General features: G+C 39.4%; 2 protein-coding genes across 2 annotated transcripts in view; both read right to left on the bottom strand.

Annotated features, from left to right (window-relative positions):
- The window catches only part of LOC135704218 (cytochrome P450 4c3-like), a 21,164-nt gene extending 10,596 nt beyond the window's left edge, over positions 1 to 10,568 (bottom strand). The window contains exon 1 of the mRNA XM_065225693.1: positions 10,000 to 10,568. Coding sequence (XP_065081765.1) covers positions 10,000 to 10,543 — 544 coding nt within the window. The 5' untranslated portion in view covers positions 10,544 to 10,568. The remainder of the gene's footprint in view (positions 1 to 9,999) is intronic.
- Positions 10,569 to 30,497: 19,929 nt separating this feature from the next.
- Positions 30,498 to 44,287, bottom strand: LOC135704152 (cytochrome P450 4d2-like). Its single transcript, XM_065225588.1, has 6 exons — positions 44,071 to 44,287; positions 31,701 to 32,084; positions 31,569 to 31,638; positions 31,197 to 31,515; positions 30,900 to 31,143; positions 30,498 to 30,838 (listed from the first exon to the last, which is right to left on the bottom strand). The coding sequence occupies exons 1-6, from the start codon at positions 44,225 to 44,227 to the stop codon at positions 30,498 to 30,500; spliced, it is 1,515 nt and encodes a 504-aa protein (XP_065081660.1). The 5' UTR covers positions 44,228 to 44,287.
- Between the last annotated feature and the right edge of the window lie 27,802 nt (positions 44,288 to 72,089).

Below are 72,089 nucleotides of genomic sequence, written 5' to 3'. Positions count from 1 at the left end.
TCTCTCTCTCTAAGACTACAATGCCCCAGGTCCCTGGTCTAAAGCCACGGGGACCAGACGGGGTGGGCTATCCACCAGCCTCTTTTGCGGCGACTAGCTCGAGCTTGAGAGACGGAGCTCTCAAGGTCGGCTCCGGACAAATAGGGGACACTGATCAGCAAATGCAAACACGGTCACCTAATCTTTCACTATTTAACTTTTATTAATTAAAACCTACTTACAAATTCTGGGTGTGTGTGTGTGTGTGTGTAAGGGCCGGCCGGCACGTGGATCTCTGCTGCGGGGAATCGGACGGGGCGGCTACGAGTGCGATCGGATGATCGCTGATATTGCTGCACGTCGGCGGCGTCGGCGTCACTTGCGCTGAACGCAGGGGACTGCTGGTTGAGTGCAATGAATGGCACGATTGCCACGGACAGTGGTATCAGTGCAGGATGGCACGAGGTTCTGTAGCTGCGAACTCCTCGCGGTACCAGGTTTCCTACCAAGGTTGAACGTCGGCTCGTTGGCACGTATAGCCGGTCGATCGAGCACTACCTGGCCTAGTGCGTTCTCGGGCTGATTTAACAAACCGTGGCCTGACTCAGGCTTTACAGCCGGTTTTGAGGTAAAACTCAATGGGTCCTGAGGGCACGTGGGAAATAGGAAAAGGGTCTGATGAAAGTTATGCTACCGGAGTCCGTTTTATATAGTCCTACCTGATTCTACGGTTTCAATATATTAGGCAGCTTTGACTGTTCACTATTTTTTTACACTTTGTTCTTAAACTTGGTGAACTTGTTCTCTCAAAGGTTGGCGTGGAAAAGAACTAGTGCTATTCTTCGGACCGGTAGCAGACCATATATTTCCCTTTTCCCAAAATGTCCCTTTCCTTCTTGATCCATTAGTCCCATTCCAAATTTCCCTTCTCCTCCATGATCCGGGTGGTGGGTGTTGTTTTCTGTATGTTAAGTGTAGGTGTATAACAGTTGGTATGTTTCTGTATTTAATTCGACCGTTCATACTGGAGTTCATTTAATTCAGTTCCCTAATTCCTATCTGTTTTATGTATATGAATGAGCCATTAGTGCTCTACTATTCATTCACTGTTTAGTTTTAGCAACAATATGACTAATAATATCATTAATTCTAAGCAAACATTAGATCAATCATTACTGATTATAAACTATCATGGTTCTCAGACATTAGCGCACCGAACAGCAGTATACTAGTGGATTGCTGTCTCGTTCGGTTGAGTGCTCGCTCTTTAAAGCACTGCTATCTCTCTGCTCGAGCTTTTTTCATAGGGCAAAGTACCCAAACGGTAACACTACCCTACATCCCCTCTAAAAATAAATTGACGACAAAGTTGTCAATTTATTTTAATAAATCTTCTTTATACCAATTCCACCCAGGGTCGAGATGCTTCTTTCAAGCTGATCAGACTTTCGCAATAGAAAACATCTGAGTGTCAACCTACCAAATTGATCATTTCATCTTCTTTATGAAATGCTATTTTTTTGACGCTTTACCCTATGTCGAATCGGTTAATCGATCTTATCATCTCCCATTTATCTAAGCACGCTCTCTGTGCTCAGTGGAAGACACTTGATCTCTTCGGCTCTGTGAGTGGTATCAAACGAAGCTTCTATTCAAACGTGCATTGTCATGGCTGAAAGATTGACGTAGATTTTAACTTTGGTATCGATTCTGCTATTATTTTGTAAAATTTTACTTCTAGACTGTAGAAAAAATTCATACAAGTGATTGTTTAATCGAAAACGACGTTGTGGCATGATATTAGTGTTGTTTGCTTGAGTCGTAACGCAGACTGAACTAGTTCTGAAAGAATCTGCTACGCGACGATTGGAAATGGGCATTGTTCGGTTCTAACCATTTATCAGTGTTATTCCAATGACGCTATTACACTCGACGAAATTTTTAGTGAACGGAGACATACTATTTTGGCTGTGACTAAACTGTGATAATTCTGTGATGACCTTTTGGGCTGTAACTTTGACTTTTAAACCCTGACAATACGTTTTGCTTCATTTGCTCACACTTTGACTCTGACTTTTGTCTTTGACTTTGACTGTGACCTTGACCTCTTTTTTTTTTCGTAATATCTTCTACCTATTGTGATAATTTCAATCTATTGTTCTGGTTGAATTTATTTAAATAGCTCTATTTAGTTTAATCTTTATCTTAACAAATCTTATTCTAATGGAAATTATGTACACTAACAACCAACTCATGGTTCTGGAATCCCCGGCTTGAGATCTGCAGCCGAAAATATCCCCAACTTTTTCCCAGACTCATCCTCGAGCTCATAGGAGTTTGTACCGCGTCTAGATACTATTCTGCATGGGATATAAGCAGGTCCCAATTTAGCGTTAAAGTTATCGCCAGCTGATGATTGAGTAAAGCTTTTACGATAAACCTTCTGCCCTATGGCATAAACGGGTGCTGGCTTACGAAAGCGTAAATTATAATTATGTGTACTTTTGTCGTAAGCCTTCTTCAAGTTTTTGACCACCGTATCGTGCACGGTCTTATCTATGTTGAGTCGTCGCTCGTGCCTTTCACTCTCTGAGAGATCTCTAGTGACAGCATCCAGCCGATGTTCATCACCTGTCGCGATGATCTCATGGCCAAATAAAATACGATAGGGTGAAAATCCGGTTGAAGAGTGGATTGAATTGTTGAGAGCATGTTCCACTTCGGATATTCTTGTATCCCATGTTTTCTGATCCTCCTTTACATATGTACGTATACATGAGTTAATAGTTCGATTCAATCGTTCTACAGGGTTGGCCTGGCTATGATGACGAGCATTAGCCCAGTGCACAACCTTGTAGCGATCCAAGAATTTCTTGAAGTCCTTGCTCAGGAAACTGCTAGCGTTATCGCTGATCAAAAATTCTGGCACCGAGTACCTGCGGAACCAATGCTCCTCTAAACATTTTATTATAATATTAGTGCTAATCTTTTTCACTGGAAAAAGCATAGTCCACTTCGAAAATAAATCCATTAACACTAAAAGGTGAGTGTTACCGGACTTACTTCGAGGAAGCGACTGAATAAAATCTATTGCAAGTATTTGGAAAGGTTTCGTAGAAACTCTCTGCCTCCCCATCTCCGGATGCTGAGAGACATTCGTAGGCTTACACTCCTTACACGTCTCGCATTTTTCTACAAATTTTCGAACGGTCGTTGCCATTCGTGGCCAAAAGTATCTCCTTCTCACTTTATCAAGTAGCTTTTCATAACCAATATGGAAAGCATCTTCGTGTTCCGCTCGGAGAATCCTCTCTCGAGATCCTTCGGAAACACAAAGCTTCCAATCAAAAACATAATCTAATGTGTCACATTTCGAGGGTACATATTTATACAATTTTTCGTTTTCTATTTTAAAATCTAGGTGATCATCAGATTTTTCCTGAACTTGTTTAAACAGTGTGGAGTACCAAGCATCCTCCACTTCAAATGCTTCGACAGCGCGAGACAATGCGTCAGGGATTATATTGTCCCGTCCACGCCGATGACGAATCACCATATCATAACCCTGAAGCTCAATGCTCCAACGACTTAGCCTTGAAGAAGTCCTCCATTTGCCTTTCATGATGTGCGTCAAGGCGGAGGCGTCAGTCACGACTGTAAAATGCGAACCATCAATATACGGCCGAAATTTTTCAATTGCCGAGAGCACTGCCAAGCCCTCCTTCTCCGTGGCCGCATACGATTGTTGGGTGGGAGAAAGTTTCTGGGAGAAGTACGCAATGATTTTCTCTCCCTCTGCATGCTCTTGTGTTAAAACAGCTGCAATGGCACAATCACTTGCGTCCGATTGAATCACAAACGGTAAGTCAAAATTCGGGTTGCTAAGGACAGGCGCAGTAATCAAACATTCTTTAATTTTAGAGAACGCTTGCTCAGTCATCTCATTCCATCGGATTGTTTTCGGCTTGTTGCGAAGAAGATTAGTCAATGGTGCTGTATACTCGCTAAAGAGTGGAATAAACCGCCTGTAGTAATTGGCCATACCCAAAAACCTACGGAGCGAACGGATGGAATTTGGCCTCTCATAATTAATAATCGCTTCAATCCTCTCAGGATTTGGCCGAAGTCCTTCTGACGAGAGAATATAGCCTAAGTATGGAAGCTCTTTCAAGCAGAACTTTGATTTTTCCATATTGACGGAGAGATTAGCTTTTCTCAAGCGCTCGGCAACCTCTCGCAAACTTCGAATATGTGCTTCGAATGTTTCGCTTGCCACCACTATATCGTCCAGGTAAACGAAAATCCCCGGTTCCATTTCACCATAGCCGAGAACGTCGTCCATAAGCCTTGCGAGTGTGGCTGGACTATTGACAAGTCCGAATGGCAATCTGGTGAAATGGAACAATCCTCTCCCAAGCACCGAAAATGCGGTGTATTTTCTTGAAGCAGGATCAAGTGGTATTTGTAGAAAAGCCTTTGTCAAGTCTATCGTTGACAAATACTTACAAGATCCCAACCTACTGAGTATTCTGTCTTGGTGTGGGAGGGGATACGCGTCCCTTTTCGTGCGTTCGTTCAGACGTCGCGCATCTAAACATAAGCGTACCTCACCTGTTGGCTTAAGAACGGGTACGGTACTCAAAGTCCAATCGCTTTTACTTTTTTCTATGACACCCTGTGTCAACATTTTGTCAAGCTCCTTGTTTATTTTGACCTGCATATCTGGAGAAGTGGGGTAAGGATTGATGCGGATCGGTGGTGACTTCAAAAATTCTTCGCTCAATTCTATTTTGTGCGATATCAACGAAGTGATATCAAGCACTTCCCCCTCCACTGATCCTTTAAATAACCCCTTCACCTCTTCTAGCATATGCAATTGGGTTTCACTCAACTCATCATTCTCTGTTCGCTCACTCTGAACCTCTTCATCGATTGAACACAGCTCAAAAAGTTCGGACTGATTCAGAATGGTTGGTTGGAGCCTAAATGTTTTCCAAAAATCTTCGTAGCCTAAAATAAGTCTACGATTCAATCTGGGTGCGATCAAAGCTGGGATTATATGGCATTCCTGATTAAAAGTTACAGGTAAGTTAACATATCCTTCAATTTCAATTTCGGCTCCTGAAGCGGTTTTGATCGAAACCTCAGAAGGATAAATTTTCAAACGCAAATATTTAAGAAGTCTTTTCGAACCGATTCCAAGCACGGTTCGTTGTGCTCCGCTATCTAAAAGACCGAGAATCTCCTTTCCAAGAATGTTAACTTTTATGAAGGGTCGTGCGTCTCCATCGACCTTAACGAAAATCTCCTCTATGTTCCGTTTAATGCCATAATCCTCATCTGCAACTGGCTCAAAGCCATTTTGCAATAAAGCTGCTTGAATTTCGTCAAGGTTAGGAGGATTCAGATAGAGTGCTTCGGCTTCCTCCTCTAAGCCGAACTCTCTACGTTTTTTGAGCAGTAGGGGCAAGTTTTAGTGAACACATCGGGAAAGCCACAAATACGACAAAATTTGTGTCGCTCAAGGGAACATTCCCCATAATGATGGCCTTGTTTTCGGCAATTATAGCAAATGCCTATGGCTGGACGTTTGTATTGGTCGACGAGTTTCTGTAAAGTGCTTTTGGCTGACCCTTCCATGGGCTCCATTCCCGTATCTTGCCTCTCTTTCCCCTTACCTCTCTTGTCCAAATCAGTTTTATTTTTTTGTGAGTTTTCTACGTTTCTTGATTTGTCTGTTCTGGACGAATTATAAGTGCTTTTTTCAGGCTGTTTTGAACCAGTGATTTCATTCACCTGATTGGTTCGTGGACGAGATGGATTGTCAAATGGTTTTTGGAAATTTACCCAATTATTTTCATCGACAAACCTACCAAAACGTTTGAGTTTTGACAACGATTTTATATTTGCTCCTGTCAATGCATTTTTATAGTCGAAACGCATATTTCGCCATACAATTTCGAATCTTCGTCTCTCCGATATGGGACGTGTCATCGACTGAAACATTTTGAGCATGTCGTGAAAATAGTCGACAAATTTTTCTCCTCTAGCCTGTCTCCTATTAGTGGCCTGAATTTCCAATTGAAAATCGAGATCTGGAGGAAGGAACTCTCTCTTCAGATCTGATTTCAATTGAGACCATGTTTTAAACTCCCTATTTTCCAATCCTTCCATCAGCCAATCTTTGGCTCTCCCCGAGAATAGGTGAATCGCTCCTCTGAAAAGCTCGCTGTCCGAGATTTCCTCTGCCTTACTCTTCATTTTAACTTCCTTTAGAAACTCTCCTAGCCTACGACCATTATCTTTGCCATCATACTTAAGTCTCCAATCTGAGACTGGTACTCGTTTCAAGGGCTTTTTCGACTGTCTCCTACTCTTCCTTCTCTTACGTCTATCGTTACGTTCAACCGAGTCTGATGAGCTTTCGAAAGTCGAGCTAGATGAATATGAGCTTTGAGTAGACAGGGACTCACTTGAGAAACTGATTCCCTTACTCTTTTTCTTACGAGAATATGCAGACCGTTTCTCTCGCTTTATTTTATCCGGTTTCCTGACTGCGCCTTTGCCTACCTTCTCTTTTGATACTTTTACGTTATCTTCTGACAAGCTATCTGATCTACTCTCTGATTCTGAAGTTTCAGGTTCTGATTTTGGTTTTCTTTTAATTTTCAGATTTGAGTCCGTTTTGTTTTCGTTTTGTTTCTTTTCAGGTTGTTTAGCATCATCAAGAAGTTCCAAAGGGTTTGAAAATTCCAGCTTAATCATTTCTGGTTCAACTTTAATTTTTTCATTCAAATTTAATAGAAGCTTTTCGAGGCGTCGTTTCCTTTCAACGTTTTCCTCGGCCTCTTTAATTTTCCGTTTTTCTTGCTCGATTTCTTTTTCTCTGCGAGTTTTTTCCTGTTCTGTTGATTGTATTACATAGTTCTTGAAGTGTTGAACTAAATCTGCTATGCTTTGACCATCTCCTGTTTCATATTCTGATAATTTCTTGAGAATTGCTTCCGATTTTCTCATGGATTTGTTAAGTTCTGACTGTTTCGATTTCACTAAAGATTCTATTCCTCCACTTGCTTCATCTTTAGCTTCTTCTGCTTCAGCATTCTTAGCGCAAGTAGATTCATTCAACATTTCGATTTCATTTCTAATCTCTTCTAGGGCCTTAGACAGATCTTGTCCTAGCTCATCTGTTTCCTCATTCGACTCCTCATTTTTCTCATCGACCTCCTCAGCGAAATGCTTCTGAAGCAAGTCGTTACCAATTTTACTAATTGATTGAATTTCAATCATGTGTTTACGAGCTCGAGAGGGTCTCGAGAGTAGAAAGGATCTCACTCTGTAATGCACCAAACGAGTTCTAAGTTTCTCACGTTGGCGTGTGTCTGTTTTTGGATTCTCCAATAAACCCCCTATCACTGTCAACTTTGACCTAATAATTGAGATTTCCTCTACTACGTCTCTCCACGTTGGAGAATAAATTACCGCAATATTTTTCATCTCTCGCTCCTTCTTCATCTGATCTTTAAGCTTTCGTCTCTTGATACTATCATGTTCATCTAAACCGTACAATATGTTCCGAATAAGTAGCTCATGTTCCACTTCGTCAATCGACAGATGCGATACATTCATGCATCTGTACATCGATTGAAGATCCATCGCTATTGCTTGATATCCGTCAACGGTTGACAATGCCAAATGAAAAAAAAAAATAACTAAAACCAATTCAAATAAAAGCTTCAATTTGAAAAATACTAACAAATCGTATTTATTACAGGGTAGAATCAAGACCCATTAAACGAAAAAAAAACACTAAAAATCCCCGATTTTCAGAAAAACTCCCGTAATTTGGTACTTTTACAGCTCAGATGTCTGCTTTTGTGAGTGTTCGCGCACTAGTAAGTAGATATGTTTTAAAGAATGATCTGTTTGGGAACACTTGGGTAAGTATAACTCGTCACGCACTTTGCCTTCTGAAATCAACTCAAAGCAAATCGAGATTTTTTCTAGCCTTTGACCCAAGCTCACTCCAGATTTAATTGTTTGCACTTCTGATCAGTATTGTCAGTTAGTTGGGCGCCATTTGTTACTCACTGCGTGTGCTCTCTCTCTCTAAGACTACAATGCCCCAGGTCCCTGGTCTAAAGCCACGGGGACCAGACGGGGTGGGCTATCCACCAGCCTCTTTTGCGGCGACTAGCTCGAGCTTGAGAGACGGAGCTCTCAAGGTCGGCTCCGGACAAATAGGGGACACTGATCAGCAAATGCAAACACGGTCACCTAATCTTTCACTATTTAACTTTTATTAATTAAAACCTACTTACAAATTCTGGGGGTGTGTGTGTGTGTGTAAGGGCCGGCCGGCACGTGGATCTCTGCTGCGGGGAATCGGACGGGGCGGCTACGAGTGCGATCGGATGATCGCTGATATTGCTGCACGTCGGCGGCGTCGGCGTCACTTGCGCTGAACGCAGGGGACTGCTGGTTGAGTGCAATGAATGGCACGATTGCCACGGACAGTGGTATCAGTGCAGGATGGCACGAGGTTCTGTAGCTGCGAACTCCTCGCGGTACCAGGTTTCCTACCAAGGTTGAACGTCATTAGCGCACCGAACAGCAGTATACTAGTGGATTGCTGTCTCGTTCGGTTGAGTGCTCGCTCTTTAAAGCACTGCTATCTCTCTGCTCGAGCTTTTTTCATAGGGCAAAGTACCCAAACGGTAACATGCATCAATAATAGGTACCGCGTTAATGATCTCATGCCACACAGCACAGGTGAACGAATGCCTCATAAGCATTATTCACAAACAAACAAACAAAAAAGAACACGACATCAGCGCTTTTCGAGTGCCACCAAACTTGAAAAATGATGAAATAGGGTGGAGAACAGCTTCGATCCCCTCCCGCAAGACCCTCTTGCAAGCATGGGGTAAACAATAACTTACAACGCTCATTTTTTTGCAGCTCCACATCATACAGCATCTTTGGGATAGATTTCTGATTAATTGTCTTTAGAAAAATCCCATGCTTGGAATAGGGTCTTGAGGGGCTGCTGAAGCTGTTCTCCACTCTATAAATAGTCGGTCGTTAAGTTAAGGTCGTTAAAGGTGAATACGGCCCTGAGCCATATTGTGATTGTGCATTTTTCTCATTCCTTTCGACTTTAATTCAGACATCCAGAATTTTCAAGATTGTCATTTGCTAACGATTGCGTGTGTCTTTTATGGGGTGTTTACACTTGTGCTGATTCACGTGCTGGTGAGCCTGTCTTTCGAAAACCAATGGTTATTAGCATGATGGAAACAGTTTTACGTTACTAACACTTCAATTTCTGGCACACGTTTGATCGAATTAGTTCAATTTTGGTTTATCAGCATTATGAGGTAACTGACCACAGGTAGCCTAGTCCGATGCCGATGTCGGATGAGATCATTGGGCTCTTGGCTTTCCCAATCTCTCTTTGAATGTAATTATTATAATGGTTGACTTATTTTCCATTATATTCGCAACACTGCCATCGCTGTCTCACAACATGTTTTGAGACTCTCCGAGAGATACAACACGTGGTTATTTAACGGTTAAACGTGGCAATTTGGAAATAAACCGCTGGAAGCTTGACCTCAGACCATAAGGCACGATTTCCGGATCGGTCTACAAAATCTTCCGGTTTTATTTTTTTTTCAACTTCCCTGGACATGCTTGTCACACAATAACTATGGAAGTACTATCGCTCCTGACGAAACATTCAGTATCGCACTTGGTTGCAACTGGTTCCAACCCCGAAAATAATCAAATTCGCTATAAGTTGAGATACGAATAAGCTTACAAGAAGCGTCAAAACTCAGGATGAGATTTTTTTCTTGAACATGCCATCCAACCAATTGATTCAATAATAACAAACCAACACTGTTTTGATTATTTTTGTTCCGTCCATCATTGGCAAACAAAAATCCTAATTTCACTTATCGCACATTTGCTTCACACTACGAGATAACGGAAAAAACTCGAACAACGAATACTCACCACAGATGCTGTCCAACGCATGGAGCGTAATGTACCCGTACATATCGAACTCCTCTCCGTCAAGATGTTGTTCCAGCTTCCGAACCAGTCGATCCGTTTCCGCATTGAACACCTCCAGAAATTGTTCCAAAATTTTGAAATGAAAAGTCGGCGTGATGATCTTTCGCCGCTGGAACCACTTCTCGCCGAAGGACAGCAGCAGCCCACTTCCGAGCCATGGTTCCACGTAGCCGTAGATGTAGTTCTTCTTGGTGACTTTGGACAGCAGAACCCGCTCGATGGCCTCCGGGCTGGATATGTGCAACTGAAAGTCCCCAAACAGTCCGTAGGTGACCAGATCCTGGCCGTACTGCTTGTGCAGGTCCAGCACCGTGCGGAAGATTTCCGGAGCGCCTTTGTTGGCGAAGAGCAACGCATTGCCCAACACGGGAACCGGTTTCGGGTGTGCAAAATGAGCGGCAATTTTCGCTGCTTTTGCCATGCGTTGCTGATACCGGTACAGCAACAGGCAGACCGCAAAGGTAATTACCAAAAAAGCAATCATTCCGTCGTCGGCGAGATTTCGGCAAAGACTGAATTTGATGAGAGAATGATAATTGGTTTATAACGCTTTTGCCGGCGAAGTGACTGTTGAGATTGTTGTTGTTACATGAATAAGTACATACATATGTGCGTATGATTGACGATCTGAATAGACCAGTCCCGTCCTTAATTTTAATATTTCATCCATTATGATTTTTTAACCAGTAATGCATATTGTAGGCTTAATTTTGCACGACTTTTTGAGTTTCAAGAAATTTGATCATCAAAAACTAAGCAGATTTTTCCAATCGAATAGAAACTTAGAGTGGGACAGGTCTAGTGTAGCTGCCAAGCGTGATAGTAATTCACATGTACATACCTAAAACAGAGATTTTAGTTGGTGCTTGGTGTTTTTTATATCACAATTGTGTCTCAATTTCCTGTCAATATTTGCTGGATATGATGAAATAATTTAGAATTTCGATGATTGGGTTAGTAGTAGTAAAATGGCTATTTATTTTCATTGATGAAGGTGTACGTAAATCCACTGCGAGCAGTAATTTGATCTATTGTGGTATACCTCGTGTGCTAAGATTAGTGCATGGTGTATTACCGGACCTGGAGACCCCTTTCTGGGTCCGGTAGAAACGGAAACAAATCAAAGAGATGGTGGAAATAGTTTAAGGGCTGCACTTTTTAGTAAAGTATAAGCTCCTCAACAAACAATCGTCTATTGAAGGAACGACTTCTTGACGATTTTATTCAACAACATGCTTAATAATACTTGCATTATTTTTAATAATAACTTCTGTTCAGGCTTTGTTCGCACAAATCTGGAGAATTTATTCAACCACAACACATTGAACTATTGGGTGTTGTACAAGATATGTCGAGGAGCTGTTATTCGACTTATATGAGTGGTAACAGAGCTTATTCGATAACATTTTTGATTATGCGGGCGTTTATTAGACATCACTGCTTCCCCTTAAATAAAACAGTGATGCTCTGTATATGCTTGATTCTCATGTGAATTTAAATTAGACATTTTCATACATTTATTAAACGATTATTCAACTGTGGAACATTAACCCGAAAATAAGAGCGATGGGGGTCAGGGATGGGTGTTAATTATTCTTTATAAGTGATTGTTTTCATTATTTCTGACGTGGCACGTACCACACAGATATTAGAAAATGAACTACAGTCAACATTTCTATAGTACGGTTAATAGGGACCGTACTATAGCAACCGGCATTAACGAATACACGTAGCATATAGGATTTGAGCTAATTGGGACCAAACACTGATTGTACGGCAATTTGAAGAAATAACTTCCTGATGTCTTTTGAGAAGTTGTTAAGCAGAAAGTGGGCCACCTTTTGGGATGATTCAGTTTCCGTTAGGACACAAGTCTGGTCCTGTGAAAGATCCGGAATATTCGTAAAAGTGGTCAATTCATGAAACTGATCCTAGAGCTCCGCGGTTTTTGTTTTCGAAACCACTCATAAACGTCTGATCAGAATGAATTCAGAGTTGTGACCGGAATATGGGCCCTAGGGACCACGGGATGGTTCACCGGAAGATCCGGAACATCCGTAAAAGTGGTCAATTCATGAGACTGATCCTAGAGCTCCACGGTTTTTTCGAAACCACTCATAAATGTATTATCAGAATAAATTCGGAGTTGTGAGTGGAATATGGGCCCTGGAGACTACGGAATGGTCCACAATAATATCCGGAACATCCGTTAGAGTGGATAGTTAAAAAAAACTGATCTAAGCACTCTGTGGTTTTTTAAAACTGCTCATAGGCATTTTTTTAAATTTTTTATCATGGATGATTTCTAGGTGGTATTTAAGTAGGGGAATTTACGTATTCTCGGCAACCTAAGCAGCGACGTTCTTTCTATAGCCTTTTTCTCAAAGGAACGCACACATATGCAGTATTGGTTTGTTTACAATCTTTTGCTGCCAGCTGCTCTAACAATTTCAGTCGAAAGAATTGTCAAAAACTGTTTTGAAACGCTTTTACAAAGCTCCAATCTTCTCTAGTGAGAGCGAGTATTGTCGGCAACCAGTTTTTCTTCGGCAACCGTTCCATTTGGACTGCATGTAAATCTGCTGTTCTATTATCGGCAACTCAAAATCAGCTACAATCAGGGTGCCTTCCATTCATTTTGACTAAGAAAATGTTTTATGAAATTATGGAATAATAAGATTATATGATAATATTTTGTTTGTGTATGCAACAAGAAAATATTGTGAAGTTTGTGTCTAACGCATAATACCAGCCAATTTTGCTACATTAGCGTCGCAATAAGCGATTTTGTCATTTATCTCACCCACTCTTCGCTCTTCACTCTTCGCGAAGAGGAGGTCAGAAAATCGCTCATTGTGACTCTTTTGAAGCTAAATTTGCATGTTTTGTGTGTCAAACATAAACTTTACAATCTTTTCTTGTTACTTACACATACAAAATGTTATCATAATATCTTATTATTCCGTAATTTCATAAAACATGTTTTTCGCCAAAATGAATGGAAGGCACCCTGGCTACAATTTGTAGTGCGTGTGTTGCATTTCAAGAAAACCTTGCTAGATTGCTTTTTCTCAGTGGTAAAAATATAGTCAAATTGAAGCTGAAAGCATAAAGAATCGTTTACATGCATTCAGCGAAGTGTTTTAGTACGAAAATCCAGTGAAAATAGTGTTTCAATTTGGGTTCCCGAAAATAGTCTGTCATGCCGAAGCCGTCATTTCCCCTATTTAATAACTTCAAGGCATTTTTAACGGAATTTTTGAATATTATTCCTTGGATTTCATGGACTTATTTCCCTTGACTTTTTGAGATCTTTCTTTGGAGTTACAAGTTAACGAGGGACTAGCTCAAATTTTTATATTTTTAATTCATCACATCAAAATTTAACCAATAAGCCATTTGAGTTATGATTAATATTAATTTATGAGTGGTTTTGAAAAAAAAAACAATCGTGGAGCTCTAGGATCAGTTTCAGTAAGTAATCACTTTTATGGATCTTCCGGATCTTTTAATGGACCATCCCGTGGTCCCCAGTATAAATTGTCTGGTCAAAACTCCGATTTGATTGTGATAAGATGTCTATGAGTGCTTTCTAAAAAATCATGGAACTGTGGTCCATTTTCCAGTCACAACTCCGAGTTCATTTTGATGAGTTGTCTATTATTTTCCAGAAGAGCGTTCATAGTCTCCAGGGTCTATTTTCCGATCATAACTCCGAATACATAATTATAAGACTTCTATGAGAGTTTACGATAAAAAAAAAATATGCGTCATAAAAAGTTCTAAAAGTATTTAGAACATAGTTTTTACGCAAGGTTAGGGTGGCCCCTAGAAAATCGGCTTTCTTTAAATATTTGTTATACGTTGATCCCCAATAAAAATATTTAAAGAAAGCCGATTTTCTAGGGGCCACTCTAACCTACTCGTTTAAAATAATCATAAGTCATGACCATAAAAGATAAAAATTTGATGCCATCAGCAAAGTTGGTTCTAATTGATTGTTGTACAACTTTTTAAAACACTGGATCAGTCTATTTCAAGTAATAAAAAAATGTTGAATTTTCAATTCACCAATGTTAGGGACCACCCTAATTTCAAATCGGCCAACAAATACTAAGAAACTGCCCAAGACACCATAGACCTAAAAGTGATGGTTTGGGTGCTAATATATATGTCTTCATAAATACGGCTTTGGGATTGTGTATTGGTCCTCAGGGTCAATTTTCTGGTCATAACTAAAAATTTATTCTGATAAGACGCCAATTAGTGGTTTCGAAAAAAAAGCGGACCTCTAAGCTCAGTTTTGAGAACTGATGGATTTTTTTTATGGAAGTCCAGGATCTTCCTGGTGAACCATCTCGTGGTCCATTTTCCGTCTAAACGTTCATATTCCGGTCAAAACTCCAAATTCATTCTGATAAAACGTTTATGAGTGGTTTCGCAAAATTCACGGAGCTCTAGGATCAGTCTCATAAATTGATAACTTTTTCTGATGTTTCTGATCTTTCGGTGGACTATCCTGCTGTCCCCAGAATCCAAATTCCAGTCAAAACTCCGAATTAATTGTAATAAGACGTCTATGAACGGTTTCGAAAAAAAAAACATGGGGCTCTAGGATCAGTTTCATGAATTGACCTCTTTTACGGATGTTCCGAATCTTCTATTGAACCATCTTGTAGTCCCCAGGGTCCATATTTAGGTCACAACTCTGAATTCATTCTGATAAGACGTATATGAGTGTTTTTGGAAAATCCACGGAGCTCTAGGATCAGTCTCATGAATTGACCACTTTTACGGGTGTTTCGGATCTTCCAGTGGACCATCTTGTAGTCAGCAGATTCCATATTCCAGTCAAAACTCCGAATTAATTGTGATAAGACGTCTATGAGCGGTTTCGAAAAAAACACTGAGCTCTAGGATCAGTTTCATGAATTAACCTGTATTTCAGGATGTTCCGGATCTTCCGGTGAACCATCCCGTGGTCCTCAGAGTACATTTTCCGAACACAACTCCGAATTTATTGCGATAAGACGTCTATGAGTGGTTTCGAAAAAAACACGAAGCTCTAAGATCAGTCTCATGAATTGACCACTTTTACAGATATTCCGGATCTTCCGGTGAATCATCCCGTGGTCCTGAGGGCCCATATTCCAGCCACAACTCAAAATACATTCTGATAAGACGTTTATGAGTGGTTCGAAAAATTCGCGGAGCTCTAGGATTAGTTTCATGAATTGACCACTTTTACGGATGTTCCGAATCTTCCACAGGACCAGACTTGTGTCCTACCTAAAGCTGAATCGTCCTAAAAGGTGGCCAACTTTCTGCTTAAAAACTTCTCAAAAGACATCAGGAAGTTAGCTATCTCTTTGAATTACCGTACAATCAGTGTTTGGCCAAATTAGCTCTAATCCCGTATGCTACGTGTATTTGTTAATGCCGGATCAACCCGTATTATAGGAATCCAGTGGCATCAGCTATAGGAATCCGGCAAGAACGAATCCGTTTAGGAATCTTGACTTGTATATACATATTACATATCGTTGCATGGGATTCGAACCATGGACCTTCCGATCACCAGCCGCTTGCCTTGTCATCTGAGCTATCCTAGAATTCATCATAAGAGCAGCTCAATAATCAATAAAAGCTTGCTTGAAAGTGAATATCAGCACTCCCGATCGTAACTCTAGCTCCTTAAAGGGAATGATTAATTTATTCATCGTTGTTTTACATGAGACCAATGTTACCTCTTCACCTCTCCAATTCCAAGGAAAGGATGCTCGGTTATTTTTAAACTAGATCAATGCATTGCTTGTCGTGAGTTATGTGATCGATGATTACTATTTAAATTAATTAGGCGTAGAGCACAAATAAAAAAAAAAGAGTTGGATCATGGTAGGCCGCGGTGAAAAGTTGCCGTGTTTTGTTTTTGCACGTAAATCTATCCAGCGGGACAAACTTAGCGAATTTCAAAGTTGATACGTGTTTTGGAATGTACCAATAGCGTACCATAGCGTACCTTCAAGGATTTTGAACGTACCGTAAAGCGGGGTAACATAGATAGTTTTTCAAAGTATATTCTAAATATTTTAAACAGCAATGACTGTTTTTCAAATTTTATATTTTTAAAACATGTACTGAGAATTCAAGAGTTTATTCGTTAGTAATATGTTGAACGAAAATTAAAGCATTTGCAATATTTTTGTAGTTTTGTAACCGAACTTCAGTATTTTGATTTGGGGTTACTTTGATAATGCTCGATGAATGTAGAAAAAAAATTAGTGAATCTAAAAAAAAACTAGTTCCTTAAATATGAAACTTTGAATGAGTATATAATCAGAAAACTTCATAAGCAATAAGAATACAACATTGAATTTGTGATTACTGTATCGGAAATACATTTCAAAAGTGATGGTTTGAGTGCTTTTTCAAAAAGGCGAAAAACACGAAAATGGGTTTTTAATATTTTTGTAAAATATGTAACACAGACTATATAAAAATATAAACCATATCAACGGAAATACCCTAAGCTACAATATGGATCCAATGTTCCTTATTTGAAAAAAGCACAGCGAGTAAATTTATTTTTTATATTATACTATCAAAGTTACCCGCATTATCAAAGATACCCCGTTTTACGGTACCTCAAAGCTTCCCGGAAAACCCGTGTCCCGCTGGATAGCATACGATTTCAGCAATGACCAAGTCGATCGACCAGATTTCTACGGAAATGTGACGTGGCAAATGCGTTCTTTACGAATCTGTAATTAATTTTTAACGTACCTCTTATTTTCACTTGAATGCTTATACTAAACTTTTTAAATCGGTTTATATATAAATTATGGGCACGGAATTGGATTCCTCGAAAAATTTAAGCCCGATTTCATATAAAAAACATTATACTTAAGTGCATTCTAGCCAATTTGAGAAACAAAAACAGTTTTTTTTATTTGCATCCTTTAAAAATATACTAATTTTGAACAAAACCGTTAATTTCATGAATAATTATGGAGACGCACGGTGCTGCTTGGAAAACTCCATCATGAGAAATGCCATGATAGCTTTCTGATGTGTAATGACCAACTTACCTAACTGAAATTCACTTTCTGATAGAATTTACGGGTACCTCTAGAGTGCTTGAAAAACCTGGGTGAAGTGCCTTAAGAAATTTCAGAAGAAGCGTGAAAATAGCGCATACTCGCAAAGAATGAGAGAAGGACGTTTGGTGACGGCTTTGGATAATATTGAGCAACTGGTGGAGTCTAGTGAGACTTTTCCATTTGGATTTCTTTACAGTTTTTGAAACAATTTTAATGAACTGTAATCGAATACGGGGATTCAAGAAGAGATACGAAAAACATCGAAAATTGATAGAGAAAGAGAGAGAGAGAAGAGGACTCAACGAGAATCGAGATGACAAAGTTTCAGCAGCAAGGACGCAATACACAAGCGGTGAGATCTAACTGATTACAACTAGATATAAAAATTTGAAATGCATCCTACTAAATACGTGCCATCTACAAAGCAGGAATTGCTTTGATGATGGAAGTGTACACGCAGTACCAATATACATTTTATATCGGTATTACGTGTATGCGGGGCTTGTTGTAAATGAAAGTAACCTCGGATTGGACATTCTGAAACGGGTTACTGAATCTCAACAGAACTATCACCTTTCAACTTCCGGGCTAAAATTGTTTGTAATGGGATCAGTATAATATAGGAGAAATGGATGTAATGTCGGCCTAAATGCCCCTAATTTGGGCCCATACATAAATTCAGCAATCGACAAAAATTTCAATAGCGACCAAAAATATCCACTAGTACCGTCCCAATGACGCGTTCATATAGATAAATTTATACATAGCAGATTTTTGGCGATGGGCCCAATCTTAGACCCATAGGCCAACATTAGAACCATTTCCCCTAATAATAGGTTATAGGGTAAAGAACTACTTCGGCCTAATCGCCCATTTTGGGCCTAACGAGCACAAAACTTCTAATAAATCCATGATTTCAGAGTTAACAAGTTAATTATGCGTTTGGTACAATACTTTAGCTAAAAAGCTACAGAACAAAGTTAATGAGAACGCGTGATATGAAGGTTTGCACAGCTAATGCCCAAAAACAAAAGAAGCGCTCCGACCGAATCAATTTTTATCTTCATCCGATAGGCCGAAGTGAATTCATTGGAGTTTCAATGGCGTTTCAATGCGTTAGGCCGAATTTAGAATCCGTAGGCCGAGTTTGGCGTCAAGAAGCAGTGTTAGAATTTTGACAATATCTCAACGATTGGTTGCTCTTTATCAAATCTTACGGTACGTACGGAAAGGTAAATAAATTTGGAAGCCATCAGTATTAATAACATTCCGTTTGGTGCTAAACTGAGCTAGATTAAGAAAGACTAAGTGCGGGTTGGGCTTAATAGGCCGGAAATGGGGTAGTTAACCCTATTGTAAAAATTTTTCTTCCATAAAACACTGGAAGTTGAATTGCATATACATACATGCATACATACAGAAAGCAAATAAAAAAAATTGAACTAGGGATTGAACTCACGACCTTCTACTTGAAAAGTGGAAACGGTAACCACTACTCTACTGATTTCATCTTGTTGTTAGACTGAAGCAGTGTTGTGGATTAATGAATCTAATACGTCATTTATAAAGCATTTACAAGGCATGCGATTAAAACATGGACGCATAGTGGTATAAGAGCTATTATGCTGACTGTATCCGCCTTTATTCAGCAATATTGTAAAGCAATGCAATAAAATCTAATAATGGAGCTAGAAAACATTTATTAGACGTCTAATAAAGTATGTTATTAAATCAATTGAAAACATTCGAATTAAAGCTTCAATGTATGTGCACATTACACTTATTCAGTTTGTTATTAGATCAAACTTGTGGCGTGGAATGAGGAAGGAACTCAACGTTTATACAACCTTTAATAATAAAATTAATCAGATTAGAGCAAACAGTGGAATAAATGTGCATCTATCGATCTGAAAGGTCGAGGTTTTTTTCAGCACATAATTCGACAACTCGTTTTATTCAGCATTGTACACTGTAATACAGCATTTATTCAATATATTGAGTTCTCCAAGCAGGATCTCATGAACACTGCACTAATAATATAGTTTTACACACACTAGAGTATACTGTCATGTGCACGGTATGAATCCAACATCCATTTATGAGTAAAAGTGAACCCATTGTCAATAAAAGTGGCACTACTAATTATTAATGAGTAACTTATTATACCAATGAAGTAGTAACTGTTAGCTTCTGTTAACAGAAACTCATTGTTGTTAAAATAAGTTACTCATTAATGAGTAAAGCCACTTCTATTAAAAATGGGTTGACTTTTACTCATAAAAGGGTATTTGACTGTTACCGTGAAAGCGTAGGGTTTGTTTTCGTTTTGTTGTTTATTTTTACTTTAAAATGACAGTTCTTACAGCTAACAAAAAATTTCATTTCATTAACACATTTAAATCACACCAATACGAACCCGCCTGGAGAGGACTATATGCTTATTTGTGACTCTGAATTGTATGCTAATAGTATACTCCACTCAACTGACACTCAAGTTCAGTTAAGGCCCACGCACATTAGATCCGGATCGGACGCGTTGCGGCAAAGTGACAGCTAAATCTATTGTCTAACTGTCAAATTTACGTCAACGCAACGCAAACGGATCTAATGTGGGTGGCCCTTTAGGCTATGAGAACTAGCGGGTTTTACCGAGTTAACCATCAATCTCTTCGTCGGTCAAAAATATCGCTGTCAAATGCAATGTAATAAAATAAAAACAATATCGCATAGGGGAAACAGCCCTATTGTTGCGATACGTTAGCAGCGTTAGAAGCCTATAGAGATTGCTAAAGTGTGATTGTGTCAGTGATTTCAGTGCCAACATTTCAAAAGGGCGTAATTTCTTTTTTAAATAATGGCTTTAGCTATCGATTTCTCGCAAATCAAAGCCCATCCCTTACAATTAACAATGCTAGCTAGTAAAGGAAACATTCCTTTACCTACTGGTGTCATGATTCTTCATGAGTAAGTTTTTATTCACGAGAAATCGACGGCTAAAGCCATTGTTTACAAATGCAATTACGCCCCTTTGAAATGTTGTCACTGATTTGTTTTCATCGGGAAAATTTTTGGCTATGAATTTTTTTTCCCGATGAAAACATTTTGCGTATACGTATACGTGACATAGTGTGCGTACGAAAAACGTCAGCAATCTCTATTGTTGTGTATGGAGGTCTCCATACACAACAATAGGCTTTTAACGCTGCTAACGTACCAAAACAATAGGGCTGTTTCCCTTACCTGTTGACATAGCAATGAAAAATAGAAAGTTCACTGAGCAAAGCACCTGCAGATAAACACAGCACAACCTTCTCCAGCAAGCCAAACAACAATTACGGTCCGGGAAAACCTCAGCACCCGGTGGCAACAGCTAGCAGCACAGCAAAAAAAACAGCAGCATCGTATAGTAAGCATGACGGCGAATGCAGCGGGAGCTCACTGCCTCAGCTCGTAAAGGTCGATGAACTCTTTATGCACCATTGAAAGCCGGTCTGAGCGATCAATAGCACCAAGAGCAGAAACAACAAAATGCACTTTCTGGCATTCGCATTTTCCTTCTCGCGAAATGCCACTTGCCAAGCCACAACACACAAAGCGGTTAGGTGGAATTCTCGCGTCACTTTTCAAATAGACCAATGTAACATATCCGCCATATTGAGAAAATCGAAGATGAAGTTCAACAGTTTATTATTTTAACTGTTTAGAAACAATACATTTTGCAATACTATTTTTAATGTAGACAGTGAAAATTTTACTTTGAATTTCATGCTACAATATAGGAAAAAAACCACATAGGACGTTTTGACTAATCAAGTTGTACATCAGACATGTTATATTGGACGATTTTTCTCAATGACATAATCAATGAGTGTTACATTGGACGTTTTGTTCTACATGATTCCCTTTCACAGATTTCAGAGTAGAGTATTTAACTTTAGATTGGACCCACCTTTAGAAAATGAGAACCAATCATGTTGGGCCGTAGGAATAAAAAGAGTCTACTTTATTTTCCCGTGCTTTTAATAAGGGAAAAGTAAAGTAAACGCTTTTATTCATACGACCTATTGACCGGAGTAAAAATTATGTACCCATCATTTCAAGCTGAACATTGGACAATTTTTGACCTATGATTATCTTAAATAAAATTAAAGTAAATTTGGATGGATGTTTTTGTATCACATACAGGGTGCGTGACGAATTTTTGCAGTAAATGGCATATTTGAGAAAAAATACACCAGTTAGTTATTCTAGCAATGAATTTTGTGTGATTTATTTTCTTTCGCAACATATGGAAGTTGTAAGTAAATTTATTCAAAAAAATTGCCTTCCCTTTCGACGACTGTAGTTAGACGCTTCCGGAAACTGCAGTATGCACGTTTTAAAATGTCTCGATCCATAGATGTCATCACTGCCTTGATTTTAGCTTTTAGCGACTTAAGTGTGGTGTGAGGGGTTCCATTGGTATCCCGTTGGACGACGCCCTATACAAAATAATCCAACGGATTGATATCGGGACTGCTTGGGGGCCAAATTTCTTCCTCCCAAATTTACGAAATATTTTCCGTAAGCCATTTCTGTGCTTTATTAGCAGTATGAGCAGGTGCTCCGTCTTATTACTTTCCCAAGCCTTTTTTGATATTATACACTGTTCTTTCAGACACATTTACCGACCGAATTATTTCTTTCATGCATACTCCGGCGCGCAACAAAGCGACAACGGCTGACAGATTGCTCTCTTGTTTCGACATCTTTACGTTTACTCAACATTGTTTGTTTAAATCTTACACCTAACAGTATAAGCTATCCAGTGCTGCCAAATATATCTAAATCATGATGCACAAGCATGAGAAATTACTATTTGAAATTTACTGCAAAAATTCGTCACGCACCCTGTACAATGATATAAGAGCAATAGTTTGTATCGCTTAACTCGATTTGTTTAAATTTGTTACTTAGAACCTTTTGAAAAGAGACGCGAGATTTCGGTCGTTGTCGGTTTTAAGGAATATTCCATCGGAAACAACATTGTTAGTGAGGACCGACCCTGGTATCGAGTGTACCCCAGTAGGCATAAATACGTTAGGCATATGGACGTTAGGCATACGGACGTTAGGCATAATGGACGTTAGGCATAAAGTCATTAGGCTTAATGGACGTTAGGCATAATATACGTTAGGCATAAAATATCTTACTGCTGTGCAACTCTAAAAACCTTTTTCGAGCATGGTATACAATGAAATCCATTATTTATCATATCATAAGTGACGTAACTACATATTTACTAAGATCGAAGAATAGTAGCGATAGCGGCTAAGTAATCTGGCAATAAAAAAATATATTCTTACACACATATTGCAAATCCAGAGAAGTTTGAGATTTGGGAGTAATTGCTTTTGTACACAAACATGATTTCTCGTGAATAAAAGAAAAATATCGTGAACAAACTTTACCTCATGATATAGGAACCATTCATCTACCTGTTTGTGTTGTTAGTTTTTGAGATTGAGCTTTAATTCGCGAGAAATCATCAAATGAAGTGTTTGTTTACAAAAGCAATTACGCCCTAATCTCGAAGTTCTCCGGAAATGTCAAAGAAGAAATGGTTTTCCTCAAAGAACAGCCTATGAAATAAAGAATAGTGATTTCTATGATTTCTCATTCAATAACAAAAAAACAGCTAAGGTTGAATAAAAGATGATGCCAAAGAACAGATCATGAAATGAAGAATGGTGAATTCTGTGGTTTTTCATTCAATAACAAAAAACATACCTGCTACTTCCAGGATTCTACTCCCATACTTTTCGATACAACGATTATTTTGTATTTGTCATCAGAATGAATACTAGCAGAACCGTCTGCTGATGTGAGGGAGCGATACTTCCATGAACAGTGACGAGTTGCCGAAACAAACAAGGAACTGTGGCAAACGTACAATCTGCAACCCAATATTTTGCCTGTCCAAGACGTCCAAAAATTAAGGCTCTTTCATTATTGTCTCCGATATCAGCAATCAATAGACGGTCCCCATTATCATCCTTCTGGAATTCATCGGGTAGATTATGCCAAACGTCCATTATACCTAGCGTACATTATGCCTAACGACCGTATGCCTAACGACCGTATGCCTAACGTCGAGTACACCCTGGTATCAATAGGCCTTTTTAATGTACGTTCAGACTACAGAGTTATAACATGTTATAACTCTCCAGTCTGGACAGCGTTTTAGAGTTACCTTGTTACTCACTGCGTGTGCTCTCTCTCTCTCTCTAAGACTACAATGCCCCAGGTCCCTGGTCTAAAGCCACGGGGACCAGACGGGGTGGGCTATCCACCAGCCTCTTTTGCGGCGACTAGCTCGAGCTTGAGAGACGGAGCTCTCAAGGTCGGCTCCGGACAAATAGGGGACACTGATCAGCAAATGCAAACACGGTCACCTAATCTTTCACTATTTAACTTTTATTAATTAAAACCTACTTACAAATTCTGGGGGTGTGTGTGTGTGTGTGTGTAAGGGCCGGCCGGCACGTGGATCTCTGCTGCGGGGATCGGGGCGGCTACGAGTGCGATCGGATGATCGCTGATATTGCTGCACGTCGGCGGCGTCGGCGTCACTTGCGCTGGACGCAGGGGACTGCTGGTTGAGTGCGATGAATGGCACGGTTGCCACGGACAGTGGTATCAGTGCAGGATGGCACGAGGTTCTGTCGCTGCGAACTCCTCGCAGTACCAGGTTTCCTACCAAGGTTGAACGTCGGCTCGTTGGCACGTATAGCCGGTCGATCGAGTACTACCTGGCCTAGTGCGTTCTCGGGCTGATTTCACAGACCGTGGCCTGACTCAGGCTTTACACCCGGTTTTGAGGTAAGACTCAATGGGTCCTGATTCTACGGTTTCAATAGATTAGGCAGCTTTGTTTTTTCCACCCGTATTTGACTGTTCACTATTTATTACACTTTGTTCTTCAACTTGGTGAACTTGTTCTCTCAAAGGTTGGCGTGGAAAAGAACTAGTGCTATTCTTCGGACCGGTAGCAGACCATATATTTCCCTTTTCCCAAAATGTCCCTTTCCTTCTTGATCCATTAGTCCCATTCCAAATTTCCCTTCTCCTCCATGATCCGGGTGGTGGGTGTTGTTTTCTGTATGCTAAGTGTAGGTGTATAACAGTTGGTATGTTTCTGTATTTATTTCGACCGTTCATACTGGAGTTCATGTAATTCAGTTCCCTAATTCCTATTTGTTTTATGTATATGAATGAGCCATTAGTGCTCTACTATTCATTCACTGTTTAGTTTTAGCAACAATATGACTAATAATATCATTAATTCTAAGCAAACATTAGATCAATCATTACTGATTATAAACTATCATGGTTCTCAGCCATGAGCGCACCGAACAGCAGTATACTAGTGGATTGCTGTCTCGTTCGGTTGAGTGCTCGCTCTTTTTAGCACTGCTATCGCTCTGCTCCAGCTTTTTCCATAGGGCAAAGTACCCAAACGGTAACAACCTCTATGATTATAACATGTTATAACGGTTGTCAAATAATTGCAACACAGAGACCACCATCAAGATAGCGCTATAACATGTTATAACTCTGTAGTCTGAACGTACTATTACATCAGAATGAGGATCTTTCACAAATTTTCCAAGCCGCAATCGAGGAATCGAACCAAGCCACCTCCTGCATGTTCTTGCATTGTAGCTGTGCCTGTAGCGACTGAGCTAAGGGAGGCCCCTTTTCATTGAACATCTTGCCAATTTTCATCACTAATTGTCTTACTTTACGATTTTTCACAGATCAGAACTGATTTGATTTTTTCACACTCAAGAAATCTGGCAGATCATAACCACTGAGGTACTATTATAATTTTCCGTTTTTCTCAACAAAAATATTCCGCAACACTAGCAGCATTCTTGTAAAAATGGTACAGAATTACATTTTTGAACTGTAGATCAAGTTTTGGAGCATCTCAGATGAGTCATTTATCAGGAAAAGTGAAAAAGTTTCCCGCTTCCTATGTCTCACGGCAAAAATTTCTTCAACACTCTCTTTGACGTTCTCCTAATCATTAGCAGAGGTTGAATCTATCGCTTAGTGTCAAGTAAAAAGGCCTTCTGAATAATTCCTGATCACCCTACTTTCTTTGAAGAATATCAAAAATTGCGTAAAAATAATATATAACACATAGAACGAATTAGCAATTCTTACCGAGGGGGACGACTATATCTACGATGCAGGAAATATTGCGTTTTGCCGTTGTCTAGCTGCGCGTACGCTGAGTAGATAGAAAGAAGATTTATCACGATTCAGGAAGTGTAGCAAATAGCACGAAACAAATCCGTTCGTTTCTGCTGGATACCTGGACACGCCGGCAGCCACGAAAACAACGAAGATGATACGTTAGCAAACATGGCGAGCACACAACCTCCCATCGATATACATACCAATCCCAGGCGATGATGCGTTGAAAATGGTGGTGCAAAGAATACGGCAACGATGCAACGACCAATGGTTCGCGTCCAGAGGCTCCAAGCTGAGAGAGGTCCAAGACGAAACGCACAAGTGGACGGAACGGGGAAGCACTTTCGACCAGCGTGTGCTAACACGACTAAGAATTGGTCACACGCGGCTGAACCATACGTTCGTATTGAAGAAAGAAGCCCCACCCAGTTGTTGTGGGTTTTAGATTTGCGACACGTGATTCTGCAGTGCAAAAACTACGAGAGCCAACGACAAGAGAACGAAATTGGCACAGCAAGCTTACGAGATGCTCTAGGAAACATTGAGGAGTAGACCACCATTTTGCAGAGTAGCTGAAACCCGGTGTAACGGCAAGAAGGTGAAGCAGACAACTGAGCAAGCAAGGAAGGAACAATGTGAAGAAGGAACACATGTAACAGGATGAAGATCAAAGAAGGTCAATTAAGATGGAGAAAATTATTACGGTCACGTAAATAAGGTGAAGCTAAAGAAGAACACAAAGTGGATAGCTGATGGAAGACTAAGGAGAACAACGTGAATAGCGCAGAAGAAGAAGAAAATGAAGAGAAGAATTTGGATGAAGCGAATGTGAAACGGAAAACGAAGCGGAAGAAGACGAAGAAGATCAAGAAGATAAAGCGGAAAATAGAGAAATGGAGAAGATGACATGGGAGGCAAATGGGAGGAATCGTGAAGACGTAGAAATGAAAACCAAGGTGATGGAAATAAAGAAGGATGATGAAAGAAGATGATGAAGTCGTAAAGAAAATAAACAGAAATATAGAGAGAAGAAAGAGAAGATAGATTAAAAAGTAAATATAGAAGAATACCAACAAGCAACTAAAGATCGGATAGCAGAAGAAGTAAAAAAGATATAAGAAGATGACGCAACAGATTCAGTGAAAGAAGAAGATGAAGGAGATCCACCAACAGGATGCCAAGATAAGTGAACAAACAATGCATAAATGAATGTGTTTTTTTAATTGTTATTATAGTCACTTTAACACTCTTGGGTCATGCGTGACTTGTCCGGGGGTGAGATTGGAACTCGTGACTTTGGCGTGAGAGGTATGGATTTTAACCACTACGCCGGGGTCGCCTCCAGGACATGAATGTAGGAATGCATGTCAAATTTCGATAAAAAAGAAATACCTCCAGCATGGTCTTGCTTTGTAGCTGTGTCTTTACCAACTGAGCTAAGGGAGGCCCCTTTTTATTGAACAATTTCGATCAGAAATTTTCTTACTTTACGATTTTCCACCTTCCATTGGTAAAGGCTGACGAAAAGTAAATTGGTACGCACAAAAAAAACCTGTAATTCGTGATTCAATAAGTTTAAAAAGTCCATCAATCGTTGCTTTGCAGTAGTTTCATTAAAACTTCAAAGTTACAGCATTAGATGGTTACATTTCTCCAGTTCGAACGAAATCTCGAACCTTCATCTTGATGGAGCCCATCAGCGCCCGCATTGTGGAAACGAACACGGAATCCGCACATTTCTTCCATTTTGCCCGATGACTGCTCCGCCGCTTCGTCGATGTCGCTGCTTTGAAATTGCCTAGTATTTTTCGATTGGTCGAAATTCTGGGCAATTCGGAGGATTCATTAGCTTGGGGAAAAAATCCACTCTAGAACCACCTTGGAGTAGTGATAGCTGACCGAAGCGGGCCAAAACATAACTTTGCCCCTATACTTGCGGATGAACGGCAATACACGCTTTTTCAGACATTCTTCGATATAAACTTGGGCTGTCATCATCGAGCATGTGACGAATGGTTCCGTTTTCAGGCCACAACTGCAAATCGCTTGCCAAATCATGGCCTTCTTCGTGAACTTGTCGGCAAACACGAACTTGAACCATGGACCCAAAGGGTAAGGACCTCCTTCACGCGATTTTTTTTTTGGTTCACCTAGCTGTTTTTTTTAGTGTACCTGGTGCACCCGGTACTAGAGCAAAAGACAGCAATTTGTACCAGGACAGGTGTCAAAAGTGACACAGACAGCACAACTGCCAGCAAAAGCGCCAGCAAAAAAAAGCGCGGTATCCACTGCCGTGGCAGTCAGATTGAGGTGTGTCACATTCCTTAGCACGTTTCTTTTTGCTTCGCCATTTTGAGATTTGAACTCGTGACTTTGGCGTGAGAGGCATGGATGCTAACAAAAAAAAAAGCGGGACTAGTTAAAATAGTTAATTATCTAATCTAATAGTTCATTAGCTCCAGGGCCCTTGAACATCATATATTTGGATTGTTCCCAGGAGGATTGTCTGCAGGAGGATTGTTCGAAGAACGATTGTACCCAGGAAGATTGTTCGAATAAGGATTGTCCACAGGAAGATGTTCAAAGGAGGATTGTCCACAGGAAGTTTGCTCGGAAGAAGGTTGTTCGAAGGATTGTTCGGAGGAGGTCCGCAAGAAGATTGTTCGGGAGAAGATTGTACGAAGGAGAATTGTCCGCAGGAAGATTGTCGACAGGAAGATTGTTCGAAGGAGGATTATCAGCAGGATTGTCCGCAGGAATATTGTCCGCTACCGACGAGTCGAGGAGAAAGATTATCCGGAGGAAGAGGATTGTCCGTGGGAGGATTGTTCGAAAGAGGATTGTTCGAAGAAGGATTGTCCGCAGGAGAATTGTCCGCAGGAAGATTGTCGACAGGAAGATTATGTGGAGGAGGATTGTCCGCAGGAGGATTGTTCGAAGGAGGATTGTCCGCAGGAAGATTGTTCAGAAGAAGATTGTCCACAGGACGATTGTCCGCAGGAAGATTGTTCAGAAGAAGATTGTCCACAGGACGATTGTCCACAGGAAGATTGTTCGAAAGAGGGTTGTCCGCAGAAGGATTGTTCGAAAGAGGATTTTCCGCACGAAGATTATTTGGAGGAAGAGAATTGTCCGCAGCAGTGATGGAAAAGTTCATCAAAGTTCCCTATGACTCGCGAACGTTTCCCTTGGTGAACTTCGTGAAATATCGCGAACTTTTCCAACACTGGTCCGCAGGAAGATTGATCAGAGGAAGATTGTCCACTGGACGATTGTCCGCAGGAAGATAGTTCCAGGAAAGATCTTCAGAGACAATCAATGACGTTCAAGGAAAACGTTGGGGAACGACACTCATCCTGATGCATGTTGCTTCAAAAAAGATATGGCCACACTGTGACGGCATGCGAGCGGAATTGAAAGAATTTTCGGAATAGACAGAAGTATCAACAGGGATATTCAGGATATACTGAAAAATAGACAAAAAATCGAATAAGGATGTCTGGAGAAAAAAAGTTCTGACTGATGTTCTGGATATATAAGCAGAATTTTATGGATAAATTTGATGGGGATACAGGATGCATCCGAATGTATCGTTCCCCCTGGAACATATAAAGAGCTTCAGAGTTCCGGATAATCTTCTTCCTCCACGTACTCCTTGACTCGCCGGTAGCAGACAATTCTCCTTCAGACAATCCTCATGCGGACAATCCTCCTTTGAACAATCTTCCTGCGGACAATCATCTGACTGGCGGGATCTGGTCCATTCGGTCCTCGCTACACAAGGATCGTACCTGGGTCCGCCTTGCATGATTTCTAGTTGGACCCCCAACAATTAAGTGATAAAACTGATTCCATTTTGATCAACATCAACAATGACATTAATCCTAGCTCTGAAGTTCAGGTTAGGAAAAAAGTTAGGTTAAAACAAAACGTCAGCTATTGTTGGTAAACAAACCGACAGCATTGTTGACAGCATTCCCCCATGCACTCAAAAATATAACTACCCACAAATCTAAAAAACCTACTACTGCGTGCACTTCCATTCTATTACCGAGAACCATGATTTTTCGATAAATTCCTTCCACGCTATTGGTCCTGACCTTTGGGTCCATGCTCGAACATTCCCTGCAAATCCCCACGTCCAATCGCGATGTAAAACTTTTGACCGGGAAGCTGCTTAAAATCGAGTTTGACGTATGTTTCGTCACCGATCAAAGTGCAAACACGGTCGTAAAAGAGCCTTGCACGCTTTTTGGCCACGGAATTCTGCTTCATGCACCGGTTCGGATGTTTATTGGATTTGGACGACTTCTATCCTTCCCTGGCAAGGATGGTCCGCACCATTTGAAAGTTGGCGTTGTACCACATCTTGGATCGAAAGACCGGGGTTCCTTGTAGGTTTTGAGCACTCGACAAACTGTTGTTTTCGGCATCTTCAGCACTTTTCCTGCTTGGGACCGGACCACTCCGGATTTTCCAGGTGTTTGTGCACAATATATTTTCTTCTTTCGAGTTCCATTTGACGTTATTCTGAATGCGATCGACTACTTCGATCAAACTTGCACCAGAAGTGTAAACAAACCACTGTCAAACATGTTCTATTCCCAACACTAGAGGCGTGCTAGCGGCTCGCGATGGGCGTACCAATTTACTTTTAGTAAGTCTTTACACTACAATCTGGTTGTTCAACAGCTAAGGTTGTACCATATACCGTAAAATGATTATAAAAATACCATTGAGATGTACATTATTTTCTTCTTGTTCTTCTCTAAAATCCACGTGGTCGTCTTCTTCTTAGAAATCTCTACCGGGTTCCACCTGGTACAACCACACCGAATCCGGTTATGTTTTGGTTGAATGAAGACCAACACAAGCAACACGAACTAGGTTGAATCGTCTGAATGAAAGCCAAAAAAAGCGCGTTGTTTCAACCTCTCATTATACAAAGCTATTGTTCGAAACTCTGTGATAGTATTATATATCGAAACGCAATCGTATTATTTATTTTAATATGACTAATAATGCTGAATGTACACAGGGTACTACAACTTATCCAAAGCTGTCCACGTAGAATGTGGACAGCCCCACACCCCTTTACGGTCGTTCAACCAACCGAATCGGAATCCCCACATCGGGCCGTAGCACCAAATCTGTCTTAACGCGCAACTTCCTCAACGATTCACCCGGCAGGAGGCGATAGTTTCCGATCAGCTTGATCAGTGCCGTCTTCATCTCCAGCATGGCAAACCGTTGTCCGATACAGTTCCGCGATCCGGCACTGAAGGGAATGTAATCATAGGGGCCCCGTTTCGATTCGGCAGCATCGGCAAAGCGTTCCGGGTCGTACCGCTCGGGATCGGGAAACACCTCCGGATTGCGGTGGATCATGTAGATTGCCACCAGGATGTCCTGACCGGCTGGTAGGGTGATGCCATCTGGGGAATTTAGATTACATTGAAGCGATCGATGAAGCCTTTTGAATGTTATCTAGATTACCTAGCTCAATGCTTTCGACTAGGTTCCGTCCAATGAACGGAACTGGTGGGAATAGTCGCAAACCCTCTTTGATGGCCATTTCCAGGTACTTGAATTCCTGCAGTGACTGGTAGGTCAATTCAACCGATTTGTGGTCTTTTCCTAGTATGGCAACAATCTCCTCGTAGATTTTGTCTTGAACGTGAGGATTTAGAACCAATTGGTAGATGGTGAAGGAGATGCCACTGGTGGTAGTGTCGTGGCCCTAGAATAGATCATTTGTCAGCTATGTCGTTTGGGCTGCCAAACCACACAAACCTCAAACATAAATGTATCGACTTCCTCGCGAATGTCCAGATCACTCAGCGGTTTTCCGTCTACCGTTACGTTCAGAAGCAGGTCCAGGAAGGTCATCTTTTGCTTCAAGTAAACACTCTCTTTGTTTTGGTTGATGTCCATCTTGTGGTCACTACTATTTTGCAGCTGCTGCCTGCGTTGGGCTATGACATTGTCTGTGAAATCGTGCAACTTTCGAACTAGTGCACGCTGTTCGTACGCACTGGGATGGACGATTGAGTAGAGGTTCGGATATCCTCCCAGTAGGTTGACAACCCGAAGCAGGAAGAGTACCGACATTCTGAAACAAATTAAGATTTAAGGTAATAATTCCACTTCGCAAAATGCAAATACCGTTTGACATTCTGCACGTATCTGTTGTTGGGATCACTTTGAGCATTGACCGTTGTTCCCATGGAAGTTTCTAGAAGAGCGGGAGAATTTCAATTTTGCACGAAAACACCGAGAACCTATCACCGTCCTTACCGCACACACTGTCCAGTGCCATCAGCGTCACGTACGAGTAGACATCGAATTCCTCCCGTCCGGCATGCTTTCTCATCAGTCCGACCATCGTGTCCGCTTCCCGGTTGAACACCGATACAAATTGTTCCAGAATTTTGAAATGGAACGTCGGAGTGATGATTCGCCGCCGTTGGAACCATTTTTCACCGCTGGACAGAAGCAGCCCGGTCCGGAGCCACGAGTGCAGAAAGCTGTACAGAAGCGATTTTTGCGTTTGCTTCGCTAGCAGGACCTTCTCGACCAGTTTGGGTTCGGTCAGCAGTAGGATGTTTTGGTTCAGGATGCCCCAGAGGAATAGATTGGGACCGTGGGCTTTGACTAGGTGAATGCTCTTTTCGAAGATGCCTGGTTGAATGTTGTGAGCGGGTGGGAAATGAAAAGAAGCACCTTCGTTTTATTCCGAGGTTGAATTATTTAGTCAAGGGGTCAAGTCATTTAGCTGCGTTCAGTTTAGAGTGACCCGTGAGGAATGGTTGGGTAGCTGATGTGCTTATAGAATAAGGGTTGTAGGATAAAAGGTCTAATCATAAGAAACACAAAAGGACAAAAGGTCGATTCATAAAAAAAATACAAATGGACTAAAGGTAGAACCGACAAATGGTCTAAGGGTAAAAGGTTGTAGGAACAAATAGTCGATGGTAAAAAAGGTCGAAAGGACAAGGGACAACAAGTTGAAAATGCAATATACTGAGTATAGCAAGTAAGTAAACCAAACTGAAATTTTCAAGAAATTTATATCTTTTGAAGTTGACTCCATCTTTATAGCATGAGCAGTTCTTTGGAAGATAAAAGCTATCGAACAATTGAACAGAAAAAAAACCGAAGGACTTTTTTTCAGTCTCGCCCAAGTAACACGCAAAACATTGTTTTAAATAAGATTTAGAAAAGTATGTTCTATAAATGTATTATTCGGATTTGATCTTTAAAGTTGAATAAATGTGCATCTTACTTTTATAATGCAACAACAAAACATGAAAAGATTCCAAATTGGCTTTACAATTATTGGCGTTTTTTTTCATTGTTTCTATTAATTAATTCATCTAAAAAAAGACTAGGTTGACATAAAGGAGTTGAAATTATAATTGAGATGGTTGGACGGAAAGGGATGTAAGTGACTTTGATCGATTCTCTTCATCGACTTTCTCGAACGTTAATAATTCAGTTGAAAACACATTCCTTGATTCGTGTGCCATTCTGTATGCTAGATAAGAACCTCATTTATATACTATATGGCAAAAATAGCGCAAAGTCACTTACACTCCTTTCCTTCTAACCCTCTAAATTCAGAAGACGCTTCTTGTACTTTCAAAACGAACAAACGCATTTGCTCTAGAATTTGATTTTCCTGCCATTGACGAGAACATCATAGATAGTAAGCCTAAGTTTTTCATCTTAGGGAATTAGTATAGTTAGGAGATCGAACCTGACGCTTATCTTTTCCGTGGAGTTGTTTTTTTAAATCTATAATCGGTTGCTGATCTGGTCAAAACCAGGCCCAAGAGACAATTTCTAGCTCGTCATTCTAAGTCCCTATTATTTGCCGCTGAGAAGCTGTTGCGAAGCCAAGTAGAACCTCCACGAGACGTCCCATCATTCGTCCCATCATTAGTTCCATCATTCGTTGAGTCGCAGCGTTGAACCTGACTATTAGAAACGTAAAGGCCAATGCACATCAAAAATCGACTACATACATCCGAATATTTGTTTATCTCAAATCGACGGAAGACATTCCGCGCTACTACCATAAATCGGACTAGTTCATGTTGAACTTCGTCAAGCTTCATCTACAATTTTGACTTCTACATCAACACATGTCCAGGCATGGAAAATCATTTGCATTCATTTCGTGCATTCATTTACATTCATTTGCCCCTTACTTTTTCCATCAATAGAAATCTGCAAAATGATGTATGGAGCTTTTGTGGGTTTTGTTGTAAGCTACAACTTTTGCTAAAAACTCAAATCCGTATCTCTTATGCATGACGAATCAGAGCAAACAGAATCCACTACTGATTTTCAGTGAATGTATTTTACATTCACTGAAAAACAGTAACGAGTTCTATCCGCTCTAATTCGTGACGCATAAGAGATACAGATTTGAATTCTTTACTAAAGTTGTAGCTAATAACAAAACCTACAAACGCTCTATACATCATTTTGCGGAATGCTGTTGATGAAAAAAAGTTAGAGGCAAATGAATTTAAATGAATGTATGAAATTAATGTAAATGATTTTCCATGCCTGCACATGTCTAGCAGTCTTGAGGTTCAATTGGCTAAACTTGGTGAGTTCGTTCCATTTTGTAAATTTTTATCTTTTCAAACCAGTAACGTTGGGAGATCACCTTTTTGTGGTGCGCTACTGGCATAAGATCTGCCACCGAACCCTAGTTCAATCTAGGAAATCAGGATTTTCCAGTTATCAAAGGATCACATTTTAGTCCTTGTTACTTTTTATGACTTGATAATAGTGACAAGACTCGGGCAGTGACCACCGCCGTTTTGCATTTCTATATTGTATATTTCAAATCAAAAATATTGTTTATGTTCATAGATTTCACACAATCCTTTTCCCTTTGTCCTTCTCCTTTTCCTTTCTTTCTTCTCTTTTCAGAAAGCGAGTGATGGCGCTATAGCCATAAGCCATAAAAGGCTAGGACAACACGGAGAACAAATTATAGCAGACGTAATTAGTTTTCCGGTCAAAACAACTATATTGTTCAATTGTTTTAGAGATAACCCGAAAATATAGTTTATGGGGGCGACCCCGGCGTAGTGGTTAACATCCATACCTCTCACGCCAAAGTCACGAGTTCAAATCTCATCCCCGGACAAGTCACGAATGACCCAAGAGTGTTGAAGTAACTATAAAAAAAAAAAAAAAACTATAGTTTATTTGACTATATATAGAGGGCAACAACCATAGTCCATAGTTGACTCCTCGGTTGGCTCAACTATATTTTTCAGTAGATGAACAAACGTCAAACTTCAAATACAACTATGCTTTAGTTGATTCAAGAAAACTATTGTTAGGAAAGCAAAATTTTACAATGTTTATTAAACGAACTGCTCTTCATTATCGACATATTATGGAAGTTTGTTTTGCTTCTTTATCGATCTCAAAAACACAACTGCAAAATCATAAAAAAGTGAACAAGAACATTCAACTTAGATTTGAACCGTGTTCATCTGCGTGAGAGCCAGCTATCTCATCGCCTGCTCTACGCATCACAAGCTTAAAGTATGTGGATTTATGATGATCACTTGAAGCCAAATTGTATGAATAAATTACATTTGACGGTTGTTATAATTGATCAAAGGTATAGTTGAATTGAGTATAAGAAGAACAGTTGAATCTATTAGGTAGATATGATTGAATTGACGATCAAATTAATGTTGAAATAACTATAGGTTTCTTTCAAACAACAATATTTTTCCATGTGAAAGTGAAACTATTAGGATTGTTATCTTAACTTAACGAATTTGTTCTCCGTGAAGAGTTGGTGGTCATGCCCTAACAGTCAGAAGAAAATGGAGCATCACTTAACCTGCCAATCATATAATTACCAAAATCGAAACGTACGGTACGAGATGTTTTCTGATGTTTTCTGAATCATCTTGCCTCTTAAATGCTGCACAGTAGGCCTGGCCGTTTTTATATGTGTGACGCATCTTCGATGTGAAACATATATCCAATAGACAAGAAAAATTATGTAGGTATGTATATCATTTTCCAGGATACTTTCAAGAACTGGCTGTGTTGGTGTTAGATTAGATTAGGGAATTAGTCTAGTTAGGAAGTTACATATCTATCACGCCAAGGACCAGTGTTCGAATCCGATGATCAACCGTTTTTTATGCCACTAAAATTGATTGGTTATTATGATGTTTTCCGAGACAAAAGTTCCTCCAGAGTTGGTCTACTAGAGAATTTACAAGCCTAGCACGCCGAATAACTGATTTAGAATCCCATACTCGGTTATGTCTAACATTTGTTTTGAAGAATACTTTTTTGCGATTTAATTTGATTGGTTATTACGATGTTTTTCAAAACATGTTATATGACTAATGATTTGTTTAATAACATGCGCTTTTCAGTTGTATAAAAGTGTGAAATGAACTATTTACAAATCTAATTGAACACTCATATATGTCATTAAGCAGTATTTACAACATCTTTAAGACAAGAACTTGGCTGGAGATGTCTCCTTCTTTATAACATGAGCAATTCTTTGACTGACAAAAGCTTTTGAAAAATATTAATTTAAAATGGTCGACAGTCATTTTGTACCCATAAATTTGAATGCTTCTTTATAACATGAGCAGTTTTTTGGCAGATACAAGGTATTCAACAATCCAACTTAAAATACTCGTAATTATTTTGTCACTCTTGAGGATTACTCCTTCTAAAGGGTGATACGGTCAAAATTTGGTCAATATCAACTTGACGTATTTCTTTCAATTTTGCATTTAAAAAACCTGAACACCCCTCATTTTGAAGGTGTGTGTGTGTAGAATGTTGCTCCTATTTTGATTTTGGAATTCACTCTTCAGTTGTCAAAATGCCGTCCAAGCAAGAAGAGCAGCGTATCAACATTTTGCTCGCGCATCGCGAAAATCCGAGCTACTCGCACGCAAAGTTGGCAAAATCGCTAAAAGTTGCCAAATCAACCGTTACAAATGTAATTAAAGTGTGGGGAACGTTTGTCGACAGCCAGGAAGTCTGGATCGGGGGGAAATCGAAAACCGGAAGCCACTGAGACGACAAAGAGAGTTGCCGGTAGTTTCAAGCGAAACCCTAACCTCTCTCTCCGAGATGCCGCAAATAAGCTGGGTGTATCGTCTACAACCGTGCATCGAGCCAAAAAACGAGCCGGACTATCGACTTACAAGAAGGTAGTGACTCCAAATCGCGATGATAAACAAAATACGACGGCCAAAGCGCGATCCCGGAGGCTGTACACGACGATGCTGACGAAGTTTGACTGCGTGGTAATGGACGACGAAACCTACGTCAAAGCCGACTACAAGCAGCTTCCGGGACAGGAGTTTTATACGGCAAAAGGAAGGGGAAAGGTAGCAGATGTTTTCAAGCACATGAAACTGTCAAAGTTCGCAAAGAAATATCTGGTTTGGCAAGCCATCTGTACCTGTGGCTTGAAAAGCAGCATTTTCATAGCTTCCGGGACTGTCAACCAAGAAATTTACGTGAAAGAGTGTTTGAATAAACGTTTGCTGCCTTTCCTGAAGAAACACGGTTGTTCCGTACTGTTTTGGCCGGATTTGGCATCTTGCCATTACGGTAAAAAGGCCATGGAGTGGTACGCCGCCAACAACGTGCAGGTGGTTCCCAAGGACAAGAACCCTCCCAACACGCCAGAGCTCCGCCCAATTGAGAAATACTGGGCTATTGTCAAGCGGAACCTAAAGAAGACCAAAAAAACTGCTAAGGGCGAGCAGCAGTTCAAGGCAAACTGGCTTTCTGCGGCGAAGAAGGTGGACAAGGTGGCTGTACAAAATCTGATGGCAGGGGTCAAGCGTAAGGCCCGGCAATTCGGATTTGGAAAAGCGGAAGCCTAACTGAATATTTTTCCTGAATTTTATACTAATTGAACTTGAAAAAGAAATTTAATTTGATTTTTTAAATAAACGATTTCACCGATTTACCCGCGTTTTCCCTTGACCAAATTTTGACCGTATCACCCTTTAGAGCAGTTCTTATAGACGCAATCCATTAACTAATCATTAAACAAGTATTTCATAATACCAGGGCTGGTAGCGATCACTGAAACTTGAAAGTTCTCAAATTTTTCCTGAAGTTAATGTAACTGCCTTGAAGTTCTTTTGTAGTTTGATAAACTAGCCTGATGCTCACAATACTTCTCCTCAAATTCAGAACTTTATAGGACTTCCTAAACTTTCCTCAATTTTTCGAACGATCATGGATCTTATTTAATGTTTTAACAATTCGCTGAAGTTCTCTAAACTTCTTTAAAATTTATTTGACTTCTCTAACTGCGGAACTGCTCTGAGGTTCTCTGTTCTTTTCGGTAACTCTCAAAATTTCTCTAAAGTTTTTGCAGTTCTCATGAAGCATGTTTAAGGTTCAGTGAACTTCTGAACTTATGCGAAGACCTCGAATAACTTTTTAACGTCTCTGAAGTTATCTGAAAATCTGGAAACTGCTTCAAATTCCACACATATTTTCTTATACTAATGGAACTGACCTCCACCTGAAATTCCTCCAATTTTCGGAGCTTTCTAAACTTCTTTCAAAAGCTCCCGCATTTTGCTAATGTTCATAAAATTTCTTGAAGTTCGCGGATCTCATCTTAAGCTCCATAGATTTCTATGAAGTAGTGTTTCTGAAGACCACTGTCCTTCTGTGAAGTTTCCAAAATGGTTCCGCAATTTTCATGGAATTAAAATGAAATAATTAATATGGTTCTATGATTTTCACTGAAGTTCTCAAGATTTTTCTGAAGTTCATAAAACTTCCCTTAAATTATCGTCACTTATTTAAAACTCCTACAGTAGTCTATACTTTGCTGGTGCCTAAATGATTACTGAATTTCTTTAAAGTTCTCTAGACTGCCCTAAACTTAGTTTTTAAGAATCCACAACTTTACTGAAATTAATTAATTTGCCTTGAAGTTTTGAAAATTTTCCCTAAGTATTATAACCATTACTAACACTCGCACATTTTTCCTGAATTTATCTATGCTTACCTGAAGTTCTCTAGATTGTTTAATAATCCAGAAAATTATCTGATATATATTCATAATTCCCTGACGATTCTGACGTTTTCGGATCAATCATAGAATTCTTGGAATACCCTATAATTCCTGGGAACTCCTTGTATGTGGCTGCAAATTTGCTTAAGTTAATGGGATTATTCTGAAGCTATCTGATCGTCCTCGAAGTACTCGGTTCTTGCTTTTTTATCAATGGAACTTCGTTGATGTTCTCGAATCAACTTAGCAAACTTTTCGCATTTTTTTAAGTTCTTGAAATCTCCATGATAAAACACCCCTAAAATACTCGTTTCCCTGATGTTCATAAAATTTGTATCACGTTCCAGGAATTCTCTCGGAGCTTTGCTGAAGTTTTCGGAAAATCACTGAGTTTCTCGAAACTTCTTTAAGGTTTCTAATATTTCCTTGAAATTATTTGAACTGTCCTTTGAAACTCTGACCCGTCTGGATGTTCTCGAAGCTTCTATAAAGCTCTTAGTTCTATTGAAGATCTCGGTTCTGCTCGGAAATAAATAAAATTTCCGTAAACACCTTTAAATTTCCCTGAAATTATCTGGATTTCTGTTAAGTTTCTGAAATATTTCTGAAGTATTCATCAATTCTCTGAAGGTCTCTGCACTTCCCTGAAATCCGAAAAAAAATAAGGTTTCTCGATTTATTATCTAAATTTACAAAAGTCTGGAATGGTTACGGGAACTGCTCTTAAGATCTGAAATTCTCCAAAAGACTTCTAGATCCAGCTTTTGTGAGATGCTTAGAACTTTTAAAAAAATTTCACAATACCCCTCAAGTTTCCTTAAATTTCTCAAATTCGCTTGACACCTGTGAAGTTCTCTGAAATTCTAGGAACTTCATAAATATTACTGAAAAGTCTTGGATGCTAAAATAACCGCTTTGAGGTTCTTACAGCTTCCAGTAAGTTTCCCATATTTTCAGCATGTTAACTTCCCTTATGTTTCTGTAGTTTGTTCTCAGCATTTCCTGCAATTGTTATAAAGTAAATGGGACTACAATGAAGGTCTCTATTCTTTCATAAAGTTAATAACTAATTTGAATTAAAGCTTTTATTTTTGTACATAAAAATAAATAAATAGATCATTGAACTTAACTTGTACATGGAATACAAAACTTCAAGACATTGAATATTTTTAGATCTTGGATCTACTTACTTGGAAAACTCAGGTAATTTTATCCAGAAAAATAAGTAGACATCCTGTATATAGAGAAAGAAGATTAAACGTCACAACGCAAAGAATAATCAATCTTGAAATAAATTCACGCCAACAAAGTTGAGAATAGGGACTTATTACAAGAAAAAGTGACTTAAGTGACTTGGCCTTAAAAAAAGAGACTTTTTAGTGGCTGACTTGAAAAACGTGACCAAGTCACTAAAAATTGACTCGCTACCAGCCCTGCAATACGAGCAGTTTTTAACTGACGTTGGACATCTTTCTTTTAACCATCCAAATTGTCAAACAGCTTATGAGAAAAATAATAAATAGTTAAGTTTTAATTCGTCACGCTATAAGTATTTTAATAATCATAAAATGAATTTGTCATCTTCACAAATCCTAATCCTTTCATTTCCGACAAATGGACTGGAGCTATCCTCAGTGACCACTATAGCCATTTTCGGAAGAAACCGAAAGAAGCTTGGTTTTTTCCTGATGGAATTCGGTTAAACATTTGCTGGATCACATACAAATATGGCTGTAGGACAAAACGTCGAATGACATGAGGTCTAAGGGACTAAAGATCGAAATGGACAAAAGGTCGAATTGAACTTAGATGAACAAAAGGTCGAATAGACAACAGTTAGGCCTCACTTAGCTCAGTCGGTAAAGGCACAGGTGGAGGTGGCTGGGTTAGATTCCCGGTTCGGTTTAGAAATTTTTCGTGTTGAAAAATTTAAAGACTTCCCTGGACATAGGGTATAATTGTACTTGCCACACAATTATACAAATGCAAAAATGGTGCAGGCATCGAGAGCTCTCAAATATGTAATTAATGCATCTAGACTAAAAAATAAGCTAATAAGCTTATATGCGATAAGCAATTCTTTGGTACAAACAATGTAAATATTTACCTTATTTGACAAAACCCAGGGTTCCAGGGTGACGTGTAGGAACCAGACATCCACGTCTGACGCCATTTTGAAATCCAAGATGGCAGCTTCTGGTTCGAGAAAAACTGGAAAATACTGTCAAATATCCCATCATATTGGTATTTTTGGAATCGGGTGACGTGAAGGGAACAGAAATTGACGTCTCACGCCATTTTTTAATCCAAGATGGTGGCTTTCGGTTAGAGAATTATTTTCATTAGAATATACCTTTTTCCATAAGTTAGTCATGATTCTCCATCTAACAGAGATGGATCTGGTATATCATAATGGCGTCAAATATTTGACAAAAGATTTTTAATAGATTGATTCGCTGACGTAAGATTTTTCGACCATCTAAAATTGAGATGGATGTTTCGCACCTCTCGTTTTAACCTTTTGTTCATTTCAACCTTTTGTTCATTTAGACCTTTTGTCTATTTTGACCTTTGTCCATTTCAACCTTTTGTTCATTTCAACCTTTTGTCCATTTCGACCTTATGTCCATTATAGCATTTTTCCATTCAACCTTTTGTATGTTTCGGCCTAACGTCCACATTTGGCCTTTCGTCCATTTCTTCATTCGACCATTTGTCGATTCGACCTTTTGGCTATTTGACCTTTCGTCAATTTGACCTTTTGTCCATTCAAACATTGGTCCAGTCAACCCTTTGTCCATCTAAGTTCAGTTCGACCTTTTGTTCTTCGACTATTTGTCCTTGACCGTTTCTCTTTCGACCTTTTGTCATATATTCTAAAAATAGGTATAACGTATAAGTCAAGTAACTTGAAAAATAGTTTGATCAGAATAATGTTTTGTCACTAAAACCCTTAACGGTTATTCTTATTCTAGCTGCAATCTATATTTTGTTCAATTGAAATTTTGTCGTTTCAATTTTTTTGTCTTGGTTGTTCGGTTTTGAAATGATCCGGTTTTTATCCTTTCAGCCATTTGTCCCTTCAACCTTTTGTCCTTTCGACTTTTTGTTCCTTCGACCTTTTGTCCTTCTGTTTTTTTTTTTATAATACCATTAATTTGTCCTTTGACCATTTGACCGTTTTTTTGTCGGGATCAGAACTGTTCATTAAAGAAAGTGGACGTTAAAACGTAGCAAAAAATTGTGAATTTTTACTCAGTGTGTAAAAACATTGTTTATTTTGGCCACACACCTAAAAAAAAAAAGTTAGAAATTTTGAACGTCGGGTCGGATCTAAGAGAAAAGGTAACCACTTTTATGTCAAACGTGAACCAGCTCCCGATTGGTCGATTTCATGTACGTAAGATAGAGATAGAGATAGATAAAGATAGAGATAGAGATAGAAATAAAAGAGTAAGACGCCAATTATCACCTCCTCCTCTTAGGGTTGGATCAGATTATCAACTCGCAAATTAATTCTGCACAAATGGTTTTCCGAAAAGTTGTCGTTTCGAGAATTCAGCGCCAACATTTCAAAGGGGCGTAATTGCTTTTGTAAACAATGGCTTTAGCCGTCGATTTCTCGCAAATAAAATCTCACTTCTCCAAATTAACAATGCTAGCTGGTCGAGGAAACATTCCTCTATCTGCTGGTGCAATTAATTTTCATGAGTGAGCTTTTATTTGCGAGAAATCGACGGCTAAAGCCATTGTTTACAAATACAATTACGCCCCTTTGAAATGTTGGCACTGAATTGGTAAAAAGCGTGAAGTGCAGTAAATCTACAGTGTTCAATATTGTTCAGAAGTTTGGAGAAACGTGTTCTCTTGAAGATTTACCGAAATCTGGGCGCAAAAAGGGAGAATCGGACCAGACAAAGGAGCTGAAACAGCACGCCTTTTGAAATCGCATAAACTGCGTTCCGTTCGTTAAATTGCCAAAAAATTGGACATTAGCGTCGGAACTGTGTAGAATATCAAAAAAACGCAACAATATTAGAACCTACAAGAAGCAAAAAGCATCCAAAAGGACGGATTCACAGAAAGCTTCTTCGAAAATACGGTCACGGAATTTGTACGATGTTCTCCTTCAAAAGCCGAACCGGTGCATTTGGATGGACGACGAGACGTACGTTCAATTCGATACCAGAACACTTCCTGGGCCGCAATTTTTCAACGCTGAGCAGAGGACAGATGTGCCTGATGATGTGCGATACATTCGAACCGAAAATTTAAAAAAAGGTTTTGTGTGGCAAGCCATTTGCTCCTGTGGCCTGAAGAGTTCTTCGTATTTCACAACGGGCACAATCAAAATTACAGAAAAGAATGCATCAAAAAACATCTTCTACCCATTTACCGAAGCATACGGATCCTCCATTGTTTTGGCCGGATCTGGCATCTGCTCACTATGCTTCTGGTACGTTGGAGATGCTCAAGAAGGAAAAAGTCGATTTTTTCGAAAAATTCCAAAATCCCCCAAACTGCCCTGAACTGCGTCCTATCGAAAGATACTGGGCAACAATTAAACGGCATCTTAAGAAAGGTGGAAGAGAAGTAAGCTCTGTTGACTGCTTCAAGAAAATTTGGTCTGCAGCACAACGAAAAGTTAAGAAGAAAGTTATGCAGAATCTAATGGGCGGTATCAAGAGAAAAGTCCGAGCGTTCTTCAGAAATGAGAAGGAAACATTCCAACTCACGTGACATCGGTCAGATGTATGTTGATTTTCATTTATATAAAGTAAACTTAAGAATTTGTTCGAAAACAAATATTTTCCTTTCATAAACAGGTGTCTTCTTTCATTAATGAACAGTCCTTATTAAACTTGGAAAGACATTCATTATTCTGGACATGGACAAATTTCGGAGTGCTAGAAGTTCTTAATTTTATAAATATTATCAAGGTTCTGGACATTTCTAAGTCCAGCATGAAATTAACCACAATTTAATCTTGGACGATCAAGTGTTTCAAGTGAAACAATAAGAAACTCATCAGTCCTGGAGGAAAAGCCCAGTGGAATGAGTAATTCTGAAGGCTTCCTGTAAGCAAATAATGGTGGATCTTCTGAGCATATCCGGAGATTATAGGGTAGTGCAGAGGGCTAAAATTTACTTGTTAATTTACTGTAAAATCAATTAAACAGATCAATCCCATACACTTTACTAATTCAAACGATAGCTTCTGGATCTCAAAGATTGAAAGGGGTATGTATCCAGATGATTCTTAATTTTGAACAGGGTTGCTAATCGATAACCGACGATAACGTCAGCGTTAACGTCTGCACTGGTGAATGTGCATTGCACACGTTATCGACGGTTATCGATTAACAATTCTGATTGTGACCATGGGCATATATGTACTTTATTATGGATCGATATAAATGTTTGCTAATTTAATCTACATTGCCAAAGCTATGCATTTTGGGAATCCACGATAACCACTGTGCATTTTTCCACTCGTAAATAAATCACACTTTATCGTGGTCAACTTCTTCTTCATGGCTTATTACGCTCCCACTGAGAGCTTGTCAACCCCAAACTGGCACAGGGATGCATACTTACCCGGAATGTCCGTATTGAACTCAAGTAAATTTCCTATCACCGGCAGCGGCTTCGGTCCCCCAAAGTGCGCTGCAATTTTCTTCAGTTTATTCCTTTCCCGCAGAAATATTCCCAAAAAGTAGATAACTACTGCAACTACCACGACTTGAACTAACATTTTACTAACGTCGTACGTTTCCCTGACTGAGATTGTGTAAAAATCACTGCCCGATCTGGATCCTTCCCTTGTCACATATGGACTGAGCATTCTGGTTCTGATCGAAAGGGGGGAACAAAGATGATGCTGTTTATCATTAATCAAACCGAACGACCAATGTTCCGATGACTAAAAACAAAGTCGAACATCGTAGGGGGTTATCAGTAGACGCTGCTAGTTGTTGTTGTTGTTGTTTTTGCTTTTGGATTGGTTTCAATCTAATCTTTGTGGAGAATGAACTTTAAGCTAGCAAAACCCGATTCACTAATCTCTGTTTATATTTTTTTAAAGCAGCCAAAATCGCGACAAATTGAAATAAGGTGTTGGTCAAAGTTTGCACAATTCTGGATTAACAATAGACAAGGGCCCATTTGAATTTGTAAACAAACCGCTCTAAAACCCTTTCTTCACAAAGCGAAGGCCTCCCACGCAAACCAACACTATCATCGTGTAGGATGATGGTATTTGTTTGCATGGGTGGCCTTTGCTTTGTGAGGAAAGGGCTTTAGAACGGTTTGTTTACAAATGCTGATGAGCCCTTTTCTATTGTTGATCCAGAATTTGGTGACATAATAATTTAAGTCCGCACTGTGGTAATGTTCAATTTACCATTGTCTTTGTGGACTTAATTTGATGAGATTCATTTCATGGAGATCAAATATTTGAGACAGCGACGCCAGTGGTGCGTGATTGCCTCTCACCCCAAAGTTTTCCCTGAATACGACCCATCAAGCGGTACACAATGGTTTCGTCGGTTTCATCTTAGGTATCGTTTTGATGTCTTTCATTCAGTGTCCTCTTCATAATTGCCCAATAGTTTTCAATGGGTTTGAACTGGGCAAATCGCGGATTGAGGGTTTTCGGAAAAAAAAAATCTGTACTCCGTTGTCATTGTACTATTGTTGTACTTCCCGGCTGTAGACAACTCGCAAGATCCGGCCAAAATTCGCGAAATTCGCTTCTGGAGACATTCGGTTTTATGAACCCCCGAGTTCATCAAATTCTCAGTGATGAAAACCTTTGTTTTCTGGCCGCAGCTGCAAATTCTCTGCCAGCTCCGCAAAAAAAAAAAAAAAATGAATCTGCCAGGGACACCTCCTCGAGCCTTCACCTTGTAAAATGTTGGTCCTGGAAGCTGTCCAAAGTCGGCCTGTACATAGGTTTCATCATCCATAAATATACACCAACTGGACTTGGTCAGCAGGTTGTCATGCAGCTTTCGAGCACGGGTTCTAGCTACGGTATTCTACTTGAGTGATTGATTTGGTTGCCTACTGGCGCGGTAAATTCGCTGCACTGTACGACGGACGGAATTATACTTTTTACTAAAAATCGCGATCGGACATATTTGGGTTGCTTCTGACGAATGTCACGATCTTCCAATGGAGCTGACGGTTGGCAATTCCACTCTGGCGTTTACTTTGAGGCTTACGATTCGTCGTATAAGTTTCCTTGTACGTTTTGAGCACGCGGCATACGGTGTTTCTATGCTAAAGACACTTTAGCCAGGAAAAATCACACTTCTACGCTCCTCTTGCATAGTGACTGTATTCAAAACAAGTGCATTTTATGAACTGAAATAATGCACTATTATTGTTACTGTTGTTGTCAATAGGCCTTTAAATGGATGATTTTTTGGCCCCTCGAAAATATTCCTTTTGAAGGCTAAAATACGAAAAAATCCAGACACGAAAATCTTGTTGGGGCTTAAAATGCGCTTTTTGTTTTCATATTTCAATGTAACAGCTATACATTAGTAGGTCGGCCCATCATCTTTTGCACGAGCCCTGTTCCCTCTTGTATGGCTGTCAAATTGCATTACCGTAGTTCCACCCTTTTTCTTCAGTATGTGCTTCACAATTGACCAGTATTCCTCAATTGGCCTTAGTTCCGCCGTAGTGGCAGGATTCATCTCCTTGGGAAACAATTGTGACGCCATTTTCGCTGTACCACTGTTTGGTGGAATTTGAGTCGTGGCAGCTGACCAAATCCGGCCAGAATAGGCAACCGACCTCATGCTGTCTCTTCCGTAGGCACTCCTTTTGGTAAATTTGCTGGTTCATAGTCCCAGAAGTAACGAAAGTTTCGCCCATAACTGCAGATTGCTTGGCAGACAAGAACCTTTTGGGGGAATTTTAACTTCTTTTTAATTTTACATTCTTTCGGTCAACCGAGGTATAACATTCCTGCCCAGGAATTTGATCGAAAACTGTCAGGAGTGGATAGACCGGGATTTTCGTTTCGAGCGTGCAAGATTGAATCACGACGTGCTTGATCCGGTGAAACCATGATGTAAACAAATGAACTTATCCTGACAACCAATGCCTACTATGTTTCCATACACTCTTAGCTTGATTCGTTGAATTTTTTGCCAACGATAATAATAATGAGGTTCCCAGAAATGAAGTGATGTATAATTTCTACGAAGATCCCAAAACATTAATACAGTTCCCACTTCTACGCAGTTTTCTGAATTTCTCCAAAGCTCCCTGAGTTTCTAAGAACTTGTCTGAAGTTATCAGAATTTCTACTAAGTTTCGTTAATTTCTACGATGTTTCCTGAAATTCTTAGAAGTCCTTGAAGTTTTACAAAGTTCCCTGAGGTTTAAGAAACATTCTTGAACTCTTGGCCTGGTCTTACTATGCTATCGATTAAAAGTCGATATAATATAAATTATCATTACATTAACATTAAGAAAAGTATACATTCATAAAAATCAATAAAAAATAAAAAGTAACCGCAAAAAAGCTTGACAAAATACCAATGTATAAAAAAACACCCAAAATTTCCGGGAGAGGGTGGGGGATTAGATAATGCTGAAGAGGGCCTGGCCCCCTTGGCACCTTCCTTACCTACGCCAATAGAGGATGCAAAAGGATTATGTCAAGAATTTTCTCCTAATTTAGAAATTCATGTACACGGCGAATGAGAACGACTCAAATTTGAGTTTAGTTCACTCATAATCGCCAAAAGTGCAGGAACTCAGCGATGAGTAAAATTTGTCCCATGGTTTCCTGTGGAAAACCTAAAAAATCTGCCGGAAAATGAGGAAATTGACGAAAATTTTATTCAGTCTCGGAGTAGTACCAATAGACTGAGTGAATCCAATCTTTACTTTTCTCAAATTCGGGAATTTTTCCCTGGAAAATCCTGGAAAAACCTGGGAAAACATTAGGCAAATTAACTCATCGCTGAGTTCCTGCACTTTTGGCGATTATGAGTGAACTAAACTCAAATTTGAGTCGTTCTCATTCGCCGTGTAGCTTTTTGCAACTTTCAAGTAATTTTTTTCAAAACTTAAAGCGACTTTACATATGTTTTGTTATGTTTAAATGATCATTAGTAAAATTAAAATATTTTGTCAGGCTGGATCTCGGATTGGGAGTGTGTGAGAGTGGCAAATTTTCTATTAACCTGTTTCAACTCTCTCTTCGGTGAGAAGAAGAACAGCGCAATCGAGCTGACCACTGTAGAGCACCACGGAACGAGATGGTTTTATGACAGGTGGGCAGGAACTCACGGTCTCCCAGTGTTGGTGAGTTCTTTGCCGTTAATGTTCACGAAAAGTTCACTATTTTGCCATACAGAAATTCAAAACAAAATAACTTATGGGCGGATTTTGGACAGTTTTTGACCTGTTTCACCCAACCGGAAGGTGTATGCTGGTCGCAAATGCCGTGCCAAACTGATTTCCTATGCAATTTATCAATCTTTGATGTGAAACGAAGAGCATTTCTTATAGCAAAACTTGCCATAACAAAATAGCCATAGTTCATTTTAGTAAACACACTAATACTTCTTCCTTGTGTGTCACCTTTGTATTAAGCTCCTAGACTACAGAGTACCGCCGTTGACGTCGTGTTACACCAGTCAGATGTTTGTTTGATTATAAACAAAAATAAATCAGGGATAATCACAAATTCTGTAAGTTAATATGAGGCAGGGGGTCTCAACATTTTTTACAGTTTCTTATAATGGGGGGAGGGTGGTAGACATTTTCTAACATAAGATATTATATTGTGTATCCAATAATTCAATCTTAATCGTGTTTATTTTGTAAGATATTCCATCGAATATTTCAAAAGTCTGTATATAGCTTGTGAATGCGTAAGATATTTCGGAGTCTTCCTCCCTCCTATGTAGGAAAACGAAAGGAAATGCCTCCTCCCTAAGTGCTTACGTAAAAAACCCATAAACTCCATGTATTAATTTTTTTAAAGAGCGTGACGGTTCACGTTACATAATATTTGAATGGAATCTAACATGGAAATGTTCACAACTATGAACATTTAGGTTCCTTCTTAACATTTTAGAGAGAGGGAGATGTCAAATTAATGTATTTTATTTATTAAACTAATAATCTCTCAAAAAACATTTCATATTTTGTGGATGACCCCTTACAGTAAAATGAAAATGATATATGTTTAAATTAAAGCAATATTCGAAATCCTCCCCGTGGTGACTCACCCCAGTGGGGCAATCTCTGCGGGGATTTTCACTGACAATTCAAGCGCTCCGTCTCTCGAAACTGGTGCTAGTGCCAAGGCCAACGCACGAGAGAGCGTTTGTATCACACTCGAGTGAGGTGAGCTGTACATGCGAGTGCAATATTATTTTCATCTCCTCACTTTGCTTACACTGCGGAGAATAGTAACTCTGGGTGCTAAACTCGTGTTTTTCTTCTAAAATGCGGAAAGTATTGTAATCGCGCAGATTTAAATTTAACTAAAAGATTATCTGAGAATGAAATGGCATGCGTTAAGTTCAGATGCAAAACAAACTGATGCATGTAAGAGGTCGTTCACTTACTACGGGGCGAGGGGAGTCTAGGTATTTATTATTTTTCGGATTTGTGAGAAAAAAAATCAAGAGGGTTGAAAAATCTCGAATTAGTCTTACGTAATTAATGGACGGCCCCTAAATAATAGAAATCAAGAGCCACATGTGAAAAGGGCATACAAGCTTTTTGTAAACAAACCTTTGTATGCCCTTTTCTCGCCAACCGACGGTCGCTCACGCAAACCAACAACATCATCGGGAAGGGGAAAGCTTCCCCTACCCGCTAATGTTAATGGTTTGCGTTGATGTCATATGGGTGGCGAGAAAAGGTCATAGGAAGGTTTGTTTACAAAAAGCTTGTATGCCCTTTTCACATGTTGTTCGTGAAATATGCATATTGATACTAGTATAGACACATCGAACACCATAGCACAAGCTCAAGTTTTCAGTTGCGAAATCTAGAAGTTGTGGATCCGAAGTCCGAAAGAACCTGCAATTTTAATAAAGGTCAAAATAATATAAATGGCATTAAGCTTGATCAGCAGTACTCGATATAATCATGTATGAAGTAGGACTACATTATAATGCATTATATACCGTCGCAATTAATATTTATTGCAATTTTGACAAAGGTTATCATACCACATTCATTTTTGAAATGTTTTTTTTTTATTTTGATTAATTTGAAACGATGCTAGCAACCTTGTGAATCAGCTCAAATAAATACACACACCGTCTGAGACTGTGCCAGTAAAATAGGATTGGTAGTGTGTTTGTTCGACTCTTTCCACCATTTTCACCGTTGTTTGACAATGATGATGACGTCAAACATTTTGCATCGTTCAAGAATGTGAGAATAAAAGAGACAACTAGCCTAACATTGCCAGGCCAATGTACTGAGAATACCCCAAACGGAAAGTGATTGTACGGCGCCGGGGTAAACGATTGACGTTTCCGCGTTTTAACGATGTTCGCTCGAAAATTTTATGCAAATACCGAATAAGGGGCTGTTCATAAACTACGTAGACAGTTTATTTTGGATTCTTGACCCCCCTCCCTCTGCGTAGACAATTGTCCATACAAAATTTTTAAAATTTGTATGGACCGTGGATAATTGTCACCCCCCCCCCTCTAAACTGTCTTCGTAGTTTATGAACAGCCCCTAACTTTGTTTTGACTTCGTGAATTTTTAAAGCATATCCCATGAATCTGAATTGAACAACTACAATTCACATATAATTAGAAATTTGTGTTTTACTTAAGTTGTGATGTGTCCGGGGATTTTTGTTGTTGCAGACCTTATTCGAGACAATTGTGTGTGTTTGTGTGTGTGCGCGCGCACGCGCGTGTTGTGTGTGTGTGTGTGTGTGTGTGTGTGTGTGTGTGTGTGTGTGTGTGTGTGTGTGTGTGTGTGTGTGTGTGTGTGTGTATTCCCTCTAGCCCTCACTGGTCGGCAGTGTTGTTATGGAAGAACTCTCCCTACAATGTCGTATTTATGGTCATTGTAGACAGCTTTAGTCCGGAAGCTAGAAAGTGATAGCTCTATTGCAGATCCAGCAACCCATTTCAGTCTGGAGAGTCACGCCCATTCCGAGGTTACTTTCACTTACAATAAGCCCCGCATGTATGCATCACCGTTATCAAATGAATATTGGTATTACATACAAGGACGTTGTTTACCCCCCTGACGATAATAGGTTAAGGTATTGCCGAAGCCAACTTTTCCCCTATTTAGTTTATGTTTTTTTTAATTGTGAAATATGTTTGGACTGGTCTCACCATGTTAATTTGATCCTCCAATCCATAGGTAATTTTGATTTTCTCTAAGCTTTGCATTTCATTTTGTGATGCACCTTTGTCGCAATAGGGTTAACTACCCCATTTTCGGCCTATTAAGCACAACCCGCACTTAGTTGTTCTTAATCTAGTGCAGTTTAGCACCAAACGGAATTTTATTATTACTGATGACTTCCAAATTTATTTACCTTTCCTCGTACCGTAAGATTTGATAAAGAGAAACCAATCGTTGAGATATTGTCAAAAGTCTAACACTACTTCTTGACGCCAAACTCGGCCTACGGATTCTAAACTCGGCCTAACGCATTGAAACGCCATTGAAACGCCAATTAATTCACTTCGGCCTATTCAATGAAGATAAAAATTTAATCGGTCGGAGCGCTTCTTTTGTTTTTGGGAATAATGGGTGAAAAACTGCATATCACGCGTTCTCATTGACTTCGTTTGGTAGCTTATTAACTTAAGTATCGTACCAAACGCATAATTGACATGTTAACTCTGAAATCATGGATTTATTTGAAGTTTTCTGCTCGATAGGCCCAAAATGGGCGATTAGGCCGAAGTAGTTCTCTACCCTACTTCCTTTAATGAACACAAATTTTCTTGCATGGCTTTGGTCATCTGGGAGGAGGTTCGCGTCTAGTGCTTTCCCCTGGAACAGTTCGCGACCACCAACTGCCATCCGTCCAGTCTTGGGCGTATCCAGCGAGGCATCTTTCATATTGCTCGCAATCTCCGACACCGGTGAGAGACCAGCAGCCGAGAACTTTTGCAACCGGAAAACTTGCTGATTCACGGCAACGTCGGCCACCGAATCACCACCAAAACTCGCGACGGACACATTATCAACACGTTCCCGAGTTAATTCACCAATCCGACCGATCTCTCAATAAAACTACACGACGAAAGTGTAGCATTTGAACTCGGAGAACCGGGCTCCCGGGAGGCAATGAAAATCGACACCGAACAATTGAACTGAATCTACGTTGTATATTTTGGAGGTTAGATTCAAGGCCAACCGAGCCACTCAAGGCAAACACAAAGGCAAAACACGATTTATCACTAAATGATAACTTTATGCACCCTTGAAACTAAATTTCAGCACACAAATTAACAACTTTAAAGCCAAAATGTGTTTAATTCGCTTACGAAAAATACGCAGCAAAAGAAAAACACGTCAGCTTTCAAGCGAGGCCTACTGCGATCTCCAGACCATATTCGAGACAATTGGGTTTAAACACTAGTTTTTCAATGATCCATCAAAAATGGCGGACACGTGACCTCAGACCTTAACAATACTTTTAGAAACCTTACCATCCATTCCTTTCTCAAACCCAGCCAATCAATGCCGTGATATCTCAGTCTACGGGTTGAAGGAAAATTACACTGTCCACCTTGATTAAACCTTCATTGTGTGTGTACATAAATGGTCATCGTTCTTTATTTCTATTAATTTCTTTTTTATTTGTTCGGCGCAATTTATAAATACTTCGTCTGCATTCAACATTTGTAATCTGATTTTTATTTGCTAGCTGCTCCCAATTCCGGGCAAAATTACATTTTTTTTTTCATAATTGAAATTTAACGTGATATATCATATACCCATATATGGGGCTTAACAGATTTGTTTCACTTTTTTTGTTTGTTCATTTCAATTGATGGTTATCTGTTTACCATAAAGTGAAATTAATTCATTTCGAATTGATCATTGGGTTTTGGGTTCGTTGCTCAAGCCCTCTAACCCCCCATTTTCCCCTCTTTCATCCACACATCGGGTATATTGTCGCAAATATTTACATCTCATCCATTTTCCGTGTGTACTTTCGAAGGCTTTGCGATGCGAAATGATGAACTAGCCATTTTGCTTTACTCTGTTTGATCAATCGTTATTAATTTTTGAATGAATGCTGAGTTGTGTGCTGGAGCATAAATGATGTAGGCCAAGTTGCAAATGCTCATATCGTATTGAAATATGATTTTTGGAATAATGAATTCGGTAGATGCATGCGATCATTGTTTTAGGCCGATGCTATAGCGTTGAAACGAATGTAAGGAGTAATAGGGCAAATGGCTTTAATGTTGGCCTAGGAATCTAAGATTCTAAAATCTGCTATTTATCAATTTTATCTAGATGAAAACGTCATTGGGACGGTACTAATGGATAATTTTGGTCGCTATTGAAAATTTAGTAGATTGCTGAATTTATGTATAGGCCCAAATGAGGGGCATTTAGGCCGACATTACATCCATTTCCCCTATCATCAATGGAATGGAAATTCCTATTATTAATATTATTCCTTACATTCGTTTCAACACTTTGCTCGCCTCTTCGCTTCTCTTTACTCTCGCTATGGTATCGGCCCTACTGGTGAAGATGTTGCATTGACACATACAGCTATACAGCTTTCTAGGAGTGATTTTATGATCGCTGAGTGAGAGAGTGAGTGAGTGGGTGAGTGAGTGAGTGAATGAAATATATAAAATCGCTAAAATCGGCAGGTCTTATGTGTCAAACACATACTTTACAAATGTATCTTACATATAAAAATAGGATCAGAGTAAATCTAATGATTTCATAATTCCACAACACATTTTTTTAAATTTGAAATGAGTATTTGCAACCTCGGTTGTAGTTTTCAATGAATCGATTTTTTACCAACTATAAATTGTGTGAAATAAATCAGCTTCATGAGTTTCGAACTTATTGAGGTAGTTTAATGTGTACTAGAAAGCAATTTTGGGAGAGAAATGATTACACAAAAGTATTTTAATGGAACAGTTTTATGCTTTTCATGTTTATTTTCAAAAAATATTCTTTTCATTTTCTTTCGGGAGTTTACCTGCTTTGTGTTGACGAATGGAACTGGATTTTTTTGTAAACTGTTTGTTGCCCGGTTTATACGATTCTATTCGGCGTTCAACTCACTTGAACCATAGAGGTAGCTCTAAGACTAGTAGGTCCCGAAGAAACGTGCTCAACTTTTTGGCTCAGCTCTGGTACTATCTTCGGTCCCGATGCACCCCTCGAAACAAAGGAAAATCCACGAACCCCTCATTTTATCTGTCAAACTTTCCTAGAGAATCAAAACAAACATAGTGTAGTACTAGAATTCCGACAAGATTGGGACACGTTAATCGTTTGCTTGGGACCAATAGGCTAATCAAGTAGTGAGACAATTTCAAATCGATAGTTTCGTATTGATTGTTGCTTGAACTGCGAAATAGACGACCAGATCGATGTCAAACATTCTGCTTTCCTTTTCAAGTCACTTGATAATCGACCATCAGATCGAGAGCAAATGAATCATATCGTCAGGTCATTTACCACAGAGATGGCGCTGTTCCACTGATAGGAAGCTGGTACGGAACGTGACAATCAATTTGCTGTCAAATCAGAGCCAGTTTCTGATTGGTCGGTTTGACAGTAGCAATCGTGGAATAAAAAGGACAGAGGGATTGCATTAATATGGCTGGCAGTGATGCCGAAATCAATGTTGAAGTCAATGGCGTTGTTAGTTGTTTATACTTGCGAAAGGAAAGTAGAACAATTGTGTGCACTGCGTGTTTTAAGCGATGGATATTGGTGTTTGTTTATGGTTGTTTTTATTTAGTTGAGCAAAAATGATGCAAGCTGCTAGACTGCGGTAGAAACTCCGAATAAAATCCAAAATAAAAAAGAACAAATATTTTACATTCCTGGCCAGGGCATTAAAAACAGAGGAGTGAGAAGTTCGATTGTCAAATTCCGTCCCGGGTAGGAAGTAATGAAAATCCCCATGCGGAAATTCGATGCATATTCAGGTAAAAAAAGTGAACGACAACCTAAAGAAATCAGACAGGGACTTTGTCGTTCAGTTTTTTCCCGGGTATTATTGTTAAACAAGCTTCAATTCAATGAAAACAGTATTTTCTCATACAATCTTTAGAGATGTCCAAAAAGCAACAAAAATTTAGAATCCAAAAGCGAAAATTTTCTCTCACGAGCTCAATCTCTAAACATGCCCAACATGACCAGTTTACGTAGAAATCCCAAGAGCTTCTGGAATTTTGTGAACTCCAAGCGAAAATCGTCAAATATTCCATCATCCGTATTTCTTGGTGATTCGGAGTCTACTTCTATGCTCGAATCTTGTGATCTCTTTTCCCGCCATTTCAGTTCGTTTTTTTTTCGGATTCAGTCGCCAATACAGATCAAATAGAAAGAGCTGCATGCAATGCTTCTGAGGGTCTCATCGATCTGCGTTCATTCGTGATTAGCTCTATAGATGACATCAAGGCTGTTAGAAAGTTGAGGAAATCGGTTTGACCGGGTCCTGATGGTGTACCTGCAATCATGTTTTGCCATTGTGTTGCTGCTTTAACTGATCTTCTTTACCGCTTAGTTGGGCCAAGGAGCTTTTCCTAAAAAATGGAGACATTCCTTTCTGTTCCCTGTTTATAAGAAGGGCGACAAACGTGGCGTGACTAACTACCGTGGTATGACAAGTCTATCTGCAGCTTCAAAATTATTCGAGATCATTGTTAACGATGCAATCTTCTTTCATGTCCAAAGGCTACAAGGCTCAGTAACTCAAACACGGATTTATGCCAGGACGTTTAGTTTCATTAAATTTTTCGGAGTTCGCTTGTATAAATCACTTGGAAAATGAGGCTCTAGTAGATACCGTTAATACTGTACCTGTTACCGCGAGGCAATTAATTTAAAACTAAAACCATAAGATAACCACATAGTTGCATCCCGTTTGCATAGCCCTAGCTGACGTTGATACCAAGGCCAAGAATATGAAATGAAAAGTAGGGCAAAAGGAGCGAGAGCTCGTTTTACATAATCAAACTGCAGTATTTACTTAGGAACGTTTCTGCGTTCAGTAGATAAACACGCCCACGCATGGCATGCTTGCGCATCTAGGTTACGTTTAGCTTTCCCTCTCTGTTTATCCTTAACGAAGGATATAATTATAATGTTTAAACGTTACAAATGTCTCATTCTTATTTGTAGAGCCATATCAGATCTGAGTTACAAAAAGAAATAAACTTACAAGATAACCCGAGAAATCCCAGATCTGAGAGGGCATAGTATATAAGATCCAAATAACACAAATTTACCCTTTCAAGGGCGATCGAAATCCTAGCTAATAGAATAGGCAAAATTAGGTCAAAAGTCCGGTATTGAAAGGGATATGTAAAACCCTGGACAAATCATGTAAAAGTTTTACATAATTATAAGTTGCTAATGCAACACGTAGCCGTAAGATCACTTTGTACAATTTTGTTGAATAAAATTAAGTTTCGTAGGTTACTCCAGATTCTTCTCCTTTTTGAATCCGAAAGAACTTTCGGCCTAGAAGTGAAAACTTCTCTCCTTAACCGGAGAAAAAAGTAGCTCCTAGAATCGAGAAACAGTGTCTGACCTAGTAAGCGAAAGACTCTCCCTAACCGGAGAAGAAAGTAGCTTTTGGCGGCGACATTTCATGGTGGCTCCAGAGAGGAATCTTGGAGGACGTTTTCCGACGTTTTGAGCCCGCGAACTTCCAGTCAGTCGAAATCTGACTGTAAAGAACCGCAAGTTGGCAGTTCCAGTGGGCCTTTGTGCCAAATAGTGTGGCGTTAAGCCAAATAGCAGTCAGTCGAAATCTGACTGTAAAGAACCGCAAGTTGGCAGTTCCAGTGGGCCTTTGTGCCAAATAGTGTGGCGTTAAGCCAAAATACAGTCAGTCGAAATCTGACTGTAAAGAACCGCAAGTTGGCAGTTCCAGTGGGCCTTTGTGCCAAATAGTGTGGCGTTAAGCCAAATAGCAGTCAGTCGAAATCTGACTGTAAAGAACCGCAAGTTGGCAGTTCCAGTGGGCCTTTGTGCCAAATAGTGTGGCGTTAAGCCAAATAGCAGTCAGTCGAAATCTGACTGTAAAGAACCGCAAGTTGGCAGTTCCAGTGGGCCTTTGTGCCAAATAGTGTGGCGTTAAGCCAAATAGCAGTCAGTCGAAATCTGACTGTAAAGAACCGCAAGTTGGCAGTTCCAGTGGGCCTTTGTGCCAAATAGTGTGGCGTTAAGCCAAATAGCTGTCAGTCGAAATCTGACCGTAAAGAACCGCAAGTTAGCAGTTTCAGTGGGCCTTTGTGCCAAATAGTGTGGCGTTAAGCCAAATAGCAGTCAGTCGAAATCTGACTGCAAAGAACCGCAAAGTTGGCGTTTTAAGTGGGCCGTTGAGCCAAAGTGCAAATCTGACAAAGGTCAGATAATTCGAACATTTGGGCTCGTCAAAGCCAAGTAGGCTTATAGCCAAGTGATCTGAAAAGTTTCAGAAAATCCGGACATCGGTGGAAGTGGACATGAACGATTTGCAAAAAGAAATTGATGAATTGGTCGAGTATTTCAACGAAATCGACATTCAGGTTGCAAAATTAAAAAAGTAAAGAAATAAAAAAAGTGGCTAAATGAACCCTTTCCAAAGGGAGTGTATTGTGTAAGCAAGGCGTTTCCAGTGACCTTGTGGCGCGGTACCGATAAAGAAAAAGTGTTCCGGCAACATATTAGCAAATTCACTTTACACCACGCCACAAAGAAGTAGCTCAAGCCAGAGTAATAAAACGCCGCACTTTCCCACGGCTGAAGGCCAGAAGCAGACCACAAGCAACAAGGCTACAAGTTCATCAAATCCGGACTCCCACGGCTGAAGGCCGAAAATATCACAAAAGCTATAGGCCAACCGAAATCCTAGAAGGACGTCCAGTGGCAAGGAGCAGACCAATGGCGAGCTGCTAGGCCATTAATATCAACAAAGTTCAGATTAAAGTGTGAGTAAAATCAGAGTTGACGCTATTATATTATCAGATAGAAATTTATAAATTAAAAAAAAAAAACAAGATGAGTGAAAAATTTGTTGTTAATAAAAACGGACACTGTCGTCTTTGTTTTGAGAAAGACGACAGTGATAACATGGTGGCCTGCGACGATTGCGATCGCTGGTTCCACCTGACCTGTGTAGGATTAGATCACATACCGAAGAAAAAAGAGCCTTGGACATGTACAAAATGTACTAAGATTAGAGTCCATTTGGCTACTCAGGAAGAGCAAATACAAACTCTTCAAAACAGGAAAGAATACAAGACTAATGCAGATAGCCAAGTAGAAGCTTTCGAAGCGATCATTAAAAAAATTAATGGTATCAATGTTAGCGGACAAAACACAACGGAAAAATACATTTTAAGACAGTCATTACTGGAGTTGCCATATTTTGATGGAAACTTCAAAGCTTGGCCAAGATTTAAAAAAACATACCTCGAAACCACACAGCGGGGAAATTTTTCGGACCTTGAAAATCTACACCGTATACAGAAAAGTCTAAAAGGAGATGCATTGCGCGCGGTTAGCGCACTTCTTCTCGACTCCGATAATGTGGATTTGATAATACGAAAATTAGAGGACCAATTTGGAAGTGTAGAATTGGTTTATTCTGGATTATTGCAAGAGGTTCTTGCAACTAGAAATCCTCGTTTTGAAACCCCAAAAACAATGGTGGATTTCATCTCTGCAATTGGGAATTTGGTAATTAATATGACGTGTCTTGATCATAAGGAATATCTAAATGATCAAAGATTAATTAGAGATCTGGCGGGAAAATTACCCAATGGGCTGCATCAACAATGGTTGATGCATGTAAATGAAAATAAGACATTGTCAACTATATTAAATCCATTTATCGCTCCAACGCTATGTGATTTCTATGAATGGTTAAAGCCCCAAGAAAAACTGGCTACAATGTTGATAGCTGATAAGGGGATTAAAAATGAAAAGTTTTCCAGATTGGAAAGACCCGATAGAGTGAACTACCACAGTACAGGGTATCCTAAGTGCCTTAAGTGTGGACAAAATCACCGATTAACAGGATGCAATGAATTTAGAGGATTGTCTTCCGAAGAAAGAAGACAGTTTATAATGAAGAAGAAACTTTGTTTTTCATGTTGCAATCCAAATCATCTATTAAAGGATTGTAGAGTAGCACGACCATGCAATATTGACGGATGTACCAGTAAACATAATCGATTGCTACATCCAAGAACTGATAAAAAAGAAAAATTAAGGAAAAGTTCTGAAACCACTATTGCGTCTGACAAAGTAAACTGTCACGTACAAAAACACAACATGGTGTATTATCAAATTTTGCCTGTTACTTTGAACAACGGAAAAGACAGTTTAAAAACTCACGTATTTTTCGATTCAGGTTCATCGGTAAGCTTAATTCATAATAGCGTAGTTGAACGATTGAATATTTCAGGATTTAATAAGCCTATGACTATAGCTTGGACAAACGGAGAGGTCCAAGAAGAAACTAAGAGTATGACCGTTCAAGTCCATATCAAAGGTGAAAACGAGAAATCGTTTTTGCTTAAGGATTTACGTACAATTAATGAACTGGCTTTACCCATGCAATCTATTGATTCAAAACAAATACAAGAACAGTTCCCATATCTAAAGGGAATAGAACTGCAATCTTACGATAAGGCAGTCCCAACGATATTATTAGGATTACCACATGCATATCTCTTTAAGGGTATTGAAGAAAGATCGCGTGGATTTTCTGAACCTATTGCCAAGAAAACAAAGTTGGGATGGGTTATATTCGGTACCAGCCGAAATAACACCGAAAACAAAAATCATGTGTTTGTAATGAATGAGGTGAATGAAGAAGAAAAAACAATGAAGGAGATAATGGCAGATTACTTCTCTACAGAAGCCTTTGGCGTAAAGGTACCTCAGAGCGAATTAATATCAAAATTAGACGAACGCGCTCTAAAAATTATGCAAGAAACATGGAAACCAACTGATAAGGGTTACGAAATCGGTCTCTTGTGGAAAAATGATAAGGTCGAATTTCCAAATAGTTTTTCTACGGCTCTGAATCGCTTTCTGTTATTAGAAAAGAAATTAGAGAAGGATTCTTCTTTAAAAGAATGGTATAGTACACAAATTGATGAGTATGTAAGGAAAGGATATCTTAAAAAGTTAAGTCCTGATGAGTATATGATTGAGACTGCGAGAACTTTTTACATACCTCATTTTATAACTATCAACCAAAGTAAACAACCGCCTAAACCAAGAATGGTATTTGATGCGGCAACTAAGATTGATGGAGTTTCTTTAAATTCACAATTATTAGCAGGACCTGACATGACAGAGTCAGCTCTTGATATAAAGATGAGATTTAGAGAAGGTCCAATAGCAATAACCGGGGATATTCAGGAGGCCTTCCATCAGGTGAAAATCAGAAAAGAAGATCGAGAATCACAAAGAATGGTATCTCGAAAGCAACCTAATACAAGATTGGACATCTATGAAATGCAAGTAATGACCTTTGGAGCTACTTGCTCACCAGCTTGTATGCAATTTGTCAAGAATGAAAATGCTAAACAATTCATAAATGAAAGACCTAAAGCAGTTGAGGCTATAATTAAAAATCACTATGTAGATGATTATTTAGACAGCTTCAACGAAGTGAAAGAAGCTGTAAAAACTGTATCAGACATCATTCAGATACATGATAAAGCTAACTTCCGAATAAGGAATTTTATATCAAATTCGAAGTCCTGCTTGAAGCAATTACCAAATGATAGAATCTCTCCAATAAAGGAAGTGAAACTGGATGATAACGAAAATGTATATGAAAAGGTCCTGGGTATGTATTGGGACACGCAAAACGATAAACTGACATTTAAAATCAACATTCCCAATTTAGTAATGTTGGAACCGACAAAAAGACAAGTGTTGTCTTTTATTATGAGTGTGTATGATCCTCTTGGGTTAATCGCACATATAACAATCGAATCTAAAATAATAATGCAAGATTTATGGCGACGTGGTATAGACTGGGATGATAAAATTCCCGATGACATAAATAAGACTTGGCAAACCTGGATTAATAGATTGTCTTCCTTATCTAAGATAAAAATCCCAAGATGTTACTCTTATTTTAAAGGCGTGATACGTCGAGAACTTCATGTTTTTTGCGACGCCTCACTGAACGCTTTCGCTACTGTTATATATATGAGAACAGTAAGCAAAGACGGCATTGATGTAACGATTGTTGCTGCCAAATCAAAGGTTGCTCCCACGAAAATAATGTCAATACCTCGTTTAGAACTACAAGCTGCTGTATTAGGGACAAGATTATCTAATACAGTACAGAGAGCATTAAGACTACAAATAGACCAGGTTATATACTGGTCCGATTCAAAAACAGTCATAAGTTGGATCAAATCTGAATTAAGAAAGTTCAAACAATTCGTTCAATACCGTGTTAATGAAATCCTCGAAAGCACCGTTGAATCACAATGGAAATATATTAGTTCAGCAGCAAACCCGGCTGATGAAGGAACTAAAGTAAGGCAATCGAAATCGTCTTGGATTGAAGGACCCGCGTTTTTGAAGCTGGACGAGAAACATTGGCCATCCGTGAATGGGGACAATCATAGTTCAGACTTAAGTCATGAAGAATTACGTCCCGTACATTCAATAAAGAGCATAAGCAAACCAAATTTAGATTGGCTGAACGTTAAATGGTGTTCGGATTGGGACCGTTTAAAGAGGTCTGTATGCATTACAATAAAATATATAGAGTGGCTTAGGTCTAAAACAAACAAAGAATTGAGATTCGATAAGACCATCAGTGCTGTTGATATGGAAAGGGCAGAAATTTTGCTGATTCTGAAAACTCAATGGGATGCATTTCCAGATGAGTTAACGGAACTCAATGTTAAACAGACGGTTGACAAATCTAGCAAAATACGAACGCTAACACCATTCCTAAATCAAAATGGTACAATAAAATCAGAAACACGATATAAGGATGCAGAGTGCGTTCCTTATGCGGCTCGATATCCTTACATACTTCCAGCAAAGCATCATGTAGTTGATTTAATATTGAAAAATCAACATGAACAGTTTAAACATAAAAAAATGAAGGCTACGATAGCAGCAGTGCAACAAAAATATCATGTTATCCAAATAGATGCTGGAATGAAGAGGACAATAGAAGAATGTCAACTCTCACATCAATTAGGAATTGTCAGACTAACGCATGACTATCGATTACGTGAATTAAAGCGGAACGCAACTACACGTGGAGAAGTCCTCATAACAGGATCTGTGTGGGGAAGTAATTGCAAAGGCGGGACGTACAGAACGCCTGTCTATACCTGGGTCGATGCCTTGGTATATTATGAGTATGAAATAACGCTACGTGATTATGTTGCTACCGTAGATTACGAAAACGACGCTATTTACTTAAAAAATAGTTTGGCCTGCACATACTCTCAAGGAAAATGTTTAGATTCAGAGGATGGCTACATCACATGGGACATAGCACTCAACAAGAAATGTGAAGAAACCGAATTTGAAATAATTTATGAGGGCCTGGTGAACAAAACCGAAAACAAAAACACTCGAAACCAGGGCAGTAATTCTAATGTTGTTTATAGCACCGTCTCTAAAACACATCTGTTTTCAATACGAGCTAGAGAACACACAAAGGTCTGTGGCCACTTGGGTTTTATGACCGATCACCCACGAATTATCATCGTTGAGGTTTTAGGTTTTAAGTCTCCTTTCAGCAAAAAATCAGTGACAGGAAAGAATTTTGATTTGTTTACTTATTTCAATTCCAAGATAACATTGGTTGAAAATTATATTGGACAAAGCATGGTTGAACTATATAACACAGTTATGACTGAAATATGCAAAATTGATAAAACACTAATGGAGACTAAATTAACTCTAGCACGCCTTAACCCAACAGAGTTTGTAAACAGTATCATCAAAAGATCTGGCTATACTGCAGTTGTAGCTGGTGAAGTTTTACATATTCTTGAATGCAAACCCGTATATGTAACACCCAGATCTGATGACAATTGTTATCAAGAAATACCCGTAGCTTATAATAATCAAACGATGTTCATCGCCCCAGTAACACGAACATTACAAAACAGAGGCACTCAAATAGATTGTACACCCCTGTTACCAGCTAAGTTTCAAATAGGTGGAAGATGGTATACGACCGACAGTCGCATCAGGGAAACCACTGCTCCTTTAAAACTTACTACGGATATACTAAATACTTGGTCGTACACACAACTCCCAAATTTAATGCAAAGCGGAGTATACGACGCAGAAAGCGTAATAAAGATGAGAAACTTGATATATGAACAAGGAGATAGACGAGTTGCGTCTAACGTATTACACAAAATCTTGATCGGTGAGCACCCAGAGTATCAAGGATTTCGTTTTGAGGCGCTCGTCTCAGACAAGTTTGTCGAAAATATAATTGGAAAATTTTGGGAGAAGTTGATGTCATGGTCTAATATGCTTGGTAACATAACATCCACGTTTATAGGAATATACATGATCAGTCGGATAATTAAATTCGTCATTGATACAATAATGCATGGGCGCATATTGTACGATATTTACGGTTTAGGTTGGCAATTGCTAGCATCATTTTGGGACTCCCTAACAAGCTTCCTTTCTCATCGAAATGCAATGAAGAGAACGTCCCAACGAGAAAACAATATAGAATTCATTAATCAGGATGAAGCAACCGCACATGTAGACATGGGTGAGCCTAGTGCACCAACAATATACCCAATCCTACACTCGCGGAATAACGATCATATATAAGTAAACCTAGAAGGATTTACGGGCTCCGGAATGTTACCGCGAGGCAATTAATTTAAAACTAAAACCATAAGATAACCACATAGTTGCATCCCGTTTGCATAGCCCTAGCTGACGTTGATACCAAGGCCAAGAATATGAAATGAAAAGTAGGGCAAAAGGAGCGAGAGCTCGTTTTACATAATCAAACTGCAGTATTTACTTAGGAACGTTTCTGCGTTCAGTAGATAAACACGCCCACGCATGGCATGCTTGCGCATCTAGGTTACGTTTAGCTTTCCCTCTCTGTTTATCCTTAACGAAGGATATAATTATAATGTTTAAACGTTACAAATGTCTCATTCTTATTTGTAGAGCCATATCAGATCTGAGTTACAAAAAGAAATAAACTTACAAGATAACCCGAGAAATCCCAGATCTGAGAGGGCATAGTATATAAGATCCAAATAACACAAATTTACCCTTTCAAGGGCGATCGAAATCCTAGCTAATAGAATAGGCAAAATTAGGTCAAAAGTCCGGTATTGAAAGGGATATGTAAAACCCTGGACAAATCATGTAAAAGTTTTACATAATTATAAGTTGCTAATGCAACACGTAGCCGTAAGATCACTTTGTACAATTTTGTTGAATAAAATTAAGTTTCGTAGGTTACTCCAGATTCTTCTCCTTTTTGAATCCGAAAGAACTTTCGGCCTAGAAGTGAAAACTTCTCTCCTTAACCGGAGAAAAAAGTAGCTCCTAGAATCGAGAAACAGTGTCTGACCTAGTAAGCGAAAGACTCTCCCTAACCGGAGAAGAAAGTAGCTTTTGGCGGCGACAGTACCCAAACAGTGACAGTGTGGCTTCATCACTGCTACTCTGTCTAGAGCGCTCTTGCAGGCAGCCTTGGCAGTAAGCCGCTTGTGGAGCCTTTCGAACACGTCTGATGTTCGAAAGGAAATGCGGCAACGGCTTGATTCGTTTGGGACCAACTATGTGATGTCTTTGTTAGGAAATACACCTTAGGCCGCGGCCACGGTAGACGCGACACGCAACGCGACGAGATGCGACTCACGCAAGGAATAATAATAAATAATAAGATTCTTTTGAATTGGTCGCGTCGCATCGCGAAACGCGTCTACCCTGGCCGCGGCCTTATGGTGTAAACAAATGTATGGGAAATTTTGATGCTACAAATTTTGCACTATTTGTACTATATGCTGTGACTATGGCACGACCAGATACTGCCGGGTAACTAGCTCAGTAGCATGAGACCCCTGAACTGTGTCGCATGTTACTGGGTATTCGGAGGGGCTCCACGGACAAAGTATGAAACACAGGAATATTCGCATTTTATAACACATTTACTTGCCCTATTCTGTGGCGTGTGGGTGTGGGTTTTCACATATATGTGGCGTGTATGCGAGGGTTTTAAAATTTGCACTGTACTCACTGCTGCAGCGGGATCTCCTACGGCGTCGCGACGCTGGCGTTGGCCCACACGGCTGCTCCTGCACTACCGTGTGGCCGGAAACTTGCAGCGCGGGCTGCAGACAGTGTTGTTGCCGCTTTGGGAGAATGGCGGATCTGGTGGCGTTCATCAGCCACATACGGCTCAGCAGGCGTTGCTGGTTCGTTTGGCTGGCAGGCGGCTTCCGTCGTTGACAAAATCGGCTGACCGTGGCATGGCCACCTTGGTCGAGCCGAGACGGGATCCTCCTTGGCAATTAAGGCCACCGGCCTGAGGGAATCGTCCCTGACGGACGATCGAGGATCATTTACTATTAGGCTCGGAAGCCATCTTGACTTCCGAGCCGAGCCGTGTAAAACCGTTTTGTTTACGGTACGAGGTGTACAAAATGTACAAAAGCACAAATTCAGTCAGGGAAATTTCCGTCAGGATAATAAAAATCAATTACCTGAACAGAGGTAGGCTTTCCAGCCCAAACCCCCACAAGGGGGGGGGGGGGGGTTCTATTAAATATGCACTACACTTCACGATACCGGTCTACACGGACACCTGATTACTTCTGCCTAATCTTCCAAATCTAAGATGGCTAGCTATTCATCATCCAATTTGCGCATCCAATTTGTAGACAAAAATCAACAAGCAAACAACTGCGGTTTACTTTGCAAGCTGTGATATCGCAGCTAACAAATTTTTATCAAGCTAACAAAACTCACCAGCTGCAAATCTCAACAAACTGTGGTGAGCAGCGTTGCCAGGTCATTTTCAGAAAAATCTGGAATGCTCCAAAAAATCTTCTTTTTAACATAATGCTATTGAAATCAAAGTGATGTGCCAATCTCCCTTAAAAATAGGTCAGTATGATCATCTGGAATTTATTTAAAGTACTAGAATTTTTATAAATTACATGTTTAAATAAATTATATAAAGCAAATAACTTGTTAGCATTGCTGAAATCATCCAAAAATTAAAAAAAAAAAATTGTCACGGTGTGCCCAAAAAGTTCAAATATCCATTACGCTGCATTTCAAAAATTGAGCTAAATGTTGGTTAAAAAACAGCAGAAAATATGGTTAGAATTGTTTCTTAAACTGTAACTTTTATAAAAAGAATCAGATGCAAAGAATCAATAATAATAGTCGATGTAGTCCTTACTAGAAATACTCAGAGGGAGAGATAGGCGGAGAAAACAAAATACAATTCGGCAGCAGGGATTTGTTCCTAAATGATCTTGCAACCCTTGCTAGAAGCTAGCATTTCAAATGACTTTTATTTTTGATTCGATTTACATGCAAAATAATAATTGATTGCATCGCAATATTTTGTACATTTCTTGGTGCCATTCATTAACCAACGAAGATCAATTAATCAATAGAGTTAGAATATTGTTTTTGCTCGGTTTTTGGTTCCAAAATCTAGTTCAATTTGAGAAGCACACAAAACATAAAGGTGATTGAATTTCTGTTCGATTGCAATACTCTCAAATTTATTCTAGTAAGAATAAGACATCATCGGAAAAATCTAATTGGAATGTTAGATTGGCTCAGATTTTTACAGTTCATTTGGCTCAAAACATTCACTCCGCCCATCTCTCCCTCTGAGTATTTCTAGTCCTTACTAGAAATACTCAGAGGGAGAGATAAGCGGAAGGAATGTTTTAGGCCAAATGAACTGTCAAAATCTGAGCCAATCAAACATTCCCATTCCCATTTTTCCGAGAATTTCTTATTCTTATTAGATTAATTTAGAGAGTATTGCAATCGAACCGAAATTCGATCACATTTTTGTTTCATGTGCTTCTCAAATTAAACTAGTTTTTTGAATAAAAAACAATATTCTAACTCTATTGATTAATTGATCTTAGTTGGTTAACTAATAGCACCAAGGAATGTGCAAAATATTGCCATGCACTCAATTATTATTTTGCACGTAAATCGAATGAAAGGTAAAAGTCATGGGAAATGCTAGCTTCTAGCAAGGGTTGCAAGATTATTTAGGTACAAATCCCTGCTGCCGAATTGTATTTTGTTTTCTCCGCCCATCTCTCCCTCTGAGTATTTCTAGTCCTTACTATGTGATGCAGTACCAGAATTTAAAGATTTCATTAGTTCTTAATAATTATAATATTACTCTGAGGTTGATCAGATTTACAGTTTAATCACAGACAAACAGACGTAACTCTTTGAAAAAGTTTTTCTTGGAAACATAGTATCTCAAAACATAGGACCTCAGTAACGACATCTCTCAGGCTTCTCGCGGAAAACAAGATTGCTCCCTAACTCGCAAACAATATTGCATGAAAGTTCTATAGAATCTATAGAATCGTCAAGTGATCCGATGCCAGCGCTGCGGCGAGTAGTTCGCGAAACTGATAATATTCAAATCAACCGTTAAATGCGTGAACGAAGATACACAATGAAGAGTTACGTCTGTTTGTCTGTGGTTTAATTATTGACATCCTACAACACACAACGCAGACCAGTAGGCAATTTTATTTTGAGGCAAAATTCACCGGGCTGAAGTGGGAATCAAAGCCTAAGATCGTGGAACTTACACAAAGTTTACCTAAATTACGGGTAACTCCACTATTTGCATGACCATTATGCCAAAGAATAATTTTATTATATTACTAAAATGAAAGTCTGACAGCTTCATTTTTGAAGTCTCAGGATCTTGCAATGATTCTAAATCCCGGAATTTATATTTTTCCTGCGTCCCAGATCATGCATTTTTTGTTTCTTTGAATTTGCTTGGAACTCTTCATAGGATATCTTCGCCTTTTTTTAGTTCAATTTGAATCATCCTAGAATTCCATCATATTTCGTCTCTAGATTCCCCCTAAAATAATCTTTAAAATATCTAAACGTTTCCAGTAACATTCAAAGAGTTCATAGTTCTTAAAATCTCTCATAAATCGCTCTCCAATTTCAGAACTCCCTCAAATTGGTAATAATTCAAAAAGAATTGGCTCAATTTTGTGTCCATTTTTCACTATGAAATTCTTAACTATTTCCTTGGTAAACTCTTCAGAATGACCGTCACACTCTTCTCAGACTTATCGGATAATTTCCTTTAAACTGCTTTATAAGTAAGGTTAGAATTGTTTTGAAATCCTTTTCAGTATTACCTAAATACTCAAGTACTTTGCCAAAATGGTTTTAAAAGTCTCCCAGAAATTGCGCTTAAAATTTTATTAAAATTTTTCTCCATAGAAACATTGGACAGAATTCTATTGAAATTATTATCACAATTCGTATCAGCACACTCCATAAGTTTCATCACAAGAATTTGCTATGATTTCTCTTCCGGATTGTATTTCCTTTATTGACAAAATCTCCATGCAATTGTCATCAGAGTTGACAAAACAATTGACACCGTCTTCAACCAGAGGTTGCACAGACTGAATATTTAACACTAGACAACGGACAACACACTACACTCAATAGAACAGTAGGGAAATTTTCAGGTTGCCAAAATTTGCACCCGCTGGAGCGGGAATCGAACCCTCACTTCGTGGCACTCACAATACGCCTAAATGATGGGTGACGCCGCACGGCCCCTAAGCCCACAAAGATGGATGTAATTCTACTCAGAAGTAGTTTGAAATTCTCCTTTGATTTCACAAAGAATTCACCTCACACTTAACTGTGAACTATTCTCTAAATTACCTTAAAATTCCAATAATGTCCAACGTTGATGGCCTTTAATAATTAAAGTAACAAGTTTGGCTTTTTATTTTATTATTAGAGGGTAAATGAATTGTAACATGTTGAAAAAATCTGGGAAAATCTGGAACATATTTCAAAAATCTGAAAATATACGTGGTCGGTCTGTGTATCTGGCAAGACGGCTAAAAATCTGGAAAATCCAGATAAATCTGGAATACTGGCAACGCTGATGACGCGGTTCATGATTTTTGCTATTCACAAGAACGCAGCCGAAACTTCCATGACGGATGGCAGCAGTCATTTCGTGTCTGCCATCGGTGAAGAGTAAAAAGAGATAGCAAACTATACTATCTCTTTCTAAGAAAACGAGGTGCAACGGAATCATTTTTGGGTCGAGCCAACTCTCAGCATGATTTTTGCACCTCTCGCAATATCAAAGGAGCTTGTAAAATCAATATCAAGCATGGTATTTTGTTCCAATATCACGCGTGTCACAAAGTCACTTTTAATCGAAAATCGTCTAGCGACGACGAAGCTGTCAACCATCACTTTCAATTGATAGTTATTCTGTCTTCTCTTCGAGCAGATCCCCGTCAACATCAACAGAACTACTTCCGATCAGTTTTCATGCTGTTTGTTTTGGATTGACTCGTGTTCATTTCGTCTTTCATTTGTCTGTTCGATCCAAATTCGCACAATTTTCTTACTTTTGTTGATTGTTCACTCGGTGCATTTAAGCGCATGCGCATAAATGAATGCACGTGATGTCAAATTTATCATTGTCGGGTTGTTTGTTCACCCATCAATATGGGTATTTTTGCAATCGGGGTGTCGTCTAAAGATGCGACACCATTTTAAAATCCAACATTATCGGTATCTCGCGTCGTCTGCGTTCCGAAAATACCCATATCTTAGGGTATTTGTCTCATTTTCCGAAAACCGATATCCGCCATCTTGGAATCCAAAATGGCGTCGAATATCGATCTTCGACATCTACGCGTCGTTCACGTTCTGAAAATACCCATTTGAGACTCTTCCTGAGCCTGATGGCCACCATATTGGGTTCCAAAATGGCATCGGACATCGATTTTCGGCACCTTCGCGTCGTCCCCGTTCCGAAAATACCCATATAGTAGGGTATATCAGGCATAACCAGCGAATCCAAATACATAAAGCAACCAACGATACAGACAAAACGGTTGCTACGACTACCATGACAAACTCGCTCTGTAACAAAGCTCGATCCGAGTGGTAGAAGGATAATGATGTATTGCTTGCCTGCTTTGTTGCAATATACACGGATGAGGACATAGCTTGATATGAATCGGGAAAAGACATAACAAAAAAATTCCCATTAACACACGTGTATCATCTTCGGCTTTACTTCGTGAAGCAGCTTGCCAACAATTTGCTCGTTTCCTTCTACCGCCCCGAATGAATTGGGTCGCACGAGCTGCTTGTCATGAAAAAGAACGGTGAAGATTATATCATTATTGTTTTCCACTTCTGACATAGCGTTATTGTTCGGTTCGTTGATCGCTTGTTATTTTGTCATTTGGAGATATTTTTGATTCCTTGGGCATAACATTTGATAACGGCACAAAAGCATTTGTAAACAAACATTCTAAGGCCCTTTACACACGATCCAAAGTACGCTTACACAAACCAATGCCACTTTCGGAAAGGTGATAGCTGCCCCTATCCGATGATGTTTTTGGTTTGCGTGGGCGTACTTTGGTTCGCGTGTAAAGGGCCTTAGAAAGTTCGTTTACAAATGCTTTTGTGCCGTTATCAAATGTTATGCCTGATATGAGATCAATGGCCGCCATCTTGGACTTCAGAATGGCCTCGTGAATTTAATTTTCGTTTAATATAAAATAACATTTTATTACTACATACAATATACTAAATGTTGATGCCTGACGACGTGACGCGTGACAGTTCGAATGAGTCCCGAATTGAAGTGAAAGTGGAAGAAACGAAGGAAGCAGTTTTCGAGTCGTTCATTGCGTCAATTGAAACAAGTCTTTGCTTCAAATGAAATGAACTGATGATCTTCACGAATGAAACAAGCGATAGCCAAGTCATGTTTGACAGGAGGAATGTTCATCGTAACTCGATAACAAGAAACACAGTGACTTATACGAAAATTATATTGCTTGAAATGAAGCGATTCTGCGGAAAGTTCATTTTCTTTTCTTTGTTTCGAAAATACAGAACCCTGATTGAGAGCGAGTGGAAATTTATAATTTGATTGATGATTTTGCCAACACTGCTTGTAACAGCCCTGTAGCTTAATTTAGAACTTTGTAACGATATTTACTATCGGCATCGACCATCGTTATCAGCATCGATTAAGGCAATTAAGTGATCTCTCCAAGTCGAAAATTTCCACAGAATATGGAAGCACGGAAGACGATAAAAAAGCCTGTTTACCGACTCGCACCTCGCGCCTGCCTTGAAGAAATTAATCCTAATTAACGATGGCTTGGATTTAAGGGATTACCTGAGTGGCGACCCTTCAATTTTAATGATCAAACACGTTCACGGAATTAGGTGGCCTCAAAGTTCATTTTCCGTTCCAGGTTTCTTTTTTTAAATCTGTTTAATGAAATTTCCCCAGCTTATGACACATTTTTTTTTCATGGAGAACCGCCAGCCACACCTCTATCAATCACTGCAGCGTTGTCGTCGTCTGCGTCGTCCTCGGGAAGGAAAATATTTCCCGGAACCAGAATCCATAGTCAAGTGCCGGTTTGTTTGATGATTGCTGGGAGATTCCACCTTGCTCGAAGTAGCAACGTCGTCGTTCTTTTGCAAATTGTCGTCGTTCGCGGCCCAGGAGGGAGTCTGCACCGAAGTGATTGATGTTGTTTGTAATTAGTGACGAGAGCAGATGAAGAGATTCAACGTGGAATTAGAATTTAAAAAAAAAGTGGAAAATCTGTCGTGGTGCCTCTCGTCGGTCGTCCTGCTGCTGCGGGTTGGTTGATGATGAGGGAGCCCATCTAGAGGTGTGCGCATAAACACACATACACATGTACATGACTTTAAGTTCATCCATTTACGATGGATAAATCATGGACGCGTGACACCTCCGGCTTCACTGCTGAAAGGTGTCACGTCGGTTTAATGAGATTTAATTAGCAATTGGTAACTGGAGTTGATGGCCATGGGGATGTAGGTAATTAGAAGTTTGCAATTGCTTCGCCGGAATTCAATGGAGGAGAAATTCGCTGAATTACGATAAGCCGCTTGCGGTACTGTTTTGATTGGTAGATCTGCTTATTGTGAGATAATGGTATTAACCAGAGAATGTAATTGATCTCATTATCTAGAACTAAAATTGAAATCAACAATTACTGAGAACAATTATATTAATTATTCTGCTTCGCTGAAGCTCTCACCTTCTTGATTTTTGCTTAGTAAAAATGAAAAAAAAAGTTAGAGTCTGCTACGGC

The sequence above is a fragment of the Ochlerotatus camptorhynchus genome, unplaced genomic scaffold (genome assembly GCF_037179485.1).
Source record: "Ochlerotatus camptorhynchus isolate MF236.1 unplaced genomic scaffold, CSIRO-AGI_Acam_v1.1 ptg000232l, whole genome shotgun sequence".
Lineage (NCBI taxonomy): Eukaryota > Metazoa > Arthropoda > Insecta > Diptera > Culicidae > Ochlerotatus > Ochlerotatus camptorhynchus.
This window is presented reverse-complemented; position numbering and strand designations above follow the sequence as displayed.

Excerpts from the sequence above, each read along its gene's own strand:
- LOC135704152 (XM_065225588.1), bottom strand. The coding sequence starts at position 44,227 with ATGTTAGTTCAAGTCGTGGTAGTTGCAGTAGTTATCTACTTTTTGGGA. Across the intron at positions 31,639-31,700 it reads GGCACTGGACAGTGTGTGCG|AAACTTCCATGGGAACAACG; the intron begins GTAAGGACGGTG and ends CCGCTCTTCTAG. Across the intron at positions 31,144-31,196 it reads TCGATACATTTATGTTTGAG|GGCCACGACACTACCACCAG; the intron begins GTTTGTGTGGTT and ends GATCTATTCTAG.